The sequence below is a fragment of the Lampetra planeri genome, chromosome 72, assembly GCF_965212315.1.
Source record: "Lampetra planeri chromosome 72, kcLamPlan1.2.h2, whole genome shotgun sequence".
NCBI classification, from domain to species: Eukaryota; Metazoa; Chordata; class Hyperoartia; order Petromyzontiformes; family Petromyzontidae; genus Lampetra; species Lampetra planeri.
This window is the reverse complement of record NC_136177.1, coordinates 3,047,058-3,117,139: the sequence shown is the minus strand read 5'-3', so window position 1 is coordinate 3,117,139 and position 70,082 is coordinate 3,047,058. Positions and strand designations below refer to the sequence as shown.

The following is a 70,082-nucleotide window of genomic DNA, read 5'->3' as shown; positions in this document are numbered from 1 at the left end:
CAAACGCTAGGGAAGCGATTAACTCAGCAAAATAGACTATTGGCCGGTAAATATGGTGCTGTGGTTTTCCCACCTGATGATTTGCTTGTGTTGCGATCGAATCGTCCTGATTTAATTTATTTATTTGTATTTTTATACCTACGTGACTTTACCAAAAGAACCAAAGTGTCTGGATCCCTGCAGTCATGAAAACTTAAAATCTAGTATTTTTCGACTGCACATTTCAAAGGGGAGGGAGGGGGAATAGGACATCAGTGGGGGCGACAGGCGAGGCACAAAGCACCAAAAAGTCTTCCAAACGAGCTACAAAGTGTTTTCTTAGCCCGTGCTGCAGACGTAATTGTGCAGTCTGGCTTGTCTCCATGCACGCTGTCCAGGATTATCCTCAGCGTGTGCTCTTGCAACAGTAACGGTGCAGTCTCCGGCTTGTCTTGATACAGGCTGCTCTGCAGTTTTCTCAGCCCGTGCTGCCAAACTGTCTTCATTGATTAGTTGCTATTGAGAGCCGCAGCTCCTCCGTTTGTTTTGCACGCCACAATGCTGCTACACTTTGTTTTATCATAGCATTTTTTCTCGTTAACAAAATGGCCACCAAGGCTTTGCGCCAGAGAACCTCCCGTCAAAACTAAGCAACCGTTTGCATTGCTCGAGGCAACCACGGATGTGCAGATGCGTGTCGTGGCTCGGTAATCATTAAATCAGCATACATTGTAGTTTTATTTACTTTCTATTGGACCAAGGATACAAACAAATAGCGATTGTTCTTTCTGGGACTGAGTTTGTTGGCTTTGTGTACCTTGTTGAAATGTAAACAAGTTTGTTTCAAGTGTTATAAGGCAGACAATGACGTTAAGGCAGAGGGAGTGCGCATATATGGGTGCTTTAGACATTAATACAGGTAGGAACAGTCCCACACTGCCCACCAGGGATTGTCTGTCTGTCTTGCATAACCACGCCCTCGATTTGTATTTCATAGAGCGCTTCGGTTGGGCTCAGCACCACGTGACACGCCGCCCCACGTAGCTTGCGCCGCGTGACACGGATCGCACGAATGCGTTATGCAACCAAGTTCCGACCTGCCCACTCCGAAGGAACTTGTTATTACAAATGTTATCAGTTCAGGACAAAGTAACTTTATACTATGATATTTCAGGCGATACGTCACGTAGATGTTTCGTGTGCGATTTTTACTTTGACAGGTAGGACTTAAAAAGGAACATTCAAATCACCCCAAAAAATATAGTACCGTTTCATGCGTCATGTCAGTTATGCAGAATTGAACAAGTTCAGGAGAAATGGTCTTTACAGGTTGTCCGTCCTTACAGTGCGAGTACGTTGGGGAGAAACGCTAAGGTAGAATGGAGGCGATGTTCAGGGAGGGGGTCAAGGATTTCCAGGCCGTGTTAGACGCAAACGGTCTTCCTAACAGCAGAGTTTTCAGGTAGATGGTTTAAACACAGGTACCAGAGTTCAGGTAGTTGTAGACAGGGGACTCCGGGCTATCAGCATGTGTGGTGGTCATGCCCAAGGAGGTAAACGTTGAGGAACAGAGTAGAGGCAGAGTTTCTCCAGCATTCAGCACAATGCAGCTAGAGACGGACGCGTCGTCACTGCATCAGAACCCAGGGGTCTGAAGCACCAAGCCACTCGAGCACAAGGCCACAAAGAATGTCTAGTCAAGCCTCCATAGCGTTGTGGGGTGGGTGTCTTTTCCAGGGGAAGAGCACTTTCGGCAATGTCGACAGATGCTCTAAGGCTACAACCTAGAAAGTCAACCCAACCTTTACTTATAAAGCTGGTTAGAGTTGGCAGTATTCGGTTTCTCCCCCTTTACCCCACATTCTTGATGTACCTTTGAAATCGTTTGTTAGTGCGATGCAAAGTCCCTGGAACATAATGTCCACATTTGCGTGTTTTAGGGGGAAAGAAAGGATTCATCAAGTAAAAAAAAATCTGGGATTTAGATTCTTTAAAGCATGGCAAAGTGCTCTTGTTTGAAGTCAATGGCCTAAACCTTAGTACAAGTTGCTGCTTTTGAGGGACTTGCCTTGGGGAAGAAACGTGACCAAATGCAGGACTAATACCGTCTACATATTGCACACATTCATCGTAAAAGGTCAGAACAGTAGTAGCGAATTTCAGCATTTTATTGTTTTGACCACAATGGTCTGCAAAAGATATGCAAGTTCCAGCAATTACAAGTAGTCATCAATAGCTACTTCCGCCGAGCGCCACAGCCCGGCTCCTGCGCCTCCTGACGGCAATGGCAGCAGACAGGAGCGCAATGACGCCTGTGGCAATGACGAGGAGAATGGACAGGGTCCCAGCCGAGGCCCACGACGAAGAGGGAGCCTCCAGCCACAGCAGAGCAGCGTCGTTAACAGGTGCTTCTTCAAAGAGCACGGGGCCCTGCAGCGACACCACGTGCTTTCCTACCACGCTGGAAGCGTCAGAGATGGCGTTGCGCTCTGGAACAAAAGAAATCGGTTGATGACCACTGGCCCATACAAAAGGACATCATATGCTGCAGGTCAAGTTCGCCAGAAAATCAAACGAGTAGGTCATCATGGCATGCCACGGCGTGTTAAAAACCAGTCTGCAAAGTCACAGCAAATGTGCTCTAAATAGAAACGATAACATAGCAACATTACCACCAACATGAAAAGCCCTTTGTCATCTGGGTAAACAAGCGCAAGATATTCAAGAGGTCGCGGTGGTGCTCACGGTAGCGCCTGGTCTGTCCACACTGCCGATTGCACTCGGTGAGGAAGTTGGGGCTGGAGCTGTCGCACACCACGATAGAGCAGTGCAGGTAAACCTGTGGCAGACAGAATGCATCGTTCCAGCAAGTAAAGTATTCCATGTTATACGTAGTCTTTTGTGTCCTCTCCAGTTGGACACAGTACACGTCATCACTCCATGGTGACCTGGTTTTTAATGGATGGAAAGAATCGGGCACTCACGAGGTCACGGGTGGTGCTGCGGTCAGAGTTCATGAAGGCGAAGGCCTGGAGTGCCAGACGCTTGTTGTGAGAAGGCAGTGGCAGGTCGGCGACACCAGGGAAGAACACACTGCAACAAGGAGACTGCACGGGGCAGCTGCACAGGAAAAAGTGCCGTTTACCCTCAATTCAAAGCAAGTGTCATGCATCGGATTGAATGCAGGTATCTGTATTTGCAATCTGCACGCAAGGATGAAGGCCAGCTTTACAGTCAAGACAGCCCAAATTCCAATAGGCAGTGCATCTGTGCAATGCAACCATCACTGCATGTAGTCGGGCCTTGTACAAACCACCAGCTCTGGGAGGCAGAGGGTGGCTGTGTTAACATCCAGAACATCAACCCAAGGAGCGTTGTGGCCATCGATATTTTGGACGGCACTGCAATCTTGCTTAAGCGATGCCAGTACATGAACTGTTGTCATTGAAGGCGACTTAATTAGCACAACTCTGCTTACGTGGGGAAACAAAAAAGACAACCAATGCCTCGAACCAGGTTGCCTCTGCAGGCCCTGCTGTGGCAGTGAGAAAGGGTTTAGAGAGCACTACCCCACCCAGCCTCACCCATCCACCACAAGCTTCCACTGCGTGGGGTCGGTGGCATCTGCCGTGGGCGTGGCCCAGCAGTCCTTCAGGAAGAGCACCAGCGTGGGGTCAGAGCGGTGCAGCAGTGACGCCTGCACGTAGAGCGGCGTTCCCAGCAGCGTTACCAGCGGGTACTGCCAGGGCTGGTACGGCGTGGTGTAGGAGTTGTCTGGTAGCGTGCAGACATGGTTAACAATGCACGTGGATTAGTGGTGTAAAGGTTCTGTTTAGAGCACATTGGACAAGGCACAACACAAAGCCTCTAAAACGTGCGCATTACTTTTGAATTGAACTAGGGGACATAGAAACCGTGGTTGATAGTTAATTTGTATTTTCATAATAAAGGCTGTCACCCTCACCTCCGCATGTTTGGCTACATAGTGTATACAACGGCATTTCTAAATGTCTGTAGATGCTGTAAAGGGCACGGTTTCACACGGAGGGGTGGGAATCAGGTGCTAATACAGTTGGCCAAGCTATTGACAATCATTCGTTCAAGCAAAGGTGACATGGACAAATGAGGCTAAGAAAGCTAGTCCAATTTTCCTTTAAACAATGACCTCAAGTAGACCGTTTTGGTTGATGGGTTGTGCAAAAAGACGCATTTTGTAGATCCATAGGAATTAAGGGCTTTGTTATCCCTTTCAATGGTGGCCCCACATTAACATGGTTTCAGCTGGTAGATTGAAAACCTCACCAGAAAATAGCATTTGAAGTTACACGTCGTACCATGGAGAATGTGCAAGTCGTTCTAGTTCACTTATGGCTAATTATAAACTCTGTTGGCAGGTTCACAATACTCTGGCAGCACAGCCTAGCACGTCGTCCGTTTGTTGGAGGGGTCAGCAGTTAGTCCAGCAGCCATGGCGAGGCATCCAAAAATTAAATGCAGCCAGCAATCAGGTGAAAATTAAACCAGGGTTGAGCTCTTAGCTCAGCACTGAAAAAAATAAGCATGACTTACAGCTGGCTTCGAGCCAGAGCTAATGTTGAATACAGACCCAAGTCTTCCCTGGGTAGAGCGGCATCACAACCTGTGTTCCCCTAAAAAAGGTTGGATTTGCCCGCTCAGAGCTGTAAAGGGTGTGGGAGAGGGCAGCACTCACCAGTGAAGACCTGGAGCAGCAGGGAGAGGGGCCCAGTGGCCGTGGCTGGAGGTGGCGGTGGAAGAGTGCTCACCTGCACTCCAAGCTGCAGGTCTCCACTTCCAAGGAAGCGGCATTGAAGAACCATCCTGGTGTAATGCGGGCGTAAGCGACCTTCCGGAGGTGATGTCACGGGGGGTGGAGTCATGTGACGTGGGGGGAAGGTTCGGGGCTTTAAGCGGGTAAACCGGAAGGGGAAGGCAGTCGGGTTGTGAATGGAAAAGGGTGAGGCCACGAGGGCGAACGAGAGGAGGGAGGCACCGCCGGCGAGCGGGGGCCGACCCCAGAGTACAGCCAGGAAGGCTGTGTGTTAGAGGCAGCGGTGTGGCTGCAGAGAGTCGCAGGAGCGACGAAGAGAGAGGAGAGTACAGCCAGGAAGGCTGTGTGTTAGAGGCAGCGGTGTGGCTGCCAGGAGGAGCTGCGGAGAGAGAGAGAGAGAGCAAGAAGCTGTGAGAGCAGCAGAGAGTACAGCCAAGGGGGGCTGTGGGAGAGAAACAGCAGCGGAGCTGCTGTTGTGGATCGGGCCGACATTGGAGTCAGCACCGTGGAGAAGCTACCGAGTCAAGACAGCCGTGTGGGTGTACAGCACGAACCGAATAATAAAGGACACTGAGCCAGACATCGTGGTCCAGTCGTTTATTACACTGGTGTCAGAAGTGAAACGGCTTGTCAAAACGGCTCGGAAGAAAGAATATTCCTGTGCCATCATCTGCTGCATCATCCGACTTACGATTGAGACAGATGGCGCAGCTGGAGACCTGGAAAATCGTGCTGGCGAATCCGTGTGAGCTCACCACGCCGACGACGGCAGTGGGGAAAGCCGATGGTGGTCTGCAGGCCGACGCCTTGCCTGCGCTGCCAGCGCCATCTGCCACGTGGCACGAAGACGCCATCTTGGGCGTGGCAGGGGAGAAACGGCGGGAAGCCGCCATCTTGTCTTCACCGCGGCGGGGAGACGCCGCCATCTTCAACATCGCGGCGGAGAGGCAGCCTTGCGCTGCCATCTGGAGGTGCCGCGGGGAGAGCAGCCTGCTGTGAGCTGCTATTTTGCGAGGGGGAGCTGCGAGGAGAGGACGACGACGCTACAGCTGCTGGGGCGGGAGCTCTCCCGTCCTGGCTCGGGTGCGTGACAACGGAGCAGTCAAGTCGCCGAACGAGTTCTGCGAGACGACTCAAGTTGCCGCCCTGCCATCCTCTTCTTGCTGCAGCCCCGGGCGGGTCGTAACGATACGCAACCGGCCTTTACACACACCTCACCCATCTTTCGAGGGCCGGGTGGGGGCGATTTTGTTCTCTCATGACTCGATTGTGCGGAGCGCGGTTCGGAAAGTGTGTATGTGTGTGTAATAACGATGAACGCGCTATCTGCTTGTTGCTCGGTGTCAATTAAAGTGTGTACGTGTGTTGAGAATGGACGGAGAGTATGCTGTGCTTGCTGAGTGTTAAATTGAGTGTGTGCGCTGCGGTGTGGAGTTGTTATATTGATGTCGAAGTTAATTATTAACTCGGGAGCGTCGGGTATCTTGCGCTGTATCATCTCGTGGGTTACCTTGTGCGATGGGCTTAATTGGAAAATATATATATATTTTTTTGGTGTATTGTGCTGCGAGGTGCTAGGTGCGATGTGGTTGTTGCAAGAGAGAGAATATTTGTGTTGTTGCTGCAATGTTACGACTGGATTAATGGTGTGTTGGTTACCTGCAGATCGGTTTGCTATTGTGCTTAAATGTGCGCGTGTGATCGCGATATGCTGACTGTATGTTCTGTTACACCGTTCTGTACGGTTATGGGGTGCGATGCATTGATTGACTATTGGGATTGGGATGTTATTAATTGTGCGTACCTGTTTGGAAATTGGTAACAAATTCGAGGGGGACCCTATTATTTGGTCGTATGGATGTTATGTACACGCGATTTTGTGTATATTATGGGTAACGGCGCTTTGTGAGAGAGAGAGCGCGCTTTGAGGGTGCGTGATGACGCCGTTGTGGGTGTCTCAAAGGTTAATGCTAATGGGACCGTAAATTGGCGCCAAGTTGCGTCGCGTATTCGGTTGATCGCATGCAGCCACGAGTTGCTTTGCGAGTTGGGTTGTGTAACCAATGTGGTTGGTAAAATATTGGTTAAAAATTCCCCGATATGACTGCTGCGCGCAGCAAGCTGGGGCTGTGCGTCTATCGTTGTTGGGATTGTTACAATAAGACGGGGGAAGCAATTTGTGACCCCCAGCAAAGGGAAGCTGGGGTGCACGAATGGAGAAAACTGGCCACGTGTTCGCACGTTGGGCCGCCATTTTGCGCACACGCGGGGTATGGCGTCGATGCGCTTTGCGGAAAGGGCCGCCATTTTGAGTGCGCGCGAGATATTGCGCGAACGCGCTGGGCGAAGGGGGCCGCCATTTTGAGCGCGCGGGAAAAACCTCGGTGGGGCAAATATTACATCTGTTATGCCTGCCATTGTTGATTGGGTGATGCACGAGTGGTGGTCACGTCGGCCTATGGCTGATGGCTGACCTGACAGCCCGGAGGCGAGACCTCCGTGGTATGTCTTAAACTAATGGGCCGTGTGCTCATATGGCTCGGGGAGTCATGGTTCAGTTGTGCGGAGGCAGACTGAACCTGGTGTGCCGGGGGCTCACGGGATTTGGGTTAGGGCGTTATTGTCTCTATAAGAGAACATTACCCCATGGGGGGGGTCGTTGATATCTGGCCTTGCCGAGGGATTGATCTTCCCTTGGCTATAAAGCGTCAGACTATAAGAGGCTGGTGTGTGTCCATCGCTGATGGGATAGTAAGGGAGGAGCATGGCCGAGTGCTGCTCATCCCCGAAATGGCACTAGCCGAGAGTATGGTAAATGGATGTTGCCGTGGGTTGACGACCACGGTGAGGGTTACGGCGAGTTAAACGTTACCGCTGGGGAGCGTGGCTCTCCACGCGAGGGTGTGCGATTAGGGGTTTTGTTGGTTTGTTGAGAGTGACTGTGGGTACATGCTGTGTACGTCTGAGGTCTGTGCTGGTCCTCAAGGGAGGACTGCTGGTGGGTAAGAGCAGAAATTTTTTTGTTGTTTTCACGTGTAAATAATATTGCTGTTAAAATGTAAATACTGGGGCGTCCATCGCGGTTATTTGGGTAATTATTGGGGGTTTCTTAAGCGGCCCGGAATTACATCATCTCTATCCTGGGGCCGGGGGGCTGTCGTGTACGACATGCGGATGTGCGTTGTTGTGCTTTGTGCTGTTGTTGTTCTTGTTGTTATATTATATGCTTAGTGTCCTTTAGGGGGGGAAGCTCGGTTCGCCGCATTACGATTTGCTATTGGTCAGCCGAGGTCGGCTGGGATTTTTCTACGGGGGAGGGTGGTGTAATGCGGGCGTAAGCGACCTTCCGGAGGTGATGTCACGGGGGGTGGAGTCATGTGACGTGGGGGGAAGGTTCGGGGCTTTAAGCGGGTAAACCGGAAGGGGAAGGCAGTCGGGTTGTGAATGGAAAAGGGTGAGGCCACGAGGGCGAACGAGAGGAGGGAGGCACCGCCGGCGAGCGGGGGCCGACCCCAGAGTACAGCCAGGAAGGCTGTGTGTTAGAGGCAGCGGTGTGGCTGCAGAGAGTCGCAGGAGCGACGAAGAGAGAGGAGAGTACAGCCAGGAAGGCTGTGTGTTAGAGGCAGCGGTGTGGCTGCCAGGAGGAGCTGCGGAGAGAGAGAGAGAGAGCAAGAAGCTGTGAGAGCAGCAGAGAGTACAGCCAAGGGGGGCTGTGGGAGAGAAACAGCAGCGGAGCTGCTGTTGTGGATCGGGCCGACATTGGAGTCAGCACCGTGGAGAAGCTACCGAGTCAAGACAGCCGTGTGGGTGTACAGCACGAACCGAATAATAAAGGACACTGAGCCAGACATCGTGGTCCAGTCATTTATTACACTGGTAAACAGACACAACCAGCCAAAGGCATGCACAACGCCCTCACGGCAGCAAGAGATTGCAGGAGGGACACAGCGGACCGATAGTGTTTTGCAGACGTACCAGTATAGGGACCACCTTGGTTAATACCGTGTTTACATTAGCCACAAGCTATATTCCTACTACTTCAAGATGTTAAAGATTCCGTGACGAGGAAAAGGCGCCCTTGTGCGTTCAATGTCCCAATTTAATAAATAAATAGTTGAATAAGAAAGCTGATTTGTCACGGTTCTGCAAATATTTATGGTCGCAGGGACAGTGGACATTTATGGGGGTGGGTCTCCTCTGCAAGACTCATGCTTGACCCTGATGAGCATAGCACTTGCAGAGGGGTGTGGCAGTGCTTACTTGTATGTGGACGACTTGGTGATGGCGACGCTTCCATCAATGCAGAGCTCCCGCTCGGAGACCAACATCAACTCGTACACGAGCTCCTGCCCACTCCACTGGACACAAACGATAATGCCATTGAGCGATCAAGTAGAAGAATGATAAGTGGTACTGGCCAGGAGTCCAAATTAGCAACAAATTATATATTAGGAGCCACCCAAATTCTGCTTTAGCACTCGATTCATTTGACATTCAATCATAAAGTGACCTTGCTGTTCGTTATCAACTCGTGCACGATTGTGCTCTGCACATCAAAGGAGTTGTGCATCGTGAAGGGTCCCGATGCAGCACTTCAACAAGGTCAAACAACAACCATCAGGATGGGGGCAGGGCAAAGCAGAGTCCAGGAGCCCAGTACCTGCACAGTGGCACCACACGCTGCCATGGGTACGTCAAAGACTGCAAGGTCTGCAGACACCAGCACGGGGCTGCACTGCGCACTGCTACTGCCAGTCAGGTGCACGGTGCTCAGGTCCAGCGGCGGAGACGTTAGGTTCCGAGACACGGGCACCACAAAGCGCCCATCTGTGGTGCACACTGGGTGGAGCATGGCGGGGAGGGTAATGGATATTTTGGTGAATCACGAAAGATGCCCCATGTAGCCCGGGGTGATGGAACAAGTTCAGGGAACCAGCACAGCAGGATGCTACCGTGCCAACACAGAACCTCACAGCAAGAGCCTAGTTTAGGTAGTGAATTATGGAACCTCTGTTTCGAGTCGGCTACGTACCAGCTTCATTGTAGAAGCAGCGGCGTAGAGTGGGGTCGTAGCAGCAGCCACTCCGTGCACAGACGTCCGTGCTCGGGACACTCTGCACAGAGTTGCATGGGAAGTTTCTGCTCTGACCAGAGCACGTGGCGATCTCTAACAGCAGCAGGAGCACAACAGGTCATCGTATAAAACCCCACACGTACTTAAAATAAAACGGCATCGTTTGAGCCACGTGTCAAGTATGTGAATGAGTGTTACTTGGCACATGACCAAATCACTCGGGCAATGCACCCACTTCCAGAAGCGGAGCAGGGTTGAGTGTATAGCAAAGAATGGAGAAACACCGTGCTCACTGGCTGTAAAAGGCTATGGCAGTGCAGCACAAATTGTTGCATTGCAGGTTAGTGCCACTCAACCTCGGCCAACAAGGAGCAGCGTGGTTATTCATGGTAAAACTAACCCTCAAGACCCAGGGCAGCACCAACCAGCAGTGCATTAGGATAAGGAGTTTATATGGTGCAATTATTGCAATCAGCCATTGGGGGAAATTGCATTGAAAAATGATTCAAAAGCAGCAAGTTTGTCCAGTAAAAGCCAAGGGCATGAAACGCATCATCATTGCAAAAGCACCAGGAGAGATGATCTGGGTCGATACAAAAAGGCAGCCGTTGACCCAGCAGACCCATTCTAGAGCACCAAGTCATAGGTAGTGCAGTCTGTGGGTCCGATTAGCAGCGTCAAGTCAAAGGTACTCACCGCCAGCTCTCGCCGATCTTAGGTTCTCAGGGCAGTCGATGGTGAAAGCCCAGACGAGTCTATTCAGCCCCTGCCGCATCTCCTGCAGCTCCACCTGGATCTTCCTCCTGCCGTCCTGGTGAAATCAGCAGCCCTCAACATCGGACTCGGGGCCAGTTGTCCAGGAAGGCTTAAACAAATCAGTAGATTGTGCATTCGACATTGATGGGCGAGGCCAGGCTAATGACAAGTAAAACTGTCAATAGGAAATCCGCCACCACCTGCCACCCAAATTAAGACAGGCAGACCAGACCGCACGTGGGGGTTGCTTTCCTGGGTCCGAAATCACTTTCCCAGGTTAACCCTTGTTATTGTACAAACGGATGCTGCGCTTATCTACGCGTGTTTAATACATTCTCCATATCCACCTTGCCACAAATACTCCATTATTCTTCCCACAAATTCACCCTTCACACGGGAATCACGATCCCTGGGCAATTAGCCCATTGGGTGGCAAATACACATTTATTATTGGTTTCACGTCTATGTCTTGTGCAAGTAACCCCAAGTAGCACACATCTTTCTGGCACAAGCTCGTATGTTGGTTTGGTCTGACAACGTTACATTTCATTGTTGTAGATCATACATGGTCAAGTAAGCCCCGTACGCAATATTTGTCAGCTTGGATAGGGACCTTCTGTAGCAATACAGAGCCGTTAATTCTATACCAAGCATCAAACTGCTCCGATTCCCATCTTTGCATTGAATAGTACTGCGAAAGCTGCATCCATTGGCAGACGTGAATTACATCAACTGAAAGCTTGTTTTGCCGTGTATTTTGTGTGATGTAAACACCAGTTAACCGTTCACACATTGCCTCTATTAAGGTGACCACTTGGGTGACATGGACGTCTAGATGGCATATCCTTTACCGTTAAGCACCGGAAGAGAACATTTATGCTAGAGATAAGACGGAGACTAAAGACAAAAAAGCAATGCAATGAGGCAAGGCCATGGGGCAAGAAAGGATACTTAGGATTGGTTTAAAGAGTAATGTAGCGACATGGCATACTACAATGAACAAGAGCACAAATGGCAAGTGCAAACCAAGGTAAATCTGATAAAAAGACAAAGATGGCATGATCTTGATAAGATATATGGAATGAGCATTGCATAGATTGTCCAGGGATACCAGTCAAGCGAAAGAGCTGCTGTATAATCTAGAAACAAAGTCGCTACCACCGAGAGATGATCAAAATAATAATACATTGTAGGAATAAATTTAAAAGGCAATGCAAACCAACTGAAAACAAATTCCAGAGTGGACGGCATTACAAAAAAATCTTTGAACTTTAAAAATAAATGCACGAGCTAAGCAAACGTGGAGGGGAAAATACCAGAGTAGACAAAATCAAATTCGATTCTGGCCAGACAATATCGGTGGGCACGTGATGGCCGATCGGTTATGGATTGCGAAACAATTTCGCTACTACCACAGCAGTCCCAGCAAATAATAGGATCGACGCAAGTCACAACGGTCTCTTCGTGTTCACCTCCACGCGCACGTGGCAGGCATCACCAGCAGCGGTGAAGTGGAGCGCAGCACCGTCCCTCGCAATGGAGAAGCCGCAGTCCCCGTGCACAGACTCCACATCCACGGCCTCATTCCGCACCGCTGGAGACATCAAAAACAAAATTAGAGAAACCTGCATTTGGATGGATTGCGCACCAAAAGTTCACGTGGGTAGCGTGACTGCAAGGAGAACAAAGTATGTCGTCAGTGAACGCGAATAGGAATTCTCCACGGTTCCAGGAACGTCTCCAGGACACAGGGAACTCAATACACTGCTGGAGTTACGCTACTCCCAAACCTGCACAACGACCTCGTCTAATAGCTGAGTGTCAGTTTTATCGACAAGAGCGCCTAAGTCGACAACGGAGGATTCCGGTGCGAAATGCAGACGATGCAAGTAGAGAACCAGAGTCTGACCGGAGTCACCAGGTTCAGTTTATAACAGAAGGTATCACCTTGCATGACATGTTCCAATGAAAGGAAGGGAGAGCCCATTGCCTATGCAAGCAAAAAGGAGGCATTGATAAATAAGGGATTCAACCGTTTAGTAAACACATGCACCATTAGAACCTCGTTTGCCAGTAGCAAAATATGATAATTGGCTCCAAGGAAAGCCGTCTCGGGTGTGGACCAATCAATTTCAAGGACAGTGCATACATTACCAGAGTTATGTTTTTGTTTGCATTCAGACTGCAGGTATTGTGGTCAATGCGAACATGACTCCTTGTAAAAAAGGTGTCAGTTTTGTTGCCAGATAAAAGGGTAAAAAACCAATTGTCATAAACACACGCATTTATCCTATGGAAAAATAAGGGTTGATTGTCGTCTGCTGTATTAGACTAGTTGAAATGAACCCAATATACTTAAATTTCCCATCGTTCATAAGAACTACATTTCACAACGCAGAGTGAACCAAAAAAAACCTAAAAAGCGACACCGAATAGGAAAACTGCAGAGGTCATAACGCATCAAAAACGAAGCAGTTGGGACAAACAAGTGGCCAGAGAATCTCAGCCCTGAATCAAGTTGCTAGGATCCTTGAGAAGCGTCATATAGTCAATCATACAATGGATCAAGACGATTAATTATGTCATCACGATTGAAGTGAAAGCTGGTGGACTCACTCCGTACAAAGACACGGTAGTCGCTGTGAGAGGAGCTGTTCCATCCCACAGAAAAACCAAGGGTGGAGGAGAGGCATTGCGTCAGCAGACCTGGGGGAGGCAGGTCAGAAATTGAGACGTCAACATCAACTGCACCTTATGGAGCAATTAAAAACACAGCCCGTGGCGGTTGCTGGGTGGGCGCACATCAGTCCCTTCCCTTTTCTGTGCACACAAGTCTGTAAGGTGTTGTTATTTGGCGCAAATTCAAAAGGTACGAGCACGACTCGACAGTATGAACCTCACACCAGGGATTGTCAGCCTGCAGCTTCGAAGCCGCTGGTTGAAATATGATATTTTGGTTGTAGACCCCTGCATTAGATTCTTGAAATTGTAGTGGAAAGTTGCCAAGGTAGAGCCTGATAAATGCAAATTATCAACGCGAGTGTACAGTTCGTTGTTACTACAATGGAAAGGAACAAGGCCATGATGATTTTGCCACGCGAGTTTTACTTATAGTCCTGCGCAGTCAAATGTTGTACAATTTACTATTTTAAGTAAAGTTGCAAGGGCCGTGCCAATCAGTCACCAGCCATATTTTTGAAAAAGTTATTATCGTAAAAAAGGAACGTGCAAGGGAGAGTTAATGTCCCCGAACGCCCCCTTTTCCATGCGCCGGAGGATTATTAATTATCCATGTGCCGGCCTATGCCCAACGGCAGCCATCACGTCGCGTTACGTGACCGCTCCAACGGCAGGCGCACAACAATTCACCCCCCCCCCCCCCATCTCGTCCAGGCAGCGCTCTGGTTGGCAACTCGTGTCGCCGGTAACGCTTTTCCAGTTCACCGAGACACGCCGCCATTAGTCTTGTGCATGGCGGTGTCCAGACACACGATAGCGGTATTGAGAGAATGCGCGATGTGGTTGTCATGTGGCGACAGCAGCAGCAGCAGCGCCCCCTACCACTCGGCTCCCCCAGCATCCGCGGTCCCAGCGACTGTCGAAGCCTCGCGTGGACGGAGCCCAGGCAGAGGAAGCTGCGGGGAGCACGAGACACGTGACCGCCAAGACGAGAGAACGCAGGGGGAGGAGAGAGAGGCAAACACCGCACCCCCCCCACAAAAAAATAAGTGGCCCTGTAGCGATTTTAGGAAGGGCCTATTCAAGGGCCAGCACGGTGCACGAAGGAGTTGGTGTAAACAGCGCCACGCAAAGCCACCTTTGGAACCGCACCACCCACAATGGGGCAAGAGAGACATTTCAGGACCGCATTTCCACATTTTTATCTCAATGCATTTCTCCATGCAGGTCAGTTACCCAAAGCGATATGGAAACGCCCTCTCTTACAAACGTACATAATACTTCATTATCCAGAGCTGTTGATGAACATCCCCGAACACCACTCAGCACGCCCCTCCGCCTCCTCACCTGGTCAGGAGCAGGAGAACAACTCGCTGAGCCGCCATCGTAAAACAAATCATCGGCTGCGTCGCTTCGCTTAGGCCATGGACCCCTTTTATATGGAGAGCCCTCAGCGATCCCGATCCAGATTGGATCAGATCCACCCACGCATTGTCTAATCAGCGAGATTTTATCAAAGCAGATCGAGTCACTCATTGTCTCATCAGTAGAGGTTTGCTCGATCTCGGCGCACGTGCATGGATAGGGGCTGCACCGCAAATCACGTGGCACGTACGCAGGAGGAGTTAATTGGCTCATTACTGAAACTGAATGAGGCCGCGCGCAGATAAAAGCCCCGAGTCGGGACAGTAGCTGCGTTGGCTCTGCTGGTGCCGTGCTAAGTCTCGGTTTTTTGTTGTCCTTGCGATGGAGACCACGAGGGCTTTGTTTGCGGTCTTGGGGTTATGTCTTGCCTCTGGTGAGCAGAGTTTGGTCGAAAGATTATTTTACAAACGTTTTTATTCGTCGTGTAATGTAACTGCCGTGTTTACTAATGTTAACACCATAATATACACGTACTAACGATGGGCTTGGTAGTGTGGCGTGGTGGTTAATTCACTGTTCTATATACCTGAACACGAATTTGCGTCCTGGTAATGTTAACATTTGCGAGATGTGTCTAGACCTGGGGCTTTGCCCTAATTCAGCCCGTACTGATCTGTATGGTCAAACTGACGACCGCAATGTGCGAGACTTGATCCAGTAGTGGATTGCCAAAACGTATTCTTAACCTGTCGTGACGCGTGTATACATTTATTGAGGTGCTACTGGGGAATTCGAACTCTTGTATTAGCAGCTCCGTGTGTGGATGATTGACTCGAGGCTCTGAGACTTTCTACGTCTTCACTGACCACCTGTGTCACTGTTTGGGTAACACTCGCGTCTCGTCCCGTGCGGCACCGCCAGCTGCAGTGGCCACCTCCGCCACGGTGAGTGTGGTGTGTGACGAGGCGACGCTCACGCTGACCGTGAGCAGGGACCTGTTCGGCACGGGTCACCTGGCCCAGGCGAGTGACCTGTCCCTGGGAGTACCAGCCTGCCCCGTCACTGGGAGCGACGCCCTTGCTGGGACGGTGACCTTCCTCTACGCACTGGAAAGCTGTGGCAGCAGCCTCCAGGTAACTGGCTGCTAGTGCTGCTGTAACATAATCTGCGCAATCCAACTGCTTTATGTTTTGGCAGAGTGTAGATGCAGAAGAATTACAATTCCGCATTCGAGTCGAGCCAGACTTCTTCAATAACAGCGGGGTTTGTCGCTTTGAAATCCTCTTGATATTTGTAGATCGATCATTGCATTATTGTGTAAAGGTCCGTTCCGGTTGACCAGTCGTACATTAGAGCGTTTTTATTCTTCCATAATACATTGGGAATCTGCATTTGCCATGGTTTGTGTGGGTGTTTTTATGGGTGACATGAGCTAGGTGAATTATTTAAACCAAGGAACAGCTGCATTGGGTCTTTCACCAAGGTGTTTGAGCTTTTTTATTATTATTCCGCTAGAATTGCAATAAGTAATAAACCCCACATCTTCCTCCCTTCTTAGATGAGTGCAGAGCTGCTGTCTTACGAGAACTACCTCTACTACCGCCCCACGTCCAACACGAGCATTATCCGCACAAACTACGTCGCCGTGCCGGTCGTTTGCCGCTATCCCAGGCGAGTTCACCAGTAGTCTCGTTGAAATTTGCTTAATTTTGAAGTCCAGCTGAACGGCTTGCAATTCTACCGGTGTCTTTTATAACTTAATGCAATTGCGTGTTCTTGTGCTTTGCGAGGCCTGAGTTTCAATAAAGCCAATGTCAGCGAGTTAATCCACCGATGGAAAGTCTCCCTGTGCTGTCTGTCGTGGGGGTTTTTAGTGGCAACATTACTGATGGGTTCACATTAAACGCCTGTCATGGACTGCCTCAAACATCCAGCCTTGCAAGTGTCCACGCCTGAAGTGGTGCATGTGTAGGGGTGATACGCGCTGGCAGTAGGGATCGTGGGGCAGTGCGTGGTGATTGGCTGTGTAGTGGTGACGCGCGCTGACAGTGATGGATCGTGTGACAGCGCGTGGTGATTGGTCGACTAGGGTGGGTGCTCACATCGCGGTCCGCATAGGCTCCGTCTCCTCGGGAGCGAAGGACTATAAAAGGCGGTGCGCGCGGGCGCTCGGGGAGTTGGTGACCAGTAAAGACGGAGGAGGAAGAGATAGAGCCCTGAGACACCTAGTCCCGCTGTCCTTGTAAGGACCGGGACCCTGTGTGGCTCAGAGGTGGGACCTTGGGACCCGGGGCCGGACGTCCGTGTGAGGGCCCGGCCGCGGGACCCAGTGGTCGTGACCCATACCCAAGCTGGGGTGGGGTCTGTAGGTTCCCCTGGATGCTACGGGGCTGGAATGCCTGTGTGTGTAGCCGGGTGGAACGTGTCGCGTGAGCTGTAGTGACCACACGTGTTATTGTGGCAAAGACAAGTGTTAATAAAGTGTGCTACCCGTCAAGTGGTCTCCTGCCGTAATTTACAATATTACACATGCATTGCATACTGTGTAAACCACGGTTCCCTTAATTATAGTCCATTCCCCCAAGTCGTCTACTTACTCTTATTTGGTCTTCGTCGGATAAAAGTCTTGCAAGTTGCGATGTTAAATATACTATGAAAATATGGTTCTGTATCTCTTCGCTTGTCTATTCGTTGTAAGATGTTAGCGACATTGCAATAATAATCTGGTCACAAATTGGTGCAGTTGAGCATCACCCACCTCTGCTCATTGTAGAGAATGTGTACCTGATCTCTTCCGGACTGCAGGAAGGGGAACGTGTCCAGCAATGCCATCAAACCCACATGGATCCCCTTCAGCAGCGCCAAAGTTATGCAACAACAGCTGAGCTTCACGCTGAGGCTCATGACCGGTCAGTGGTGATTTGAGGACGTTGATTGCCTATTATGCAAATGGCTACTACCAGGATGGCAATTTGGACTATAAACCCTTCAAGATGTGTACTTGGTATTGAAGAATAGGCCAGATATATGCCTGAGGTCTCTATACTTTATCTGAGGTTTAAGAATAGGTTTACCCCTTTTTTTCTGGCACAAACTGTGCTGTTTGGATGTTAAAACACCAAACAGACCTTTTTTTACAAGGAATCGTGTCTACATTAACCACTAATTGTGGTCAGAATGCAAACAAAACAACTGCTAACATATGCATTGTCTTTGAAACCGATTGGTCCACACCAGACGGCTTTCTGTCGAGACGAAAGACTGCCAGAAAGAAAGCTGTCTCTGGTTTCCACCAAATGAGTTTCAAAGATGATACATATGGTTAATGCAGACATGATTCCTTTGTAAAACGTTTCAGTTTGCTGTTCTAACATCTTAACACATGTTGCCAGAAAAAAGGGAAACCTATTCTCATTTTGGTACTGGCAAAGGGAGGTACCATGATTTATCTTGGTTTCTTCCACAAGCAGTGGCGTGAGCAAGCACTTTCCTGGCTGCGCTTTTAGTCTGCACTCGGCCTTGGCAATTGTGTTTTGAAGATGTCTAATTGTGTTTTCTTTCATGAAGACGACTGGAGTGTGACGCGACCTTCCACCGTATACCAGCTGGGCCACACTCTGCATGTCGAGGCGAGCGTGCAGACACTGAACCACGTTCCTCTCCGGATCTTCGTGGTCAGCTGCTTTGCAACCCCGGTTCCGGACAGGAACTCTCCCGTCAGCTACCAAATAATTTCTAACGCTGGGTGAGATTTCTCTCTTAATCCCACCTAATGCATGTTTATGCTCCTTGTCTTAAAGGTGACATTCCACTGCTTGAGTATATAACAGAGCCTCACCTTGGAATGCTGAAATCTTGCTCTGATGGTTAAGCCTGACCAGGTGTATGGTTAATGATTTTTATCATGTGGTGTCTGTCGGTACGTTACTGATGAGAGATGTGGTCAATGTGCGTCATTGGGGACTGATTTGGTTTGCGAGTGGGAGGGGCCCCTTAAGAGGTGGGCTTGGCGCACCCTCTGCCGTATTATACAGTGGAAGAGGAGTACTACGTCTCCTAGCGCTGGCTTTCTGCTGGCCTGCCCTATGTAAAGTCACGTGTCGTACATCTACGGTGCCTGTGCAGGTGTCTGGTGGATGGCAAAGTTTCGTATGATGCTCACCTTACTTCTGGCTTCCTGCTCCGGCAAAGTGACAACGTCCTTCGCTTCTTCATAGATTCCTTCCGCTTCCTTGCGACGTTGACCAACAATGGCGATCAGGTGATCTACTGTCATGCAGGCTTCTACAGAAACCACCTTTTAGCAACGTGGTAGGCAGTGTGGTTGAGTAATAACCATCTTCCTCTTCTCGGTCCAGGTTTTCGTCTTCTGCCAGCTGAAGGTTGCAGATGTTGCTACATCTCCTACGGCTGTCAATAAAGCTTGCACCTACAGCCCCTCGGCTGCATACAGGTTGGTCTGCTTCCTTGCATTGCCCAGCAATTTGTTTTTTAGTGTCTTCATCCAATAGCTCAATCCATGCCTTGCATATGGCCTACATATTATTGCATGCCTGTGTGCTTAACTAATATCCCTGAGACCTGACTTTGGTTTCTAGCTGCAACTAGTATTAAAACATTTCCTGTGCAGTCCCACGGGTCTTCTCTTGTTTAGATGTATTCAGGTGATTTATTGGTCATAGCCTGCACTTGTCTTGAGTTTAGCAACTAGTGTAGCAGCCTGCAAACGACGTCTGTCATTCGTTTGAGCTCCTTTTGAAAAATCTCAGCCTCATAGCCAGAGTTCAAATATCACTCGTGGCTAATCTCGGGAGTATCAACCGAGCCTCGCCTTCATAGATTTTTTTTTTTTTCTCAAGCTGATCACCACTGTACGGTGCTTGCCCTGAACGGGTGCTCAATCGGCACTTCTCAAATGTGAACGGATACGAGTGTGCATTGCCTGTGTAACTACAGACGACGTTTGTGTGCAATGCAGGTGGGTCTCTGCTGATGGCTCGGACTCGGTGTGCAGCTGCTGCGAGTCCACGTGCCCCAGTGGAAGAAGGCGCAGGGATGTGGCAGCAGTGACTGGTGAGTACAACCGTCGTATTCAGCCATTTAGTCTTGTACAGAGAACCTTGAATATCAAGGGAGTTACGTTCTTGGAAAGTGTCAGAAAAGCCAAACTGCGACATTCACTATGTAAGCCTTGCCTAAATAATGGTGTTGGTATGTGGCAATCAGGAATGGAGGCATCGCGATTGAAATAAGTAATGTGCCAAGTAAACTAAATAGAACTAATTTCGATTTAAAGCTTTTGTGACTGCAGGGATTCATATTCTTGGTTTATTCCGTAAAGTCACGTAGAAGGGAAATAAAAAAAAATTAAACATTAAATTGTCATAGCTTTTGGATTGCAACACAAGCAATCATCATCAGTTGTGTATGGGCTTAAGCCTGGGCCTTCGCCACATTACTAATGTGGTCCTCTCACTCAGGACCGTCGTATGCGGTGGAAGATGTGATGCTGGGCCCCATCGTGATTGCCAAGCCCTTCTCAGATGGTGCCGAGCCAAGCAGCCCTGCAAAACAGCAGCAGCCACGGGTTTCTACATCTGCATCCAAAGGTAAAGCTACCAAATTCTTTCATGGCACATTTTTTCCAGTCTCGGTTAAAAACCATTTCTCATACTTTGATACTGGAAAAAAGGTCCCATGATGTATCTGCTCGCCCAGGGATATAAATGCTCTGATGCATGGACTGTCGTTGTACTGTTTGCCTTTTGGCGTATTCTGGTTTGACTCGGACTCACCCATAAAGAAGGTGGTCTGGTGTAGACCAATCCGTTTCAAAGATGATACCAATATAAAAGGAGCATGTTCACCAAAAGTACGTGCGGTTAATGCAGACTTGATTTAAAACCTGAACATCCATGAGGCAATGACGCTTTAAGGTTGAGCTCTCATGGTTTGGCAGTCTGTAATACTTAATCTCTATACGGAACTTTTTGCAGTTTGGGGAGGAAGCAATTTGTTTATGGAAGTCTGGTTTCTTACTCCTTTTGAAAGGGCCTATGACATCCAACTACAACCCCCTTCCCCAATAACAAGTTGAAAAGGTACAAAACATTGATATTACAGCAGTGCCCTAAAAGGTATGACCAACAAATATTGCCATGATCCTCCTTAAATGTGCTTTGGTCGTCAGATGTAAATATGTTTACCATACCTAATAATATGATATTTGTGATTGCTTTTTTAATAACATAACATGTGACGTGCTGAACTAAAGCCATCCACCAGTGTGAAATGGCAAACCTTGGTGAGTGACAAATTTGAACAGTACGCCTTTCACACCTTGACCAAATACTTGGATAGGTCAAATGCCCCCACAACCTCCAGCATGTGGGAAAAAACCCTAGCTTTACGGCACCGCAGTTAACCACCAGCCCTTTCTCTCAATTGTTTTACAGGTGCTGCTCCCGTCCTTGGTCTGGGAGTGGCTGCGCTGGTGATGGCTGTCGCAGCAAGCGCCACGGTGGCTTTGTTTGTTTCGAAGAGGCGTCACACGACTCCTTCAAAGGGATTGGAAACGAGCTTCTGATCTTAAGTTGCTTTGCTTAAGTTGTGATAAATAAAACTGATGCATTACTTCTTGTCTTGTGGGGTCTTTGCTTGGCAACAAAACTGACACCTTTTTACAAAGAGTCATGTTTGCATAGACCGCAATACCTGCAGTCATAATACAAACCAAAGAACATAACTCTGATAATGTGCACTGTCCTTGAAGTTGATTGGTCCACACCCGAGACAGCTTTCCTTAGAGCCTAGTCTCACATGGGTTGGACCAGATGACGCCAAAAGGCGCACAACTCAAAGACAATGCACCATCAGAGAATGAGAGCTCGGGGCAAGCATCTACACTATGGGAACCTCATTTGCCAGTTAAAATATGATAATTGTTTTTTTAACCCTTCTATCTGGCAACAAAACTGACACCTTTTTACAAAGAGTCATGTTTGCATAGACCGCAATACCTGCAGTCATAATACAAACCAAAGAACATAACTCTGATAATGTGCACTGTCCTTGAAGTTGATTGGTCCACACCCGAGACAGCTTTCCTTAGAGCCTAGTCTCACATGGGTTGGACCAGATGACGCCAAAAGGCGCACAACTCAAAGACAATGCACCATCAGAGTATGAGAGCTCGGGGCAAGCATCTACACTATGTAGATGCTTGTATGAGAGCTCGGGGCAAGCATCTACACTATGTAGATGCTTGCCCCGAGCTCTCATACTCTGATGGTGCATTGTCTTTGAGTTGTGCGCCTTTTGGCGTCATCTGGTCCAACCCATGTGAGACTAGGCTCTAAGGAAAGCTGTCTCGGGTGTGGACCAATCAACTTCAAGGACAGTGCACATTATCAGAGTTATGTTCTTTGGTTTGTATTATGACTGCAGGTATTGCGGTCTATGCAAACATGACTCTTTGTAAAAAGGTGTCAGTTTTGTTGCCAGATAGAAGGGTAAAAAAACAATTATCATATTTTAACTGGCAAATGAGGTTCCCATAGTGTAGATGCTTGCCCCGAGCTCTCATACTCTGATGGTGCATTGTCTTTGAGTTGTGCGCCTTTTGGCGTCATCTGGTCCAACCCATGTGAGACTAGGCTCTAAGGAAAGCTGTCTCGGGTGTGGACCAATCAACTTCAAGGACAGTGCACATTATCAGAGTTATGTTCTTTGGTTTGTATTATGACTGCAGGTATTGCGGTCTATGCAAACATGACTCTTTGTAAAAAGGTGTCAGTTTTGTTGCCAGATAGAAGGGTAAAAAAACAATTATCATATTTTAACTGGCAAATGAGGTTCCCATAGTGTAGATGCTTGCCCCGAGCTCTCATACTCTGATGGTGCATTGTCTTTGAGTTGTGCGCCTTTTGGCGTCATCTGGTCCAACCCATGTGAGACTAGGCTCTAAGGAAAGCTGTCTCGGGTGTGGACCAATCAACTTCAAGGACAGTGCACATTATCAGAGTTATGTTCTTTGGTTTGTATTATGACTGCAGGTATTGCGGTCTATGCAAACATGACTCTTTGTAAAAAGGTGTCAGTTTTGTTGCCAGATAGAAGGGTAAAAAAAACAATTATCATATTTTAACTGGCAAATGAGGTTCCCATAGTGTCTTTGCTTGGCGTTTCGAGCACTTTGTGTAACTACACCATAGCCCAGTTCATGAGGGGGTGAGCATGGAAACAATTGTGGTCTCCAATTCATGCGTGCCAGGACTAGTAGGATGTACCTAATAATAATGGATAATGTTTTTTTTTTAAGCCTTCCCAATTGTCCAAACTGGCAGTCATTGTTGTCCATGTACAACGGAGCAGTTGAACAATTTCAAGTAAACAAATCCATTCCTATGTCACTTTAATCTTCCATAAAATGGCCCCAGAAGTTTTTAACCGTGGCAGTAATTGGGCATTGGTACATTACAAAGACGGATAATGTACAACAACCGTGCAAAAAATAGGAGCATTTACTATTGTACTTAAACTGGTTGGAGTTTTACATGTGGAAATTTGTTTCCAGAGTGCCCCCACGGCCTTAAATCAACATATTACCGGTAGGAACAACAGTTCCACACTGCCCACCAGGGATTGGTGATCTGTCTTGCATAGCCACGCTCTCGATTTGTATTTCGTAGAGTGCTACGAAATACTTGGCACCACGTGACGCGCCGCCCAACGCAGCTTGCGCCGCGTGACACGGATCGCACGAATGCTCTGTCCAACCAAACTCCTACCTGCACACTCCGAAGGAACGTGTTTAGTCATCCTCGGGATGTGAGCTCAGAATCTCTGTCCATTGGATGCATGTCAAAGTTACAACAACCAACAATACAAGCTATGGGAGTGCATAGTATCTTGAAGGTACATAAATTACACTATACAAAGTATATACGTTCAAATAGCATGAATACACCAAATCCCATGATTGTGCAAATTGGCCCCAGACCAGAGTTTTGTGGTGGTGGTTGTGCAAGGTGGAGTTGAACTGGGGGTGCGGGCTAAAGTAGTGCAGCGTTTGTGCTACCTAGCTTTACAACCGTTGCATTGGATAGACTTTGCATTGACGTTCTTGCCACAGCCGCCACAGAGGAAAAACGGGCCTGGATTCAATTCAAAGAACCCAGCAATTATCAAAAGCCAGCTCCAGTATGCTGGGAAGCCTGGGCTGGCTGGTGAAAAAACAGGAAAGTGCGAGGGGTGATGTTGCTATTTGCAAGTGCTTTCATAGTACTTGGTCTCTCCACTTTGAACAAGTGGTAACACTGGAGAGACTGCATGTGCAAGGAGTTATTTTCATAAGTGGGGCGTGTGATCCTTCCAGTTGACAAATGTAGTCTTTCGTGCTATGATGTGAAAGTCGGGAGCAGGGAATGTTGAGGTCTTGTTACTGTGCCACGTTAATACCCCCAAAGAGTCTCCTACGGACGAGGAGATGTTTGCCACATAGATCATTAACAAAAAGCTTGTCATCTCATGGAGTTTTGCAAAATCTAGGCAGAGCCAGCAGGCCTGGGGATATGTTTGTACCGTGACCAGGGCACCTTGGGCAGCCTGGTGAGACCTCTATGAATAATTCTTTCCTCATTCGTCAGGTATGCTCGTGTGTGAATTTAAACTTAATGAGTCTTAAGTGAGAGAGCTCTTGGAGCAACTCTTGGGGCTTGCCAGATCTGTCCATATCTCTGCGGTATAATCTCATGGGGCACAAATATGTCTATTTAACTCTTTGGTGCTTAAAACCAGTCAATGATTGGATAAACTAAAGCCCCAAGCTTCTTAACGAGGGATATATTTATGGCATCTCTAATCTGAAAGTCTCTGAAATTGAGAGTGGGGATATTATATCATCCGCAAGCTTTTGAAAGACATCACCCTCCCGTTTGCATGTGTAGTGACATAAGAAGGGAGGGGCTGCTGTGGGCTCTGGGACCCTGGGCAGGCCAGGCGCTTAAGCCTCTTGGCACCAGGTGCTGGGTTCCCTGGTGGATCCAGACGCTTAAGCCTCTTGGCGCCAGGCGTTGGGTTCCCAGGCACTTAAGCCTCTTGGCGCCGCCAACGGGGGGGGGGGGGCTGTGTGTGCTCTGTGGGATGTCTGGTGGCGCACACGGCCCCACCACTCGTTGGACTAGGCATAAAAGGGGAGTTCCCTGGACAATCAGGGCCAGTCGTAGCTCAAGACCCAAGACACAAGACCAGCCATTTGAGGACCCTGGGATGTTGTGAGAGCCAGTGGTGGGACTCTGGAACTCCCGACTCTACGACCTTGTGAGGGCGAGTTCCAGAGCGTAGCCAGAGTAGAGTATCTAGGCTGTGTACCTAGGCTGTGTACCTAGGCTGTAACAGAGTATCAGGACTGTTGGAGAGTTGGAGTGTTGGATTGTAATAAAGAAGTTACCTCTACAAGTGTCTCCGGAACCCGTTACATTTGGCGTCAGAAGTGGCAATGGAGACAAGAAGTAAGCCACGTACCTTCAGTCCTGACGGCGATGTCGAGGAGCAAGCGGCGACGGGGCAGCCAACTCGGGCCGACAACGACGCCGCACCGCCGGCTGAGCAGCCGTCCACCACACCTGCCGATCCTCCTCCAGCGTCGGGAGCAGCAATGGAGGAAACGTTGCTTCGCCTCACTGAGCTGCTCCACGCCACCGTCTCCATCCTAGACGATATGCGTCGCTCACAGGCGGAGACAGGAGGGAGATAGGTGGCGCAGCGGCCGCGCCATTCCGCCGGCTCCAACACAAGTATGGCAGCTGTTCCCGCCGCAAATACATCCGGGTGTGTCGTCACTTCTGCCGGGGGAGCAATGACCGCTGGGAGCGACGTCACTTCCGGGCCCAGCGTGGGCCAACCAAACGACGCCGCGTCATCAGCGCTGCATCCCTCACCGCCGGGTGACAGCTGTTTGCAACCAAACAACTCCGCGTCATCAGCGCTGCGTCCCTCACCGCCGGGTGACAGCTGTCTGCAACCTAGCAACGCCGCGTCATCAGCGCTGTGTCCCTCACCGCCGGGTGACAGCTGTCTGCAACCTAGCAACGCCGCGTCATCAGCGCTGTGTCCCTCACCGCCGGGTGACAGCTGTCTGCAACCTAGCAACGCCGCGTCATCAGCGCTGTGTCCCTCACCGCCGAGTGACAGCGCTGCGAACGCGAAGCCAGCTTCAGCCGGGTTGCCAGGCAACGAGTGTGGGGCTCACGTCCAGCAACGCCTGCCGGACCTCAAGGCATTTTCTTCAGAGGGAAGAGAGTGGGCAGCGTTCGAACGCCGGTTCGTCTCTCTTATTGAGACGTCCAGCTGGTCGGAGTATGAAGCGCTCCAGGGCCTCCCGGCCATGCTCGACGACGACTGTCTCGCAGCACTCCTTGAGGTGCCACGGGCGAAACGTGCCACGCTCACGGATGCCCTTCATCAGATGCGGCTGATTTATGGACCCCCGTCCGAAGCACGTCACCGCTTCGATGCGAGGAGGAAGAAGGCCTCCGAGTCGGCGATGGGGTATCGCAGCGCGCTGCTGGCCATGGCGCGGGTTGCCTACCCTCGCATGGATGAAGACGCTGTGGAGTCACTCGTGCTGCAGAAGCTCATGAGCTTGGACAGCCAGCTTCGAGTTGCCATGCAGACAGCCGACGACGACGACGACTTCATGTCGCTAAGTGCTGCCAGGTGCATCCAAACACACCTACATTGCGATGAGGACACGACCATCGCCGCCTGCACAGGCCCACCTGATGCACAAGCCTATGACGTGCTTTCGGGGCCTCATCAGGCCTTCGTGGCAACAGAAAATCGCGGATCGTCCAACTTGCGATCTCAGCGAGATCACCACCAGCGGGAGCGGCCAATCTCGCGCCAGGACGGGGCGTCCATCGTCTGCCACAACTGTGGCCTTCGGGGCCATGTGGCGTCTGGCTGCCGGGTCCCCCGACGCCGGTCTTCAGGACCTCCGTCGCCTCAGCCACCACCGTATCCTCGGCATACCCAGGCGAGTCACGACACCTCGAACTCTCGGCCCCCACTTACAACAAGCACGCACCCTCACACCACACAGGGGGGTCATGCTTCGGAGGAGGGGGAATCGGGCCCATCATTGAGCAACCAGGCGCTCGGACCAGGTCAATGGTCCGAGTTGGCCCATAGGGTCGTTGCTGCGGCGGCAGGGTCCTCTGCCGTAGTGGGTTCCATCGAGGGCGTTGATGTTCGTATGTTTATCGATACGGGTGCGTCGGCGACCATCATTTCAGACATAATTTATAACATTCTGCCCGATACATGCCGTCCCTTGCAGCCAGTTGATGCGCCATGCTATGCCGCAAATGGGGGTTCGTTGGGCATCACCGGACGGATCAATGCTCAGATCCGCATTGCTGATGTCCAATTAGTTGGGCCCATTTTGGTCTCATCAACCCTCGCCGTTCCGTGCCTCCTCGGAACAGATTTCTTGGGGAAGATGCCCATTAAAATTCTCATTAACAAAGGGTGTATTGAGCTCCCCTCCGGCCGACGCATGGCCTTCCTGCCCACACCCACTCGGTTGCACTCCGCATCTACGACGGTGCAGGCGTTGGCGGCCTGCACAATTCACATTCCTCCCGGCTCTCAGATGTTAGTTCCCCTACGGTTTCGTAAACCCCTTGACTATGACGCGTTCATGGGGGGTGCTGTGATCGGGCCTTCGCGTTCAGCTGAACGTGTGTCGGACCTCGTGTGTGCACAAACGCTCGTGCGAAGCGACCACGACCCCTTTATCCAGGTCCTTAACGCGGGATTGGAAATGGCCGTTATCTGTCAGGGAATGGTGCTTGCTCACGCGACGCCAGCCCCGCCAGAAGATGTGATCGTGGGTCACGTAGGGGGCGAGTCTTCTTCCGTTGCCAAGCCAGGTCCTGACACAGGATAGCTCGACGCGCTTTGCTCCACTTCTGCCGATTTGTCACCAATACAGCATGCTAAATTACGCACGCTGCTGAGCGATTTCGCCGACGTTTTCAGTCAAAGCAAATTCGACATTGGCTGCACTAAATTGCTAAGCCACCACATCGACACGGGTGATGCCGCTCCAATTCGTCAAAACCCATTCCGGTTGAGCCCGGCTGAAAAGGAACATGTACGGGTGGCCGTCAACGATATGTTGGCGGCCGATGTCATTGCGCCATCAAATAGCCCATGGGAGGCGCCGATCGTTCTTGTTAAGAAGCACAACGGGAGCCTCCGCTTTTGTGTTGACTTCAGGAAACTTAATAAATTTCTGTGGCCGACGCCTACCCACTTCCCAGGATGGACGAGTCGCTCGATGCCTTAGCAGGTGCGCACTACTTCTCCACCTTGGATCTCCCCTCGGGGTTTTGGCAGCTACCCCTTGATGACGCATCCAAACCAAAGACGGACTTTCGCACGCCGCAGGGACTGTTCCAATTCAACAGACTTCCCATGGGTCTTCACTCGGCCCCGGCGACGTTCCAGCACCTGATGGAGCTGGTCCTCGCTGGGCTCCAGTGGGATTCTTGCCTAATCTACCTCGACGATGTAATCGTGTTCAGCAAAACTTTTGATGAACACCTCACGCGATTGAAGGCAGTTTTCCTTAAAATGCGGGCGGCTAACCTCAAATTCAAACCGCAAAAGTGCCACCTCATGAGGGATTCGGTTCGTTACTTGGGCCATATTGTCAGCCGCTCGGGAATTGCCACGGACCCCGAAAAGACAAATTGCGTGCGCTCATGGCCAACTCTTACCTCTGTTGGGGAGGTGCGGAGTTTTATCGGCTTCACCTCATATTATCGACGATTTGTTGCGGGATTCGCATCCATCGCGAAGCCCCTCCACGCATTAACGGCCAAAGGGGTAAAATTCCGTTGGGGAGAGTTAGAACAGGCATCGTTCAATGCCGTCCGAAAAGCACTGGTCGATGCTCCTACCCTGTGTTATCCAGATTTTACCACTCCGTTCATTCTGGATACAGACGCCAGCAACACCGGAATTAGAGAGGTGCTGTCGCAAATTGTCAATGGAGTGGAGCGCGTCGTCGCCTATGGCAGCAGGGTGCTGTCGCCCGCGGAGCAACGTTACTGCGTGATGCGCCGCGAATTGCTTGCTGTCGTTTTTTTCATAAAGCAGTACAGACCATACGTGTATTGCAGGCATTTCACAGTCCGCTCCGACCACGCGGCACTACAATACGCCTTGCGAGTGGACCAACCATCTGGACAGCTCTCGCGTTGGCTCGAGATCCTCCAGGACTTTGCGTTCACTGTCATTTACCGCAAGGGGATTCAACACGGGAACGCCGACCAATGGGCACTGTGCTTGTTTTTTGGGTGCGGGGCGTTGTAAGCAGCCTGACGGGGTACCGCCCCCATCCCTTGCGGCCGCGGCCGGAGATGGGGTCGGAGACCACGGGGCTCCATCCACGCAAGTTCTGCAGGACGCATTGCTGGGCCTCGGGTTGGACGACTGGGGACGTCTTCAGATGGAAGACGTCTCCCTCCTCAAATTGAGACGCCGCGCTAGGGATGCCGAGGGTCACAGGGGGCAGGGGGGCCCCGTATCATATGTCATCCGGGAAGGCGTCCTCATGCATTGGGATGGGGGGTCCCAATCCCACACGTTGGTGGTGCCCACCTGCCTGCGGGGGCGACTTGTGTGGGAAACCCACAGTCGCCTCTTGCACTTGGGTGTTCAGAAAACACTAGCTAAAATCCAATTGGAATTTTTCTGGCCGGGCGTGGCAAACGATGTGGCTGACCTTGTGCAAGGTTGCACAGAATGTGCACGGCGGAAACCACCTGCTAGGCCATCCTGCCCGCCACTCTAATCCATTAAGGTTTCCCGGGTCAATGAGATCGTCGCATTGGATATTTTGGGTCCATTTCCCGATACTCCTCGGGGTAGTAAGTACCTTTTGGTTGGGGTCGAATATTTTACCCGATGGGCCATGGCCTGGCCACTCCCCAACCAGTCTGCAGCAGCCATTACGGAGGCCTTCTTCCAGGGCTACGTCCTGGATAAGGGTGCTCCCGAACGCCTGCTGACCGACCAAGGGAAAAATTTATCTTCCACCCTGTTGCGGGATGTGTGCAACCTGCTAGGGACACACAAAATCCGCACCTCGCCATATCACCCCCAGACTGACGGTATGGTCGAGCTATTACATAGGACACTTACCTCCATGCTAAGCAACCAGGTGTCTGAGTCACAGACTGATTGGGATCTCCACATACCTGGTGTCTTGGCCGCCTATAGAATGGCGCCCCATGCTGCCACGGTATACTCGCCGTTCTATCTTATGTATGGTAGGGAGGTTTGCCCCCCAATCGACGTACAATTGCGCATTAAACAGCCCGCACCTAATGCTAAGATTGCCGACCACATCCGTGCTAATGTGCGTCATCTCGTGGATGCCCGGGAGGCTGCTCAAAATAACTCAGAAGCCCGTCAGCTTGCCAACGAGCGGTTGCGGAATCTCCGCACGTCCCGCCACGTTTGGGTAGAAGGGGACCGCGCCTGGCTCCACTACCCGCAGGTACCATTGGCTACTTCCTCAAAACTGCTTAAGCCTTGGAGAGGCTCAGTTGTTATTATTCGCGTTCTCCGCCCGCAGTGTGTCAGGATCCAGCATGGAAAGCGACGTTGGTTCGTGCACCCGTCACGTCTAAAACCTTACATTCAACCCTACACACCTCCTTCACTTCTTCGGGGCCGAGAGTGCGACATGTCTGACGAGCCGCGCCGCGATGATGTTGCTTCTAACTCTCGGGCAGGTCCCGCTGTCCCGCCCTCAGGTGCCTTGGGAATGAAACCCGCCACGGCCGACCCAGCGAGAACAAGCTTGCCCGCGGGATCAGCGACCCAGGACACAAGTGCAACAGCGGGTCGTCGGTCCCCTCCCGCCTCCGTCGCGACCGATGGACCTGCCACTCGGACTCGCTCCAAACTCAAACGATTTTCATGACCCCCGCCCAGGAACTCTCATCCCAACGCGACGCCACTCACCTTGCCATTATGTATAGTGGGCAATTGGGGCGTCCGTTCATCCTGCATATGTGTTTATACAGTGTTGTTCTGCATCGGTGACCACAGGAGGGGGAGAGGCGCTTTCTTCTCATTTTTTTTTCTTGATTTGTCACACACTCATTCTGATGGTTAACAAATAATTTATTGTACAATTGTATTTTTTTTTGACAGCCGGGTCGGCTGGAGGCTACGTAGAGGGGGGTAATGTAGTGACATAAGAAGGGAGGGGCTGCTGGGGGCTCTGGGACCCTGGGCGGGCCAGGCGCTTAAGCCTCTTTGCACCAGGCGCTGGGTTCCCAGGCGGGTCCAGGCGCTTAAGCCTTTTCGCGCCAGGCGTTGGGTTCCCAGGCGCTTAAGCCTCTTGGCGCCGCCAACGGGGGGGGGGGGGGGGGAGGGGGCTATGTGTGCTCTGTGGGATGTCTGGTGGTGCACACGGCCCCACCCCTCGTTGGACTAGGCATAAAAGGGGAGCTCCCTGGACAATCAGGGCCAGTCGTAGCTCAAGACCCAAGACACAAGACCTGCCATCTGAGGACCCTGGGATGTTGTGAGAGCCAGTGGTGGGACTCTGGAACTCCCGACTCTACGATCTTGTGAGGGCGAGTTCCAGAGCGTAGCCAGAGTAGAGTATCTAGGCTGTGTACCTAGAGTGTTGGATTGTAATAAAGAAGTTACCTCTACAAGTGTCTCCGGAACCCGTTACACATGCAAGAGGTCATAAACCATTTCCAGCCCAGACTCCCAACTACAGTAGATTATCCGGTGGCTTAATGGGGAAGGGTATGCCCGATTTTCACGTAGTTATTTAAAATCGAAAAAATGTTGGGAAATTTTTGTATGACATGTTTTTTGGTGTGTGGATTTTTTTTTGTATTTCAAAAAATACTCGGAAATTGACCAATAAACATGCAAGCAGACAAAACAAATATCCGACTGTAAACAGTTACTGTATTTACTGTATCATACCACTGCAATCTCGAAGACTGAATAGGGTGATATACGTATTTGATGATCGCTGGACTGCTGCAGCTTTTTAGAGTGGTGCTCTAGTGAATACACTCATTTTTCTCCTGATCGCATGACCTATGTCGTGATTGTAGCATCACTACTGTGTACACGCACACGTGTGACGTCACTATGCCGGGAGCGTCACTACCACGTGGGTCTACACACACACATGACGTCATCCCGGCTGTAGGCGGGAATGACGTCAGGGCCGGTTCTGGACTCGGGAGACCACGGGGGTGGTGTGAGGTCGTGGCACGCTCTGTGATCCCGGCTGGACACGTGACCGGATACCAGTGGGGGGCCGGGGGTCCAGGGGGCACCTCGGGGGGCACGTGAACAGCAGGGGGGGGGGCTTCGAGAGGGTTCTCGAAGGGAGGCGTAGCCGGGGTGGGGCCCTGGCAAGCCGTGGCCCATATAAGCAGCCTCCTCACGAGGTTCGAGGATGCCCATGCCAAGAATGAAGATGCATCGTGAAGACGCCAAGAAGACTCAAGCCTCTAGTCAGCGGACCTGCCAGTAGCCCACCTGGCTGGGTCACGCTAGAGTAGCTGAGAGTTAGAGAAGTGTGTGTTAGCTAGAGTACGTTGGTGGTCACCACCCTATGTGTAATGTACAGTGTTATAATACTTACTGTTCTAATAAATGGGTGTTGCCTCCCAAGAAGTGTGTGCGCCTAAATTGAACCCACTGCATTTGGTGTTTAGAAGTGGCTAACGTTAGGTGTTATCCTAGTCAGTATAATATGCGCACGATTACTATAACTTACTTGGATGCTTTCACACGACGGGGACAGCGGAAAAAACATCTTCCGGGCGGCCCCGGGTTCTGCAGCCCCGGTGAAGGAGGGAGAGGGCGCTGCAGGTGGGGCAGCAGGACGCACATCACGTCGCTGCTTCGTTGCCATCGAGAGAGAGAGAGCGCCGGAGCTAGAGGGGAGAGGACGCCGCCGTTGCTGCGGGTGCCTGGGCAGGAAATTCGCGCTGGAAATTCGCGCGCACACCATGCACGCGCTGCCGCCATCTTGGCGGTGGGTTGGAACGCCGTTCCCGCCATTTTCAACACCTGCAGAGGGAGATCTTCGGCCGTCTCGGTGGCATCCTGTCGCAAGAGGATACCGTGCTCACCATCCAAGATTCTTCAAGTTCCACCCTGCCATCCTCACAGCCTCTAAGGCGAGTCGTGACACAATGAACCCGGCCCTAAAAACACACCTCACCCATCTTACGCATGCCGGGTTGCGTTTGCGTGTTGTTTCTTTTTTGCTTGCTGGGCTGTGGTACATGTTATTTTGGCTGTGTGAGTGTAGAATGAACGCGGCGTCTGTGCTCGTGTGTTGCTGTGGAACTTTTTTTTTGTGTGCGGTTACGGCATCGGATCGTTATCTTGATGGGGCATTTAATGATTAATTCATTGTCAAGTGTCTCGAGCTCCGTTAACGTCCTGTGGGTTGCCGTGTTAATGACTCGCGTTGTTACATCGTTTATGTTGTTGCGGAGTCGCGAATGTTATTGGGTATACTGTATGGAGCTTCGCTCGTGATTGTTCATGTGTGACTGTCAGAAACTTTGATTGTGATCGTTGTCAATGTGTGACTGTCAGAAACTTTGATCGTCATTGTTGCCAAGGTACAAACCATATGGAGCTTTGTTCGTGATTGTTATCAATGTATAGACTGTATCGATCCTTGCTCGAGAGTGTATGGACTGTTGGGTACTTGCTTGTGATTATTTACTATGTACGGATTGTCTGGGGTATTGCTTGTATGTGTTGTGATGTTGTGAAATTGCGATTGTGTGTGGGATGACTGAATGTTGCGTGTTTCTTGATTTGGGTGCCGAAGCCCCGTGGAAATCCCATGGTTGCCGTTGTGTAGGATTTTTGAATGACATGACCGGTGTGGTTCGAACTCGCTGATGGGTTCGAGGGTGCCCCTTGGATTCTGTGTGGTTCAGGAGTGCGTTGGGCTGTGGATTGCCGCCAGATGGCATCGCTCTCTCCGCTCGATTGTGTACAGCCGATTGCTGCAATGCAAGTCTTGGAGAGAGTGATCGATGTCTCCTCCCAGCTCGATTGTGTACAGCCGCATGATGCAATGCAAGTCTCCGAGAGAGTGATCGATGTGTCCTCTGTCTCGATTTTGTACAGCCGAACGCTGAAATGCGAGCCTGGTGAGAGACAAGCTTTAAAAATTTCCCCCCGATACGGCTGACGCGTGAAACTGGTTGTGACACGCGTCGGAAAGGCGGTAGGGTGGTAACATGGAAATTTCCCCCGATATGGCCGACGTGCACGGTTTTAGGATGGAGACGCCACGTCGGAAAGGCGGGGAGTGCTAACGGGTGACACGTAATGTCTGTGGTGGTCCTCAGTGAGGGCTGCTGGGACGCAAGCGCGGGAAACCACGGAAATGCGGTTCGGGGGTGCGGCCGCCACTTTGCACGAGCACGGGTAGCCTTGGAGATGCGGTTTGAGCATACGGCCGCCATTTTGTGCACGCCTGGGAGCCGCGGCGATGGTTGCGCGTTGGGCCGCCATTTTTTTTATGCGCGCGGGAAACCGCGCAGATGTTCGTGCGTTGGGCCGCCATTTTGTGCACACGCAGATAACCACAGCGATGTTCATGCGCCGGGCCGCCATTCTGGGCGTGCGCGGGAAGCCGTGGGGACGCGGGTTGCGCATGTGGCCGCCATTTTGTATGTACACGGGTGGCCTCGGAGATGTTTGCGTTGCACGTGTGAACTATTTCTGGGCAAGAGCAGGCATTTTTTTTTTGTGCCATGTCGATTACACATATTTTCACAAAAAATGTAGATACTGGGGCAACCCAGTATCTACAACCCAGCCTGGAAGCATGACTTCCTTGACCCGGGATGCTGTAAAACATCCAACGTTTTACCTTTGGGTGCAGCATACTGGCTCGACCTTGAAGCGTGACTTCCTTCAGCCTGCACATGGGTCGACCCTGAAGTGCGACTTTTCGACCTGGGACGTAGGGAGACGTCTGGAATGTTAAGCAGTGTGTGTAGGTAGGTGTTAGACTTTCGGTCTTCGCCCTATTGCCACCTGTGGGGTGGAACGGTAGCGGAGCGGTGTGAGACACTGCTATCCATGGGGTGGTTGTGTGATTTTGGTTTGATTACCGGTGTTGGTTGTGCATCCAATGCGTCGAAATCTATGTATTTTAGTTTTTCTGTCTTCCGCTGGGTGGAATACGATCATCTCCACTTCCCTGGGCCCGGGTGGCTGTCGTGTCCGACGAGCTGAGGCGCAGGCTTGTGGTGCTGTGCCTCAGGAGGTGGTTTCTTCTCGTCACAGAATTCCTGCACCTGCCGCCCTTGGAGTCGCCGGTTGTGCTGACCAGATGTGGACTTAAAGGGGGGAGTGGAGCCCCCGTACTGCTCATCCTGTTGCCCAACTCCTGGGAAGGGGCCGTGCCCTCTTTGGGCCTTTTTCAAGTTCCCCCAGGACCTCCAGGGAGAGCGGGCTTGCCTCCCCTGAGGGCTCGGCCACGCGAACTCCTTCGAAAGACTGGCCGCTGTGCATGACTCTGACGCCTTGTTGATTGCTTACACCGTTGTCGAGCAGTCACATTAACATGTCGGTCCGTGCGTACAATTTCACATGGATGGGCTGTGCTGAGGGAAAAGTGGGTTGACCAGTTCTTCTCGGTGAAAATGTGTTGTTGTTGGTTCCCCTCGTTCCATACGTTTTACCCTTCCCCCCCCCCCTCTCGGTGTGTGTACATATGTTCTCGCTGTAATTATTATCGTCGCCAGTTATTTATTGATGTTGTTGTTGGAGACTGTTGTTTCTGTATTGTCACAGCCGGGATGGCTGTTTTTTACATGGGGGAGGGTGATGTAATGATTGTATTATTACTACTGTGTACACACTCACACGTGTGACGTCACTATGCCGGGAGCGTCACTACCACGTTGGTCTACACACACACATGACGTCATCCAGATATATAAACATAGACATAACTTCATCCGAGAAGATGGAAACAAATTGAGAAATCATTGGAAGGATGTTATTAACCAGGTATAACCTTAACTGCTTTGTGGTGTGCCTTCATATCCGCATCTACAGTCTCTTACACCCAGCCCTACTCATTCCCATCATTCGGAAATTTGCCGTTGCATGTCGAGCTTGCAGCGCAGGTCATTTACCGCTCCCTGCTCCTCAGGTTATCTGCCGTCAATGTCATTTTTGCTTCCCCCCCCACCCTCTTTATCCTTGGCTATACCCCCCTCCCTCCCTCATTTATATAACCCCCTGTTACTAGCAGCTCTTTTGCCTACTTTAGCAACTGTTTTTTTTCTGTGGTTGTCCCACCTGATGACGGACGCTTGTGTTGCGTCCGAAACGTCGATGTTTATTTATTTATTTAGCTATTTCTTTGTGCATATTTTTATTTGCTTATTTGTTTGTTTGTTCCTACGTGACTTTACCAAAAGAACCAAAGAGTATGGATCCTTGCAGTCACGAAAACTTCAAATCTAGAATTATCTCTTCCACTCACTCCGGGTCATTAGCCGTTACCACCGGAGCATCCCATTCAGTGTCGAAAACTCAAGGAAATCCAAGACTTGTTTACCCCTTAACGATGCTTCATGGAACGTCCGCACCCTCCTGGACTCTGACGATAAGCAAACTACAGACCGCACAGAAGGACAGTCATCGTGGCCCATTAATTCAGAGAATACAACATCAACATTGTAGCGATAAGTGAAATCCTCTTACATGGAGACGACTCTCTCACAGAGGCAGAAGTTTGTGAGGGCTACGCCTTCTCTGGAAGGGTGATCCAGAAGATGCTCACCACCTCCAAGGTGTGGGTTTTGCTGTGCAAAGCTCAATCATTTAATGCGTCGCTGAATTCCCTATTGGTATTATTGAGCTTCTGATGATGTGGCGCATTCCCTTGGCCGGGGGGCACTCTGCCAAACTCATCAGTCCTCATGGGCCTATGCTGGATGCAGACAATGATGCCAAGGAGGCTTTCAATAAAGCTCTCGTCACTGCCATTAAAAACACACTGCGCACCGACAAGCTACTCCTCATGGGATACTTTAATGCCAGGGTGGGCTCGGAACACCAGATGTGTGACCGTGTACTAGGCCGACATGTGCCGGGTGAGCATAATAGCAACGGGCTGCGGCGACTCTCCCTATGCTCCAAAGAACATCTTGTTCCGGTTTAAGCACAAACACAATAACTTATGGCAACACTCCCGCTCTAAACACTGGCACCTGCTAGATTACATCATCATCCGTCAGTGCGACCACAAGGAGGTGCTAGTAACCCGATCCATGAGTGGAGTGGAATATTGGACTGATCACCATATGATCAGAGCCTAGTTCCACGTTGAGATCCGTCCACGCCATCCAAGGAAGGCCCAAAATAAGAGACGGAACGGCAATGCTCTCAAACATCCAGTTGTCACAAAAAAACTGGACCACCAGCTGGACCTGTCTACAGACCAAATGCCTAGTCCACAAAGCCGTCCTTTCCGACCGAGACTCTGCCACTCTCCAATGCTCCCTCTCCAAGGCCAAAGCAGAGTCCCAGTGTGCTCTCCATGCCATGGAGGACACCTGGTGGGTCCAAACACGCAGATGAGATCCAAAGCCGCCTGGCAGACACAAACAACACCCAAGAGTTTTATGATGCCGTCAAAGCCCTCTATGGCCACCAAAACAAGCCATCACCCCGGTCAGGTCTTCTTATGGCAACACGCTTTTCAAGGACCACCAAAAGATCTTGGAGAGATGGGCAGAGCACTTTTTTAATATCCTCAACCACATCAACCCCACAGACCCGCTCATCCTCGAGACACTGTCTGATATCCTGCCCATTCATGAACTCGACACTCCACCACCATTTTCTGAGGTCGACCAGGCAGTCAAAGGCCTGAAAAACAATGAAAGTGCTGGACCCAACGGCCTCCAAGCTGAGATGCTGAAGCAAGGGAGATACCTCCTCCTTCACTGCTTGCAACTTCTCATCAAGTCCATCTAGCTGTCCATAACCATCCCACAGGAATGGAAGGACGCGAATATTGTAGTTAGCTATACAAAAAGAAGGGTGACGAAGAGGCTTGCGGCAACGCACAAAAACCAGACCCCAACAGTCCTTTGAACTGCAATATGCAGACGACTGTGCACTCATGGTTCATACCCCAGAATCCATGCAGCACGCCCTCAACCGGGTCTCCTCCTAGCGCTCTGTCGGCCTCCAAATCAATACTTAGAAGACAGAAATAATTGCCCAACTCTCATCCACATGCACCTCACTCCCTATCTTCATTATCGGTGGTATTCACCTCAAAATGGTTACCCCATTTCACCTATCTCGGTTCTGCTCTCTCCCCTACGTGCTCTCTTGACGATGAAATTGACACTCGCGTCAACAGAGCCTCCTTCCTTTGGATGCCTCCAGGCCAGGGTCTTCAAAAACTGTAAGCTCAAGACCCACACCAAGGTGGGAGTTTGCAATGCCGTTTTTGATTCCACCCTGCTTCATGGCTCAGACAATTGGACCTCATACAGGTGGCAAATTAAGATCCTGGAAGCCTTCCACATCAGATGCCTCCAGCGCATCCTAGGGATAACCTGAGAGGACAAAGTTCTACATACTGAGATCCTCACCAACACAAAGTCGTCCTGCATTGAGGTAAGCATGGCCACATGGACACCTCCACTGGCTTGGCCATGTGGTCCGCATGACTGATCACCTGCTCCCCCGTCGAGTTCTCTAACGCCAACTCAGCGCAGCTAAACGCTCCACTAGAGGACAGAAAAAGTGCTTCGAGGACCACAGCAAGGACCTGCTGAAGCACTGTAACATCAATTCCTTCAGCCTGGAACCCCTGGCGCTGGACAGGTCCAGCTGGTGGTCCACTTGTGCCAGAGCAATCAGCACCTGGAAGACGCCATCTCACAGTGGAGATGCGAGAGATGCACCCAAAGACACTCCCAGACACCAACGCACAGCTGGGATAACGACATCCGAGACCCAACACACGTGTCCTATCTGCAGCAGAGTGTGCGGCTGCCGCATTGGCATCCACAGCCAGATGAAGTTGCACTAACGCCAAAAGTGCTAGCCCACCCACAAGAGGAGCAATCGTCATCATCTTTTCTCGATAGACACCCAAGAGAGAGATCTAGTAACTATAGTAGTATTTTTCGATACTCTTCGGTTCTTTCGGTAAAGTCACATAGGTATAAAAATACAAATAAATAAATTAAATCACGACATTTCGATTGCAACACAAGCAATCATCATCAGGTGTTAAAACCACAGCAAGAACATGTTTTGCTGAAGTGGGAGAGAGATACCGTGGTAAGAGGTTAAAAAGGTAAGAGAGGGGGGAGGGGGGTAGGGGAGCGTTGTGTGGACGCTAGGAGAGGGAGACGTGAAGCGAGGACGGGGGGAAGTGGGCGGAGCTGGGAGTGGGATGCTGAGAGTGCTCGTGATACACCAGGGGAAGACGCTACTACAAAGCAGCAACAGTACCAATAAAGGCAACAACTCCCTTGCAGTAGCAATGCCAAACGCTAGGGAAGCGATTAACTCAGCAAAATAGACTATTGGCCGGTAAATATGGTGCTGTGGTTTTCCCACCTGATGATTTGCTTGTGTTGCGATCGAATCGTCCTGATTTAATTTATTTATTTGTATTTTTATACCTACGTGACTTTACCAAAAGAACCAAAGTGTCTGGATCCCTGCAGTCATGAAAACTTAAAATCTAGTATTTTTCGACTGCACATTTCAAAGGGGAGGGAGGGGGAATAGGACATCAGTGGGGGCGACAGGCGAGGCACAAAGCACCAAAAAGTCTTCCAAACGAGCTACAAAGTGTTTTCTTAGCCCGTGCTGCAGACGTAATTGTGCAGTCTGGCTTGTCTCCATGCACGCTGTCCAGGATTATCCTCAGCGTGTGCTCTTGCAACAGTAACGGTGCAGTCTCCGGCTTGTCTTGATACAGGCTGCTCTGCAGTTTTCTCAGCCCGTGCTGCCAAACTGTCTTCATTGATTAGTTGCTATTGAGAGCCGCAGCTCCTCCGTTTGTTTTGCACGCCACAATGCTGCTACACTTTGTTTTATCATAGTATTTTTTCTCGTTAACAAAATGGCCACCAAGGCTTTGCGCCAGAGAACCTCCCGTCAAAACTAAGCAACCGTTTGCATTGCTCGAGGCAACCACGGATGTGCAGATGCGTGTCGTGGCTCGGTAATCATTAAAATCAGCATACATTGTAGTTTTATTCACTTTCTATTGGACCAAGGATACAAACAAATAGCGAATGTTCTTTCTGGGACTGAGTTTGTTGGCTTTGTGTACCTTGTTGAAATGTAAACAAGTTTGTTTCAAGTGTTATAAGGCAATGACGTTAAGGCAGAGGGAGTGCGCATATATGGGTGCTTTAGACATTAATACAGGTAGGAACAGTCCCACACTGCCCACCAGGGATTGTCTGTCTGTCTTGCATAACCACGCCCTCGATTTGTATTTCATAGAGCGCTTCGGTTGGGCTCAGCACCACGTGACACGCCGCCCCACGTAGCTTGCGCCGCGTGACACGGATCGCACGAATGCGTTATGCAACCAAGTTCCGACCTGCCCACTCCGAAGGAACTTGTTATTACAAATGTTATCAGTTCAGGACAAAGTAACTTTATACTATGATATTTCAGGCGATAGGTCACGTAGATGTTTCGTGTGCGATTTTTACTTTGACAGGTAGGACTTAAAAAGGAACATTCAAATCACCCAAAAAAATATAGTACCGTTTCATGCGTCATGTCAGTTATGCAGAATTAAGCAAGTTCAGGAGAAATGGTCTTTACAGGTTGTCCGTCCTTACAGTGCGAGTACGTTGGGGAGAAACGCCAAGGTAGAAGGGAGGCGATGTTCAGGGAGGGGGTCAAGGATTTCCAGGCCGTGTTAGACGCAAACGGTCTTCCTAACAGCAGAGTTTTCAGGTAGATGGTTTAAACACAGGTACCAGAGTTCAGGTAGTTGTAGACAGGGGACTCCGGGCTATCAGCATGTGTGGTGGTCATGCCCAAGGAGGTAAACGTTGAGGAACCGAGTAGAGGCAGAGTTTCTCCAGCATTCAGCACAATGCAGCTAGAGACGGACGCGTCGTCACTGCATCAGAACCCAGGGGTCTGAAGCACCAAGCCACTCGAGCACAAGGCCACAAAGAATGTCTAGTCAAGCCTCCATAGCGTTGTGGGGTGGGTGTCTTTTCCAGGGGAAGAGCACTTTCGGCAATGTCGACAGATGCTCTAAGGCTACAACCTAGAAAGTCAACCCAACCTTTACTTATAAAGCTGGTTAGAGTTGGCAGTATTCGGTTTCTCCCCCTTTACCCCACATTCTTGATGTACCTTTGAAATCGTTTGTTAGTGCGATACAAAGTCCCTGGAACATAATGTCCACATTTGCGTGTTTTAGGGGGAAAGGATTCATTAAGTAAAATAAATCTGGGATTTAGATTCTTTAAAGCATGGCAAAGTGCTCTTGTTTGAAGTCAATGGCCTAAACCTTAGTACAAGTTGCTGCTTTTGAGGGACTTGCCTTGGGGAAGAAACGTGACCAAATGCAGGACTAATACCGTCTACATATTGCACACATTCATCGTAAAAGGTCAGAACAGTAGTAGCGAATTTCAGCATTTTATTGTTTTGACCACAATGGTCTGCAAAAGATATGCAAGTTCCAGCAATTACAAGTAGTCATCAATAGCTACTTCCGCCGAGCGCCACAGCCCGGCTCCTGCGCCTCCTGACGGCAATGGCAGCAGACAGGAGCGCAATGACGCCTGTGGCAATGACGAGGAGAATGGACAGGGTCCCAGCCGAGGCCCACGACGAAGAGGGAGCCTCCAGCCACAGCAGAGCAGCGTCGTTAACAGGTGCTTCTTCAAAGAGCACGGGGCCCTGCAGCGACACCACGTGCTTTCCTACCACGCTGGAAGCGTCAGAGATGGCGTTGCGCTCTGGAACAAAAGAAATCGGTTGATGACCACTGGCCCATACAAAAGGACATCATATGCTGCAGGTCAAGTTCGCCAGAAAATCAAACGAGTAGGTCATCATGGCATGCCACGGCGTGTTAAAAACAAGTCTGCAAAGTCACAGCAAATGTGCTCTAAATAGAAACGATAACATAGCAACATTACCACCAACATGAAAAGCCCTTTGTCATCTGGGTAAACAAGCGCAAGATATTCAAGAGGTCGCGGTGGTGCTCACGGTAGCGCCTGGTCTGTCCACACTGCCGATTGCACTCGGTGAGGAAGTTGGGGCTGGAGCTGTCGCACACCACGATAGAGCAGTGCAGGTAAACCTGTGGCAGACAGAATGCATCGTTCCAGCAAGTAAAGTATTCCATGTTATACGTAGTCTTTTGTGTCCTCTCCAGTTGGACACAGTACACGTCATCACTCCATGGTGACCTGGTTTTTAATGGATGGAAAGAATCGGGCACTAACGAGGTCACGGGTGGTGCTGCGGTCAGAGTTCATGAAGGCGAAGGCCTGGAGTGCCAGACGCTTGTTGTGAGAAGGCAGTGGCAGGTCGGCAACACCAGGGAAGAACACTGCAACAAGGAGACTGCACGGGGCAGCTGCACAGGAAAAAGTGCCGTTTACCCTCAATTCAAAGCAAGTGTCATGCATCGGATTGAATGCAGGTATCTGTATTTGCAATCTGCACGCAAGGATGAAGGCCAGCTATACAGTCAAGACAGCCCAAATTCCAATAGAAAGTGCATCTGTGCAATGCAACCATCACTGCATGTAGTCGGGCCTTGTACAAACCACCAGCTCTGGGAGGCAGAGGGTGGCTGTGTTAACATCCAGAACATCAACCCAAGGAGCGTTGTGGCCATCGATATTTTGGACGGCACTGCAATCTTGCTTAAGCGATGCCAGTACATGAACTGTTGTCATTGAAGGCGACTTAATTAGCACAACTCTGCTTACGTGGGGAAACAAAAAAGACAACCAATGCCTCGAACCAGGTTGCCTCTGCAGGCCCTGCTGTGGCAGTGAGAAAGGGTTTAGAGAGCACTACCCCGCCCAGCCTCACCCATCCACCACAAGCTTCCACTGCGTGGGGTCGGTGGCATCTGCCGTGGGCGTGGCCCAGCAGTCCTTCAGGAAGAGCACCAGCGTGGGGTCAGAGCGGTGCAGCAGTGACGCCTGCACGTAGAGCGGCGTTCCCAGCGGGTACTGCCAGGGCTGGTACGGCGTGGTGTAGGAGTTGTCTGGTAGCGTGCAGACATGGTTAACAAGGCACGTGGATTAGTGGTGTAAAGGTCCTGTTTAGAGCACATTGGACAAGGCACAACACAAAGCCTCTAAAACGTGCGCATTACTTTTGAATTGAACTAGGGGACATAGAAACCGTGGTTGATAGTTAATTTGTATTTTCATAATAAAGGCTGTCACCCTCACCTCCGCATGTTTGGCTACATAGTGTATACAACGGCATTTCTAAATGTCTGTAGATGCTGTAAAGGGCACGGTTTCACACGGAGGGGTGGGAATCAGGTGCTAATACAGTTGGCCAATCTATTGACAATCATTCGTTCAAGCAAAGGTGACATGGACAAATGAGGCTAAGAAAGCTAGTCCAATTTTCCTTTAAACAATGACCTCAAGTAGACCGTTTTGGTTGATGGGTTGTGCAAAAAGACACATTTTGTAGATCCATAGGAATTAAGGGCTTTGTTATCCCTTTCAATGGTGGCCCCACATTAACATGGTTTCAGCTGGTAGATTGAAAACTTCACCAGAAAATAGCATTTGAAGTTACACGTCGTACCATGGAGAATGTGCAAGTCGTTCTAGTTCACTTATGGCTAATTATAAACTCTGTTGGCAGGTTCACAATACTCTGGCAGCACAGCCTAGCACGTCGTCCGTTTGTTGGAGGGGTCAGCAGTTAAAGTCCAGCAGCCATGGCGAGGCATCCAAAAATTAAATGCAGCCAGCAATCAGGTGAAAATTAAACCAGGGTTGAGCTCTTAGCTCAGCACTGAAAAAAATAAGCATGACTTACAGCTGGCTTCGAGCCAGAGCTAATGTTGAATACAGACCCAAGTCTTCCCTGGGTAGAGCGGCATCACAACCTGTGTTCCCCTAAAAAGGTTGGATTTGTCCGCTCAGAGCTGTAAAGGGTGTGGGAGAGGGCAGCACTCACCAGTGAAGACCTGGAGCAGCAGGGAGAGGGGCCCAGTGGCCGTGGCTGGAGGTGGAAGAGTGCTCACCTGCACTCCAAGCTGCAGGTCTCCACTTCCAAGTAAGCGGCATTGAAGAACCATCCTGGTAAACAGACACCACCAGCCAAAGGCATGCACAACGCCCTCACGGCAGCAAGAGATTGCAGGAGGGACACAGCGGACCGATAGTGTTTTGCAGACGTACCAGTATAGGGACCACCTTGGTTAATACCGTGTTTACATTAGCCACAAGCTATATTCCTACTACTTCAAGATGTTAAAGATTCCGTGACGAGGAAAGGCGCCCTTGTGCGTTCAATGTCCCAATTTAATAAATAAATAGTTGAATAAGGAAGCTGATTTGTCACGGTTCTGCAAATATTTATGGTCGCAGGGACAGTGGACATTTATGGGGGTGGGTCTCCTCTGCAAGACTCATGCTTGACCCTGATGAGCATAGCACTTGCAGAGGGGTGTGGCAGTGCTTACTTGTATGTGGACGACTTGGTGATGGCGACGCTTCCATCAATGCAGAGCTCCCGCTCGGAGACCAACATCAACTCGTACACGAGCTCCTGCCCACTCCACTGGACACAAACGATAATGCCATTGAGCGATCAAGTAGAAGAATGATAAGTGGTACTGGCCAGGAGTCCAAATTAGTGTAGTAGGTTCAAATTAGGTGCACACACACGCAACTTGGATGCAACACTATTTATTAAACGGTAAATATTATAACACTCTACATAAGGTGGTGACCACCTTCCTCAACTCACTAACACTCTGGAACACGACACAGACTGGACCAGGCAGGCAACGGCCTGCCTGGCCCAGGACGACGACTCGGGACTTGACGACCGAAGATGTCTTCACCTTGGAGTACAGTACAACAGCAGCCTCGCTCTGCGTTCACACCACGCTTATATTTGGTTTGGCGTGGCTGGCTCCGCCCCGGCGTGGCTGGCTCTCTTCAGGCCACGCCTCACTTCCCCCACCTCTGGGAGGGTCCGGATCCCTCCACCACGTGACCCCCCAGGCACCCCCTTGGGGCCCCCAGCCTTCGTACGGGCCGACACAGTAGTGACCTTTCTCTGTCACTACATTAGCAACAAATTATATATTAGGAGCCACCCAAATTCTGCTTTAGCACTCGATTCATTTGACATTCAATCATAAAGTGACCTTGCTGTTCGTTATCAACTCGTGCACGATTGTGCTCTGCACATCAAAGGAGTTGTGCATCGTGAAGGGTCCCGATGCAGCACTTCAACAAGGTCAAACAACAACCATCAGGATGGGGGCACGGCAAAGCAGAGTCCAGGAGCCCAGTACCTGCACAGTGGCACCACACGCTGCCATGGGTACGTCAAAGACTGCAAGGTCTGCAGACACCAGCACGGGGCTGCACTGCGCACTGCTACTGCCAGTCAGGTGCACGGTGCTCAGGTCCAGCGGCGGAGACGTTAGGTTCCGAGACACGGGCACCACAAAGCGCCCATCTGTGGTGCACACTGGGTGGAGCATGGCGGGGAGGGTAATGGAGATTTTGGTGAATCACGAAAGATGCCCCATGTAGCCCGGGGTGATGGAACAAGTTCAAGGAACCAGCACAGCAGGATGCTACCGTGCCAACACAGAACCTCACAGCAAGAGCCTAGTTTAGGTAGTGAATTATGGAACCTCTGTTTTGAGTCGGCTACGTACCAGCTTCATTGTAGAAGCAGCGGCGTAGAGTGGGGTCGTAGCAGCAGCCACTCCGTGCACAGACGTCCGTGCTCGGGACACTGCACAGAGTTGCATGGGAAGTTCCTGCTCTGACCAGAGCACGTGGCGATCTCTAACAGCAGCAGGAGCACAACAGGTCATCGTATAAAACCCCACACGTACTTAAAATAAAACGGCATCGTTTAAGCCACGTGTCAAGTATGTGAATGAGTGTTACTTGGCACATGACCAAATCACTCGGGCAATGCACGCAATCTCAGAAGCGGAGCAGGGTTGAGTGTATAGCAAAGATGGGCAAACACCGTGCTCACTGGCTGTAAAAGGCTATGGCAGTGCAGCACAAATTGTTGCATTGCAGGTTAGTGCCACTCAACCTCGGCCAACAAGGAGCAGCGTTGTTATTCATGGTAAAACTAACCCTCAAGACCCAGGGCAGCACCAACCAGCAGTGCATTAGGATAAGGAGTTTATATGGTGCAATTATTGCAATCAGCCATTGGGGGAAATTGCATTGAAAAATTATTCAAAAGCAGCAAGTTTGTCCAGTAAAAGCCAAGGGCATGAAACGCATCATCATTGCAAAAGCACCAGGAGAGATGATCTGGGTCGATACAAAAAGGCAGTCGTTGACCCAGCAGACCCATTCTAGAGCACCAAGTCATAGGTAGTGCAGTCTGTGGGTCCGATTAGCAGCATCAAGTCAAAGGTACTCACCGCCAGCTCTCGCCGATCTTAGGTTCTCAGGGCAGTCGATGGTGAAAGCCCAGACGAGTCCATTCAGCCCCTGCCGCATCTCCTGCAGCTCCACCTGGATCTTCCTCCTGCCGTCCTGGTGAAATCAGCAGCCCTCAACATCGGACTCGGGGCCAGTTCTCCAGGAAGGCTTAAACAAATCAGTAGATTGTGCATTCGACATTGATGGGCGAGGCCAGGCTAATGACAAGTAAAACTGTCAATAGGAAATCCGCCACCACCTGCCACCCAAATTAAGACAGGCAGACCAGACCGCACGTGGGGGTTGCTTTCCTGGGTCCGAAATCACTTTCCCAGGTTAACCCTTGTTATTGTACAAACGGATGCTGCGCTTATCTACGCGTGTTTAATACATTCTCCATATCCACCTTGCCACAAATACTCCATTATTCTTCCCACAAATTCACCCGGGAATCACGATCCCTGGGCAATTAGCCCATTGGGTGGCAAATACACATTTATTATTGGTTTCACGTCTATGTCTTGTGCAAGTAACCCCAAGTAGCACACATCTTTCTGGCACAAGCTCGTATGTTGGTTTGGTCTGACAACGTTACATTTCATTGTTGTAGATCATACATGGTCAAGTAAGCCCCGTACGCAATATTTGTCAGCTTGGATAGGGACCTTCTGTAGCAATACAGAGCCGTTAATTCTATACCAAGCATCAAACTGCTCCGATTCCCATCTTTGCATTGAATAGTACTGCGAAAGCTGCATCCATTGGCAGACGTGAATTACATCAACTGAAAGCTTGTTTTGCCGTGTATTTTGTGTGATGTAAACACCAGTTAACCGTTCACACATTGCCTCTATTAAGGTGACCACTTGGGTGACATGGACGTCTAGATGGCATATCCTTTACCGTTAAGCACCGGAAGAGAACATTTATGCTAGAGATAAGACGGAGACTAAAGACAAAAAAGCAATGCAATGAGGCAAGGCCATGGGGCAAGAAAGGATACTTAGGATTGGTTTAAAGAGTAATGTAGCGACATGGCATACTACAATGAACAAGAGCACAAATGGCAAGTGCAAACCAAGGTAAATCTGATAAAAAGACAAAGATGGCATGATCTTGATAAGATATATGGAATGAGCATTGTATAGATTGTCCAGGGATACCAGTCAAGCGAAAGAGCTGCTGTATAATCTAGAAACAAAGTCGCTACCACCGAGAGATGATCAAAATAATAATACATTGTAGGAATAAATTTAAAAGGCAATGCAAACCAACTGAAAACAAATTCCAGAGTGGACGGCATTACAAAAAAAAATCTTTGAACTTTAAAAATAAATGCACGAGCTAAGCAAACGTGGAGGGGAAAATACCAGAGTAGACAAAATCAAATTCGATTCTGGCCAGACAATATCGGTGGGCACGTGATGGCCGATCGGTTATGGATTGCGAAACAATTTCGCTACTACCACAGCAGTCCCAGCAAATAATAGGATCGACGCAAGTCACAACGGTCTCTTCGTGTTCACCTCCACGCGCACGTGGCAGGCATCACCAGCAGCGGTGAAGTGGAGCGCAGCACCGTCCCTCGCGATGGAGAAGCCGCAGTCCCCGTGCACAGACTCCACATCCACGGCCTCATTCCGCACCGCTGGAGACATCAAAAACAAAATTAGAGAAACCTGCATTTGGATGGATTGCGCACCAAAAGTTCACGTGGGTAGCGTGACTGCAAGGAGAACAAAGTATGTCGTCAGTGAACGCGAATAGGAATTCTCCACGGTTCCAGGAACGTCTCCAGGACACAGGGAACTCAATACACTGCTGGAGTTACGCTACTCCCAAACCTGCACAACGACCTCGTCTAATAGCTGAGTGTCAGTTTTATCGACAAGAGCACCCAAGTCGACAACGGAGGATTCCGGTGCGAAATGCAGACGATGCAAGTAGAGAACCAGAGTCTGACCGGAGTCACCAGGTTCAGTTTATAACAGAAGGTATCACCTTGCATGACATGTTCCAATGAAAGGAAGGGAGAGCCCATTGCCTATGCAAGCAAAAAGGAGGCATTGATAAATAAGGGATTCAACCGTTTAGTAAACACGCACCATTAGAACCTCGTTTGCCAGTAGCAAAATATGATAACTGGCTCAAAGGAAAGCCGTCTCGGGTGTGGACCAATCAATTTCAAGGACAGTGCATACATTATCAGAGTTATGTTTTTGTTTGCATTCAGACTGCAGGTATTGTGGTCAATGCGAACATTACTCCTTGTAAAAAAAGGTGTCAGTTTTGTTGCCAGATAAAAGGGTAAAAAACCATTTGTCATAAACACACGCATTTATCCTATGGAAAAATAAGGGTTGATTGTCGTCTGCTGTATTAGACTAGTTGAAATGAACCCAATATTCTTAAATTTCCCATCGTTCATAAGAACTACATTTCACAACGCAGAGTGAACCAAAAAAAACCTAAAAAGCGACACCGAATAGGAAAACTGCAGAGGTCATAACGCATCAAAAACGAAGCAGTTGGGACAAACAAGTGGCCAGAGAATCTCAGCCCTGAATCAAGTTGCTAGGATCCTTGAGAAGCGTCATATAGTCAATCATACAATGGATCAAGACGATTAATTATGTCATCACGATTGAAGTGAAAGCTGGTGGACTCACTCCGTACAAAGACACGGTAGTCGCTGTGAGAGGAGCTGTTCCATCCTACAGAAAAACCAAGGGTGGAGGAGAGGCATTGCGTCAGCAGACCTGGGGGAGGCAGGTCAGAAATTGAGACGTCAACATCAACTGCACCTTATGGAGCAATTAAAAACACAGCCCGTGGCGGTTGCTGGGTGGGCGCACATCAGTCCCTTCCCTTTTCTGTGCACACAAGTCTGTAAGGTGTTGTTATTTGGCGCAAATTCAAAAGGTACGAGCACGACTCGACAGTATGAACCTCACACCAGGGATTGTCGGCCTGCAGCTTCGAAGCCGCCGGTTGAAACATGATATTTTGCATTAGATTCTTGAAATTGTAGTGGAAAGTTGCCAAGGTAGAGCCTGATAAAAGCAAATTATCAACGCGAGTGTACAGTTCGTTGTTACTACAATGGAAAGGAACAAGGCCATGATGATTTTGCCACGCGAGTTTTACTTATAGTCCTGCGCAGTCAAATGTTGTACAATTTACTATTTTAAGCAAAGTTGCAAGGGCCGTGCCAATCAGTCACCAGCCATATTTTTGAAAAAGTTATCGTAAAAAAGGAACGTGCAAGGGAGAGTTAATGTCCCCGAACGCCCCCTTTTCCATGCGCCGGAGGATTATTAATTATCCACGTGCCGGCCTATGCCCAACGGCAGCCATCACGTCGCGTTACGTGACCGCTCCAACGGCAGGCGCACAACAATTCACCCCCCCCCCATCTCGTCCAGGCAGCGCTCTGGTTGGCAACTCGTGTCGCCGGTAACGCTTTTCCAGTTCACCGAGAGACGCCGCCATTACAGTCTTGTGCATGGCGGTGTCCAGACACACGATAGCGGTATTGAGAGAATGCGCGATGTGGTTGTCATGTGGCGACAGCAGCAGCAGCAGCGCCCCCTACCACTCGGCTCCCCCAGCATCCGCGGTCCCAGCGACTGTCGAAGCCTCGCGTGGACGGAGCCCAGGCAGAGGAAGCTGCGGGGAGCACGAGACACGTGACCGCCAAGACGAGAGAACGCAGGGGGAGGAGAGAGAGGCAAACACCGCACCCCCCCCGCCCCCCCCCCCACAAAAAAATAAGTGGCCCTGTAGCGATTTTAGGAAGGGCCGATTCAAGGCCAGCACGGTGCACGAAGGAGTTGGTGTAAACAGCGCCACGCAAAGCCACCTTTGGAACCGCACCACCCACAATGGGGCAAGAGAGACATTTCAGGACCGCATTTCCACATTTTTATCTCAATGCATTTCTCCATGCAGGTCAGTTACCCAAAGCGATATGGAAACGCCCTCTCTTACAAACGTACATAATACTTCATTATCCAGAGCTGTTGATGAACATCCCCGAACACCACTCAGCACGCCCCTCCGCCTCCTCACCTGGTCAGGAGCAGGAGGAGAACTCGCATAGCCGCCATCGTAAAACAAATCATCGGCTGCGTCGCTTCCCTTAGGCCATGGATCCCTTTTATATGGAGAGCCCTCAGCGATCCCGATCCAGATTGGATCAGATCCACCCACGCATTGTCTAATCAGCAAGATTTTATCAAAGCAGATCGAGTCACTCATTGTTTCATCAGTAGAGGTTTGCTCGATCTCGGCGCACGTGCATGGATAGGGGCTGCACCGCAAATCACGCGGCACGTACGCAGGAGGAGTTAATTGGCTCATTACTGAAACTGAATGAGGCCGCGCGCAGATAAAAGCCCCGAGTGGGGACAGTAGCTGCGTTGGCTCTGCTGGTGCCGTGCTAAGTCTCGGGTTTTTTTGTTTTCCTTGCGATGGAGACCACGAGGGCTTTGTTTTCGGTCTTGGGGTTGTTATGTCTTGCCTCTGGTGAGTGGAGTTTGGTCGAAAGATTATTTTACAAGCGTGTTTATTCGTCGTGTAATGTAACTGCCGTGTTTACTAATGTTAACACCATAATATACACGTACTAACGATGGGCTTGGTAGTGTGGCGTGGTGGTTAATTCACTGTTCTATATACCTGAACACGAATTTGCGTCCTGGAAATGTTAACATTGGCGAGATGTGTCTAGACCTGGGGCTTTGCCCCAATTCAGCCCGTACTGATCTGTATGGTCAAACTGACGTCCGCAATGTGCGAGACTTGATCCAGTAGTGGATTGCCAAAACGTATTCCTCACCTGTCGTGACGCGTGTATACATTTATTGAGGTGCTACTGGGGAATTAGAACGCTTGTATTAGCAGCTCCGTGTGGATGATTGACTCGAGGCTCTGGGACTTTCTACGTCTTCACTGACCACCTGTGTCACTGTTTGGGTAACACTCGCGTCTCGTCCCGTGCGGCACCGCCAGCTGCAGTGGCCACCTCCGCCACGGTGAGTGTGGTGTGTGACGAGGCGACGCTCACGCTGACCGTGAGCAGGGACCTGTTCGGCACGGGTCACCTGGCCCAGGCGAGTGACCTGTCCCTGGGAGTACCAGCCTGCCCCGTCACTGGGAGCGACGCCCTTGCTGGGACGGTGACCTTCCTCTACGCACTGGAAAGCTGTGGCAGCAGCCTCCAGGTAACTGGCTGCTAATGCTGCTGTAACATAATCTGCGCAATCCAACTGCTTTGTTTTGCCGAGTATAGATGCAGAATAATTATAGTTCCGCATTCGAGTCGAGCCGGACTTCTTAAATAACAGCGGGGTGTATCGCTTTGAAAACCCCTTGGTATTTGTAGATCGGTCATTGCATTATTATGTTAAGGTCCGTTCTGGTTGACCAGTCGTACATTAGAGCGTTTTTATTCTTCCATAATACATTGGGAATCTGCATTTACCATGGTTTGTGTAGGTGTTTTTTATGGGTAACGTGAGCTAGGTGAATTATTTAAACCAAGGAACAGCTGCATTGGGTCTTTCACCAAGGTGTTTGAGCTTTTATTTGTATTATTATTCTGCTAGTATTGCAATAAGCAATAAACCACACGTTTTTCTCCCTTCTTAGATGAATGCAGAGCTGCTGTCTTACGAGAACTACCTCTACTACCGCCCCACGTCCAACACGGGCATTATCCGCACAAACTACGTCGCCGTGCCGGTCGTTTGCCGCTATCCCAGGCGAGTTCACCAGCAGTCTCTTGTTGACATTTTCTTAATTTAGAAGTCCAGCTAAACTGTTTACAATTCTACCACTGTCTTTAACAATTACGTGCCGTTGCGTGTGCTTTAGCTTTGCGAAGCCTGGATTGCAATAAAGCCAATGTCAGCGAGTTAATCCACTGATGGAAAGTCTACCTGTGCTGTCTGTCGTGGTGGTTTTTAGTGGCAACTTTACTGATGGGTTCACATCAAACGCCTGTCATGGCCTGCCTCAAACATACAGCCTTGCAAGTGTCCACGCCTGAAGTGGTGCATGCATTGCATACTGCTTGAACCACGATTCCCTTAATTATATTCCATTCCCCCAAGTCGTCTACTTACTCTTATTTGGTCCTCGTCGGATAAAAGTCTTGCAAGTTGCGATGTTAAATATACTATGAAAATATGGTTCTGTATCTCTTCGCTTGTCTATTCGTTGTAAGATGTTAGCGACATTGCAATAATAATCTGGTCACAAATTGGTGCAGTTGAGCATCACCCACCTCTGCTCTTTGTAGAGAATGTGTGCCTGATCTCTTCCTGACTGCAGGAAGGGGAACGTGTCCAGCGATGCCATCAAACCCACATGGATCCCCTTCAGCAGCGCCAAGGTTATGCAACAGCAGCTGAGCTTCACGCTGAGGCTCATGACCGGTCAGTGGTGATGTGAGGACGTTGATTGCCTATTATGCACATGGCTACTACCAGGATGGCAATTTAGACTATAAACCCTTCAAGATGTGTGTTTGGTATTGAAGAATAGGCCAGATATATGCCTGAGGTCCCTAAACTTTATCTGAGGTTTAAGAATAGGTTTACCCCTTTTTTTTCTGGCACCAAAACTGTGCTGTTTAGATGTTAAAACACCAAACTGAGACCTTTTTTACAAGGAATCGTGTCTACATTAACCACTAATTGTGGTCAGAATGCAAACAAAACAACTGATAATATATGCATTGTCTTTGAAACTTATTGGTCCACACCAGACGGCTTTCTGTCGAGACGAAAGACTCTGCCAGAAAGAAAGCTGTCTCTGGTTTCCACCAAATGAGTTTCACTTGATGCAGCTAATCTGGCTGTGACGGTCCCACCTGATGACGGAGACTTGTGTTGCCTCCGAAACGTCGTGAATTTTATTTTTATTTTTGTTTTGTTTTATTTTACTTTCATTACTTTTAATGTTTTACCTACGTGACTTTACCGAAAAAACCTGAGAATATGATGCATATGGTTAATGCAGACATGATTCCTTTGTAAAACGTTTCAATTTGCTGTTTTAACATCTTAATACCTGTTGCCAGAAAAAAGGGAAACCTATTCTCATTTTGGTACTGGCAAAGGAGGTCCCATGATTTATCTTGGTTTCTTCCACAATCAGTGGCGTGAGCAAGCACTTTCCTGGCTGCGCTTTAAGTCTGCACTCGGCCTTGGCAATTGTGTTTTGAAGATGTCTAATTGTGTTTTTTTTCATGAAGACGACTGGAGTGTGGCGCGACCTTCCACCGTATACCAGCTGGGCCAGACTCTGCATGTCGAGGCGAGCGTGCAGACACTGAACCACGTTCCACTCAGGATCTTCGTGGTCAGCTGCTTTGCAACCCCGGTTCCGGACAGGAACTCTCCCGTCAGCTACCAAATAATTTCTAACGCTGGGTGAGATGTCGCTCTTTCCTAATCCCACCTAATGAATGTTTATGCTCCTTGTCTTAAAGGTGACATTCCACTGCTTGAGCATATAACAGAGCCTGACCTTGGAATGCTGATAAATCTTGCTCTGATGGTTAAGCCTGACCAGGTGTATGGTTAATGATTTTTATCATGTGGTGTCTGTCGGTACATTACTAATGAGAGATGTGGTCAATGTGCGTCATTGGGGACTGATTTGGTTTGCGAGTGGGAGGGGCCCCTTAAGAGGTGGGCTTGGCGCACCCTCTGCCGTATTATACAGTGGAAGAGGAGTACTACGTCTCCTAGCGCTGGCTTTCTGCTGGCCTGCCCTATGTAAAGTCACGTGTCGTACATCTACGGTGCCTGTGCAGGTGTCTGGTGGATGGCAAAGTTTCGTATGATGCTCACCTTACTTCTGGCTTCCTGCTCCGGCAAAGTGACAACGTCCTTCGCTTCTTCATAGATTCCTTCCGCTTTCTTGCGACGTTGACCAACAATGGCGATCAGGTGATCTACTGTCATGCAGGCTTCTACAGAAACCACCTTTTAGCAACGTGGTAGGCAGTGTGGTTGAGTAATAACCATCTTCCTCTTCTCGGTCCAGGTTTTCGTCTTCTGCCAGCTGAAGGTTGCAGATGTTGCTACATCTCCAACGGCTGTCAATAAAGCTTGCACCTACAGCCCCTCGGCTGCATACAGGTTGGTCTGCTTCCTTGCATTGCCCAGCAATTTGTTTTTTAGTGTCTTCCATCCAATAGCTCAATCCATGCCTTGCATGTGGGCTACATATTATTGCATGCCTGTGTGCTTAACTAATATCCCTGAGACCTGACTTTGGTTTCTTGCTGCAACTAGTATTAAAACATTTCCTGTGCAGTCCCACGGGTCTTCTCTTGTTTAGATGTATTCAGGTGATTTATTGGTCATAGCCTGCACTTGCCTTGAGTTTAGCAACTAGTGTAGCAGCCTGCAAACGACGTCTGTCATTCGTTTGAGCTCCTTTTGAAAAATCTCAGCCTCATAGCCAGAGTTCAAATATCACTCGTGGCTAATGTCGGGAGTATCAACCGAGCCTCGCCTTCGTAGATTTTTTTTTTTTTTTTTCCTCAAGCTGATCACCACTGTACGTTGCTTGCCCTGAACGGGTGCTCAATCGGCACTTTGCTCAAATGTGAACGGATACGAGTAAGCATTGCCTGTGTAACTACAGACGGCGTTTGTGTACAATGCAGGTGGGTCTCTGCTGATGGCTCGGACTCGGTGTGCAGCTGCTGCGAGTCCACGTGCCCCAGTGGAAGAAGGCGCAGGGATGTGGCAGCAGTGACTGGTGAGTACAACCGTCGTATTCAGCCATTTAGTCTTGTACAGAGAACCTTGAATATCAAGGGAGTTACGTTCTTGGAAAGTGTCAGAAAAGCCAAACTGCGACATTCACTATGGTAAGCCTTGCCTAAATAATGGTGTTGGTATGTGGCAATCAGGAATGGAGGCATCGCGATTGAAATAAGTAATGTGCCAAGTAAACTAAATAGAACTAATTTCGATTTAAAGCTTTTGTGACTGCAGGGATTCATATTCTTGGTTTATTCCGTAAAATCACGTAGAAGGGAAATAAAAAAAATTACACACTAAAATTCTCATAGCTTTTGGATTGCAACACAAGCAATCATCATCAGTTGTGTATGGGCTGAAGCCTGGGCCTTCGCCACATTACTAATGTGGTCCTCTCACTCAGGACCGTCGTATGCGGTGGAAGATGTGATGCTGGGCCCCATCGTGATTGCCAAGCCCTTCTCAGATGGTGCCGAGCCAAGCAGCCCTGCAAAACAGCAGCAGCCACGGGTTTCTACATCTGCATCCAAAGGTAAAGCTACCAAATTCTTTCATGGCACGCCTTTCACACCTTGACCAAATACTTGGATAGGTCAAATGCCCCCACAACCTCCAGCATGTGGAAAAAAACCCTAGCTTTACGGCACCGCAGTTAACCACCAGCCCTTTCTCTCAATTGTTGTTTTACAGGTGCTGCTCCCGTCCTTGGTCTGGGAGTGGCTGCGCTGGTGATGGCTGTCGCAGCAAGCGCCACGGTGGCTTTGTTTGTTTCGAAGAGGCGTCACACGACTCCTTCAAAGGGATTGGAAACGAGCTTCTGATCTTCTGTTGCTTTGCTTAAGTTGTGATAAATAAAACTGATGCATTACTTCTTGTCTTGTGGGGTCTTTGCTTGGCGTTTCGAGCACTTTGTGTAACTACACCATAGCCCAGTTCATGAGGGGGTGAGCATGGAAACAATTGTGGTCTCCAATTCATGCGTGCCAGGACTAGTAGGATGTACCTAATAATAATGGAAAATGTTTTTTTTTTTAAGCCTTCCCAATTGTCCAAACTGGCAGTCATTGTTGTCCATGTACAACGGAGCAGTTGAACAATTTCAAGTAAACAAATCCATTCCTATGTCACTTTAATCTTCCATAAAATGGCCCCAGAAGTTTTTAACCGTGGCAGTAATTGGGCATTGGTACATTACAAAGACGGATAATGTACAACAACCGTGCAAAAAATAGGAGCATTTACTACTGTACTTAAACTGGTTGGAGTTTTACATGTGGAAATTTGTTTCCAGAGTGCCCCCACAGCCTTAAATCAAAATATTACCGGTAGGAACAACAGTTCCACACTGCCCACCAGGGATTGGTGATCTGTCTTGCATAGCCACGCTCTCGATTTGTATTTCGTAGAGTGCTACGAAATACTTGGCACCACGTGACGCGCCGCCCAACGCAGCTTGCGCCGCGTGACACGGATCGCACGAATGCTCTGTCCAACCAAACTCTTACCTGCACACTCCGAAGGAACGTGTTTAGTCATCCTCGGGATGTGAGCTCAGAATCTCTGTCCATTGGATGCATGTCAAAGTTACAACCAACAATACAAGCTATGGGAGTGCATAGTATCTTGAAGGTACATAAATTACACTATACAAAGTATATACGTTCAAATAGCATGAATACACCAAATCCCATGCTTGTGCAAATTGGCCCCAGACCAGAGTTTTGTGGTGGTGCTTGTGTGGTTGTGCAAGGTGGAGTTGAACTGGGGGTGCGGGCTAAAGTAGTGCAGCGTTTGTGGTACCTAGCTTTACAACCGTTGCATTGGATAGACTTTGCATTGACGTTCTTGCCACAGCTGCCACAGAGGAAAAACGGGCCTGGATTCAATTCAAAGTACCCAGCAATTCTCAAAAGCCGCTCCAGTATGCTGGGAGGCCTGGCTGGCTGGTGAAAAAACAGGAAAGTGCGAGGGGTGACGTTGCCATTTGCAAGTGCTTTCATAGTACTTGGTCTCTCCACTTTGAACAAGCGGTAACACTGGAGAGGCTGCATGTGCAAGGAGTTATTTTCAAAAGTGGGGCGCGTGATCCTTCCAGTTGACGAATGTAGTCTTTCGTGCTATGATGTGAAAGTCAGGAGCAGGGAATGTTGAGGTCTCGTTACCGTGCCACGTTTATACCCCCAAAGAGTCTCCTACGGACGAGGAGATGTTTGCCACATAGATCATTAACAAAAAGCTTGTCATCTCATGGAGTTTTGCAAAATCTAGGCAGAGCCAGAAGACCTGGGGATATGTTTGTACCGTGACCAGGGCACCTTGGGCAGGCTGGTGAGACCTCCATGAATAATTTTTTCCTCATTCGTCAGGTATGCTCGTGTGTGAATTTAAACTTAATGAGTCTTAAGTGAGAGAGCTCTTGGGGCTCGCCAGATCTGTCCATATCTCTGCGGTATAATCTCATGGGGCACAAACATGTCTATTCAACCCTTTGGTGCTTAAAACCAGTCAATGGTTGGATAAACTAAAGCCCCAAGCTTCTTAACGAGGGATGTATTTATGGCATCTCTAATCTGAAAGTCTCTGAAATTGAGAGTGGGGATATTATATCATCCGCAAGCTTTTGAAAGACATCACCCTCCCGTTTGCATGTGTAGTGACACAAGAAGGGAGGGGCTGCTGGGGGCTCTGGGACCCTGGGCGGGCCAGGTGCTTAAGCCTCTTGGCACCAGGCGTTGGGTTCCCAGGCGCTTAAGCCTCTTGGCGCCGCCAACGGGGGGGGGGGGGGCTGTGTGTCCTCTGTGGGATGTCTGGTGGCGCACACGGCCCCACCCCTCGTTGGACTAGGCATAAAAGGGGAGCTCCCTGGACAATCAGGGCCAGTCGTAGCTCAAGACCCAAGACACAAGACCAGCCATCTGAGGACCCTGGGATGTTGTGAGAGCCAGTGGTGGGACTCTGGATCTCCCGACTCTACGACCTTGTGAGGGCGAGTTCCAGAGCGTAGCCAGAGTAGAGTATCTAGGCTGTGTACCTAGGCTGTGTACCTAGGCTGTAACAGAGTATCAGGACTGTCAGGACTGTTGGAGAGTTGGAGTGTTGGATTGTAATAAAGAAGTTGCCTCTACAAGTGTCTCCGGAACCCGTTACATTTGGCGTCAGAAGTGGCAATGGAGACAAGAAGTAAGCCACGTACCTTCAGTCCTGACGGCGATGTCGAGGAGCAAGCGGCGACGGGGCAGCCAACTCGGGCCGACAACGACGCTGAGCAGCCGTCCACCACACCTGCCGATCCTCCTCCAGCGTCGGGAGCAGCAATGGAGGAAACGTTGCTTCGCCTCACTGAGCTGCTCCACGCCACTGTCTCCATCCTGGACGATATGCGTCGCTCACAGGCGGAGACAGGAGGGAGAGAGGTGGCGCAGCGGCCGCGCCATTCCGCCGGCTCCAACACAAGTATGGCAGCTGTTCCCGCCGCAAATACATCCGGGTGTGTCGTCACTTCTGCCGGGGGAGCAATGACCGCTGGGAGCGACGTCACTTCCGGGCCCAGCGTGGGCCAACCAAACGACGCCGCGTCATCAGCGCTGCATCCCTCACCGCCGGGTGACAGCTGTTTGCAACCAAACAACGCCGCGTCATCAGCGCTGCGTCCCTCACCGCCGGGTGACAGCTGTCTGCAACCTAGCAACGCCGCGTCATCAGCGCCGTGTCCCTCACCGCCGGGTGACAGCTATCTGCAACCTAGCAACGCCGCGTCATCAGCGCTGTGTCCCTCACCGCCGAGTGACAGCGCTGCGAACGCGAAGCCAGCTTCAGCCGGGTTGCCAGGCAACGAGCGCGGGGCTCACGTCCAGCAACGCCTGCCGGACCTCAAGGTATTTTCTTCAGAGGGAAGTGAGTGGGCAGCGTTCGAACGCCGGTTCGTCTCTCCTATAGAGACGTCCAGCTGGTCGGAGTATGAAGCGCTCCAGGGCCTTCCGGCCATGCTCGACGACGACTGTCTCGCAGCACTCCTTGCGGTGCCACGGGCGAAACGTGCCACGCTCACGGATGCCCTTCATCAGATGCGGCTGATTTATGGACCCCCGTCCGAAGCACGTCACCGCTTCGATGCGAGGAGGAAGAAGGCCTCCGAGTCGGCGATGGGGTATCGCAGCGCGCTGCTGGCCATGGCGCGGGTTGCCTACCCTCGCATGGATGAAGACGCTGTGGAGTCACTCGTGCTGCAGAAGCTCATGAGCTTGGCCCGCCAGTTTCGAGTTGCCATGCAGACAGCCGACGACGAGGACGGGGCGTCCATCGTCTGCCACAACTGAGGCCTTCGAGGCCATGTGGCGTCCGGCTGCCGGGTCCCCCGACGCCGGACTTCAGGACCTCCGGCGCCTCGGCCACCACCGTATCCTCGGCATACCCAGGCGAGTCACGACACCTCGAACTCTCGGCCCCCACTTACAACAAGCACGCACCTTCACACCACACAGGGGGGTCATGCTTCGGAGGAGGGGGAATCTGGCCCATCATTGAGCAACCGGGCGCTCGGACCAGGTCAATGGTCCGAGTTGGCCCATAGGGTCGTTGCTGCGGCAGCAGGGTCCTCTGCCGTAGTGGGTTCCATCGAGGGCGTTGATGTTCGTATGTTTATCGATACGGGTGCGTCGGCGACCATCATTTCAGACATCATTTATAACATTCTGCCCGATACATGCCGTCCCTTGCAGCCAGTTGATGCGCCATGCTATGCCGCAAATGATGGTTCGTTGGGCATCACCGGACGGATCAATGCTCAGATCCGCATTGCTGACGTCCAATTAGTTGGGCCCATTTTGGTCTCATCAACCCTCGCCGTTCCGTGCCTCCTCGGAACAGATTTCTTGGGGAAGATGCCCATTAAAATTCTCATTAACAAAGGGTGTATTGAGCTCCCATCCGGCCGACGCATGGCCTTCCTGCCCACACCCACTCGGTTGCACTCCGCATCTACGACGGTGCAGGCGTTGGTGGCCTGCACAATTCACATTCCTCCCGGCTCTCAGATGTTAGTTCCCCTACGGTTTAGTAAACCCCTTGACTACGACGCGTTCATGGGGGGTGCTGTGATCGGGCATTCGCGTTCAGCTGAGCGTGTGTCGGACCTCGTGTGTGCACAAACGCTTGTGTGAAGCAACCACGACCCCTTTATCCAGGTCCTTAACGCGGGATTGGAAATGGCCGTTATCTGTCAGGGAATGGTGCTTGCTCACGCGACGCCAGCCCCGCCAGAAGATGTGATCGTGGGTCACGTAGGGGGCGAGTCTTCTTCCGTTGCCAAGCCAGGTCCTGACAAAGGATGGCTCGACGCACTTTGCTCCACTTCTGCCGATTTGTCACCATTACAGCATGCTAAATTACGCACGCTGCTGAGCGATTTCGCCGACGTTTTCAGTCAAAGCAAATTCGACATTGGCTGCACTAAATTGCTAAGCCACCACATCGACACGGGTGATGCCGCTCCAATTCGTCAACCCATTCCGGTTGAGCCCGGCCGAAAAGGAACATGTACGGGTGGCCGTCAACGATATGTTGGCGGCCGATGTCATTGCGCCATCAAATAGCCCATGGGAGGCGCCGATCGTTCTTGTTAAGAAGCACAACGGGAGCCTCCGCTTTTGTGTTGACTTCAGGAAACTTAATAAGATTTCTGTGGCCGACGCCTACCCACTTCCCAGGATGGACGAGTCGCTCGATGCCTTAGCAGGTGCACACTACTTCTCCACCTTGGATCTCCCCTCGGGGTTTTGGCATCTACCCCTTGATGACGCATCCAAACCAAAGACAGCCTTTCGCACGCCGCAGGGACTGTTCCAATTCAACAGACTTCCCATGGGTCTTCACTCGGCCCCGGCGACGTTCCAGCGCCTGATGGAGCTGGTCCTCGCTGGGCTCCAGTGGGATTCTTGCCTAATCTACCTCGACGATGTAATCGTGTTCAGCAAAACTTTTGATGAACACCTCACGCAATTGAAGGCAGTTTTCCTTAAAATGCGGGCGGCTAACCTCAAATTTAAACCGCAAAAGTGCCACCTCATGAGGGATTCGGTTCGTTACTTGGGCCATATTGTCAGCCGCTCGGGAATTGCCACGGACCCCGAAAAGACAAATTGCGTGCGCTCATGGCCAACTCTTACCTCTGTTGGGGAGGTGCGGAGTTTTATCGGCTTCGCCTCATATTATCGACGATTTGTTGCGGGATTCGCATCCATCGCGAAGCCCCTCCACGCATTAACGGCCAAAGGGGTAAAATTCCGTTGGGGAGAGTTAGAACAGGCATCGTTCAATGCCGTCCGAAAAGCACTGGTCGATGCTCCTACCCTGTCTTATCCAGATTTTACCACTCCGTTCATTCTGGATACAGACGCCAGCAACACCGGAATTGGAGGGGTGCTGTCGCAAATTGTCAATGGAGTGGAGCGCGTCGTCGCCTATGGCAGCAGGGTGCTGTCGCCCGCGGAGCAACGTTACTGCGTGATGCGCCGCGAATTGCTTGCTGTCGTTTTTTTCATAAAGCAGTACAGACCATACGTGTATGGCAGGCATTTCACAGTCCGCACCGACCACGCGGCGCTACAATACGCCTTGCGAGTGGACCAACCATCTGGACAGCTCTCGCGTTGGCTCGAGATCCTCCAGGACTTTGCGTTCACTGTCATTTACCGCAAGGGGATTCAACACGGGAACGCCGACGGGTTGTCGCGACTGCCGACCAATGGGCACTGTGCTTGTTTTTTGGGTGCGGGGCGTTGTAAGCAGCCTGATGGGGTACCGCCCCCATTCCTTGCGGCCGCGGCCGGAGATGGGGTCGGAGACCACGGGGCTCCCTCCACGCAAGTTCTGCAGGACGCATTGCTGGGCCTCGGGTTCGACGACTGGGGACGTCTTCAGATGGAAGACGTCTCCCTCTTCAAATTGAGACGCCGTGCTAGGGATGCCGAGGGTCACAGGGGGCAGGGGGGCCCCGTATCATATGTCATCCGGGAAGGCGTCCTCATGCATTGGGATGGGGGGTCCCAATCCCACACGTTGGTGGTGCCCACCTCCCTGCGGGGGCGACTTGTGTGGGAAACCCACAGTCGCCTCTTGCACTTGGGTGTTCAGAAAACACTAGCTAAAATCCAATTGGAATTTTTCTGGCCGGGCATGGCAAACGATGTGGCTGACCTTGTGCAAGGTTGCACAGAATGTGCACGGCGGAAACCACCTGCTAGGCCGTCCTGCCCGCCGCTCCAATCCATTAAGGTTTCCCGGGTCAATGAGATGGTCGCATTGGATATTTTGGGTCCATTTCCTGATACTCCTCGGGGTTGTAAGTACCTTTTGGTTGGGGTCGAATATTTTTCCCGATGGGCCATGGCCTGGCCACTCCCCAACCAGTCTGCAGCAGCCATTACGGAGGCCTTCTTCCAGGGCTACATCCTGGATAAGGGTGCTCCCGAACGCCTGCTGACCGACCAAGGGAAAAATTTATCTTCCACCCTGTTGCGGGATGTGTGCAACCTGCTAGGGACACACAAAATCCGCACCTCGCCATATCACCCCCAGACTGACGGTATGGTCGAGCGATTAAATAGGACACTTACCTCCATGCTAAGCAACCAGGTGTCTGAGTCACAGACTGATTGGGATCTCCACATACCTGGTGTCTTGGCCGCCTATAGAATGGCGCCCCATGCTGCCACGGGGTACTCGCCGTTCTATCTTATGTATGGGAGGGAGGTTTGCCCCCCAATCGACGTACAATTGCGCATTAAACAGCCCGCACCTAAGGCTAAGATTGCCGACCACATCCGTGCTAATGTGCGTCGTCTCGTGGATGCCCGGGAGGCTGCTCAAAATAACTCAGAGGCCCGTCAGCTTGCCAACGAGCGGTTGCGGAATCTCCGCACGTCCCGCCACGTTTGGGTAGAAGGGGACCGCGCCTGGCTCCACTACCCGCAGGTACCATTGGCTACTTCCTCAAAACTGCTTAAGCCTTGGAGAGGCTCGGTTGTTATTATTCGCGTTCTCCGCCCGCAGTGTGTCAGGATCCAGCATGGCAAGCGACGTTGGTTCGTGCACCCGTCACGTCTAAAACCTTACATTCAACCCTACACACCTCCTTCACTTCTTCGGGGCCGAGAGCGCGACATGTCTGACGAGCCGCGCCGCGATGATGTTGCTTCTAACTCTCGGGCAGGTCCCGCTGTCCCGCCCTCAGGTGCCTTGGGAATGAAACCCGCCACGGCCGACCCAGCGGGAACAAGCTTGCCCACGGGATCAGCGACCCAGGACACAAGCGCAACAGCGGGTCGTCGGTCCCCTCCCGCCTCCGTCGCGACCGATGGACCTGCCACTCGGACTCGCTCCAAACTCAAACGATTTTCATGACCCCAGCCCAGGAACTCTCATCCCAACGCGACGCCACTCACCTTGCCATCATGTATAGTGGGCAATTGGGGCGTCCGTTCATCCTGCATATATGTGTTTATACAGTGTTGTTCTGCATCGGTGACCACAGGAGGGGGAGAGGCGCTTTCTTCTCATTTTTTTTTCTTGATTTGTCACACACTCATTCTGATGGTTAACAAATAATTTATTGTACAATTGTATTTTTTTTGACAGCCGGGTCGGCTGGAGGCTACGTAGAGGGGGGTAATGTAGTGACATAAGAAGGGAGGGGCTGCTGGGGGCTCTGGGACCCTGGGCGGGCCAGGCGCTTAAGCCTCTTGGCACCAGGCGCTGGGTAGTGACATAAGAAGGGAGGGGCTGCTGGGGACTCTGGGACCCTGGGCGGGCCAGGCGCTTAAGCCTCTTGGCACCAGGCGCTGGGTTCCCAGGCGGGTCCAGATGCTTAAGCCTCTTGGCGCCAGGCGTTGGGTTCCCAGGCGCTTAAGCCTCTTGGCGCGCCAACGGGGGGGGGGGGGGGGGCTATGTGTGCTCTGTGGGATGTCTGGTGGCGCACACGGCCCCACCCCTCGTTGGACTAGGCATAAAAGGGGAGCTCCCTGGACAATCAGGGCCAGTCGTAGCTCAAGACCCAAGACACAAGACCAGCCATCTGAGGACCCTGGGATGTTGTGAGAGCCAGTGGTGGGTCTCTGGAACTCCCGACTCTACGATCTTGTGAGGGCGAGTTCCAGAGTGTAGCCAGAGTAGAGTATCTAGGCTGTGTACCTAGGCTGTGTACCTAGGCTGTAACAGAGTATCAGGAGTGTCAGGACTGTTGGAGAGTTAGAGTGTTGGATTGTAATAAAGAAGTTACCTCTACAAGTGTCTCCGGAACCCGTTACACATGCAAGAGGTCATAAACCATTTCCAGCCCAGACTCCCAACTACAGCAGATTATCCGGTGGCTTAATGGGGAAGGGTATGCCCGATTTTCACGTAGTTATTTAAGATTGAAAAAATGTTGGGAAATTTTTGTATGGCATGTTTTTTGGTGTGTGGATTTTTTTTTGTATTTCAAAAAATACTCGGAAATTGACCAATAAACATGCAAGCAGACAAAACAAATATCCGACTGTAAACAGTTACTGTATTTACTGTATCATACCACTGCAATCTCGAAGACTGAATAGGGTGATATACGTACTATGTCCTTGCTTCAATCGCATTTGACGATCGCTGGACTGATGCAGCTTTTTAGAGTGGTGCTCTAGTGAATAAACTCACTTTTCTCCTGATCGCATGACATATGTCGTGATTGTAGCATCACTACTGTGTGTGTACACGCACACGTGTGACGTCACTATGCCGGGAGCGTCACTACCACGTGGGTCTACACACACACATGACGTCATCCCGGCTGTAGGCGGGAATGACGTCAGGGCCGGTTCTGGACTCGGGAGACCACGGGGGTGGTGTGAGGTCGTGGCACGCTCTGTGATCCCGGCTGGACACGTGACCGGATCCCAGTGGGGGGCCGGGGGCCCAGGGGGCACCTCGGGGGGCACGTGGACAGCAGGGGGGGGGCTTCGAGAGGGTTCTCGAAGGGAGGCATAGCCGGGGTGGGGCCCTGGCAAGCCGTGGCCCATATAAGCAGCCTCCTCACGAGGTTCGAGGATGCCCATGCCAAGAATGAAGATGCATCGTGAAGACGCCAAGAAGACTCAAGCCTCTAGTCAGCGGACCTGCCAGTAGCCCACCTGGCTGGGTCACGCTAGAGTAGCTGAGAGTTAGAGAAGTGTGTGTTAGCTAGAGTACGTTGGTGGTCACCACCCTATGTGTAATGTACAGTGTTATAATACTTACTGTTCTAATAAATGGGTGTTGCCTCCCAAGAAGTGTGTGCGCCTAAATTGAACCCACTGCATTTGGTGTTTAGAAGTGGCTAACGTTAGGTGTTATCCTAGTCAGTATAATATGCGCACGATTACTATAACTTACTTGGATGCTTTCACACGACGGGGACGGCGGAAAAAAACATCTTCCAGGCGGCCCCGGGGTCTGCAGCCCCGGTGAAGGAGGGAGAGGGCGCTGCAGGTGGGGCAGCAGGACGCACATCACGTCGCTGCTTCGTTGCCATCGAGAGAGAGAGAGCGCCGGAGCTAGAGGGGAGAGGACGCCGCCGTTGCTGCGGGTGCCTGGGCGGGAAATTCGCGCTGGAAATTCGCGCGCACACCATGCACGCGCGGCCGCCATCTTGGCGGTGGGTTGGAACGCCGTTCCCGCCATTTTCAACACCTGCAGAGGGAGATCTTCGGCCGTCTCGGTGGCATCCTGTCGCAAGAGGATACCGTGCTCACCATCCAAGATTCTTCAAGTTCCACCCTGCCATCCTCACAGCCTCTAAGGCGAGTCGTGACACAATGAACCCGGCCCTAAAAACACACCTCACCCATCTTACGCATGCCGGGTTGCGTTTGCGTGTTGTTTCTTTTTTGCTTGCTGGGCTGTGGTACATGTTTTTTTGGCTGTGTGAGTGTAGAATGAACGCGGCGTCTGTGCTCGTGTGTTGCTGTGGAACTTTTTTTTTGTGTGCGGTTACGGCATCGGATCGTTATCTTGATGGGGCATTTAATGATTAATTCATTGTCAAGTGTCTCGAGCTCCGTTAACGTCCTGTGGGTTGCCGTGTTAATGACTCGCGTTGTTACATCGTTTATGTTGCAGAGTCGCGATTGTTATTGGGTATACTGTATGGAGCTTCGCTCGTGATTGTTCATGTGTGACTGTCAGAAACTTTGATTGTGATCGTTGTCAATGTGTGACTGTCAGAAACTTTGATCGTCATTGTTGCCAAGGTACAAACCGTATGGAGCTTTTTTCGTGATTGTTATCAATGTATAGACTGTATCGATCCTTGCTCGAGAGTGTATGGACTGTTGGGTACTTGCTTGTGATTATTTACTATGTACGGATTGTCTGGGGTATTGCTTGTATGTGTTGTGATGTTGTGCTATTGCGATTGTGTGTGGGATGACTGAATGTTGCGTGTTTCTTGAGTTGGGTGCCGTAGCCCCGTGGAAATCCCATGGTTGCCGTTGTGTAGGATTTTTGAATGACATGACCGGTGTTGTTCGAACTCGCTGATGGGTTCGAGGGTGCCCCTTGGATTATGTGTGGTTCAGGAGTGCGTTGGGCTGTGGATTGCCCCCAGATGGCATCGCTCTCTCCGCTCGATTGTGTATAGCCGATTGCTGCAATGCGAGTCTTGGAGAGAGTGATCGATGTCTCCTCCCAGCTCGATTGTGTACAGCCGCATGATGCAATGCAAGTCTCCGAGAGAGTGATCGATGTGTCCTCTGTCTCGATTTTGTACAGCCGAACGCTGAAATGCGAGCCTGGTGAGAGACAAGCTTTAAAATTCCCCCCCGATACGGCTGACACGTGAAACTGGTTGTGACACGCGTCGGAAAGGCGGTAGGGTGGTAACATGGAAATTTCCCCCGATATGGCCGACGTGCACGGTTTTAGGATGGAGACGCCACGTCGGAAAGGCGGGTGTGTTAACGGGTGACACGTAATGTCTGTGGTGGTCCTCAGTGAGGACTGCTGGGACGCAAGCGCGGGAAACCACGGAAATGCGGTTCGGGGGTGCGGCCGCCACTTTGCACGAGCACGGGTAGCCTTGGAGATGCGGTTTGAGCATACGGCCGCCATTTTGTGCGCGCCTGGGAGCCGCGGCGATGGTTGCACGTTGGGCTGCCATTTTTTTAATGCGCGCGGGAAACCGCGCAGATGTTCGTGCGTTGGGCCGCCATTTTGTGCACACGCAGATAACCACAGCGATGTTCGTGCGCCGGGCCGCCATTCTGGGCGTGCGCGGGAAGCCGTGGGGAAGCGGGTTGCGCATGTGGCCGCCATTTTGTACGTACACGGGTTGCCTCGGAGATGTTTGTGTTGCACGTGTGAACTATTTCTGGGCAAGAGCAGGCATTTTTTTTTGTGCCATGTCGATTACACATATTTTCACAAAAAATGTAGATACTGGGGCAACCCTGAAGTGAGACGTTTTTGCCCAGTACATGGGTCAGCCTGGAAGCATGACTTCCTTGACCCGGGATGCTGTAAAACATCCAACGTTTTACCTTTGGGTGCAGCATACTGGCTCGACCTTGAAGCGTGACTTCCTTCAGCCAGCACATGGGTCGACCCTGAAGTGCGACTTCTCGACCTGGGACGTAGGGAGACGTCTGGAATGTTAAGCAGTGTGTGTAGGTAGGTGTTAGACTTTCGGTCTTCGCCCTATTGCCACCTGTGGGGTGGAACGGTAGCGGAGCGGTGTGAGACCCTGCCATCCATGGGGTGGTTGTGTGATTTTGGTTTGATTACCGGTGTTGGTTGTGCATCCAACGCGTCGAAATCTATGTATTTTAGTTTTTCTGTCTTCCGCCGGGCGGAATACGATCATCTCCACTTCCCTGGGCCCGGGTGGCTGTCGCGTCCGACGAGCTGAGGCGCAGGCTTGTGGTGCTGTGCCTCAGGAGGTGGTTTCTTCTCGTCACAGAATTCCTGCACCTGCCGCCCTTGGAGTCGCCGGTTGTGCTGACCGGATGTGGACTTAAAGGGGGGAGTGGAGCGCCCGTACATCACTCCTGCTCATCCTGTTGCCCAACTCCTGGGAAGGGGCCGTGCCCTCTTTGGGCCTTTTTCAAGTTCCCCCAGGACCTCCAGGGAGAGCGTGCTTGCCTCCCCTGAGGGCTCGGCCACGCGAACTCCTTCGAAAGACTGGCCGCTGTGCATGACTCTGACGCCTTGTTGATTGCTTACACCGTTGTCGAGCAGTCACATTAACATGTCGGTCCGTGCGTACAATTTCACATGGATGGGCTGTGCTGAGGGAAAAGTGGGTTGACCAGTTCTTCTCGGTGAACATGTGTTGTTGTTGGTTCCCCTCGTTCCATACGTTTTACCCTTCCCCCCCCTCTCGGTGTGTGTACATATGTTCTCGCTGTAATTATTATCGTCGCCGGTTATTTATTGATGTTGTTGTTGGAGACTGTTTTTTCTGTATTGTCACAGTCGGGATGGCTGTTTTTTACATGGGGGAGGGTGATGTAATGATTGTATTATTACTACTGTGTACACACTCACACGTGTGACGTCACTATGCCGGGAGCGTCACTACCACGTGGGTCTACACACACACATGATGTCATCCAGATATATAAACATAGACATAACTTCATCCGAGAAGATGGATACAAATTGAGAAATCATTGGAAGGATGTTTTTAACCAGGTATAACCTTAACTGCTTTATGGTGTGCCTTCATATCCGCATCTACAGTCTCTTACACCCAGCTCTACTCATTCCCATCATTCGGAAATTTGCCGTTGCATGTCGAGCTTGCAGCGCAGGTCATTTACCGCTCCCTGCTCCTCAGGTTATCTGCCGTCAATGTCATTTTTGCTCCCCCCCCCCCCACCCTCTTTATCCTTGGCTATACCCCCCTCCCTCCCTCATCTATATAACCCCCTGTTACTAGCAGCTCTTTTGCCTACTTTAGCAACTGTTTTTTTTCTGTGGTTGTCCCACCTGATGACGGACGCTTGTGTTACGTCCGAAACGTCGATGTTTATTTATTTATTTAGCTATTTCTTTGTGCATATTTGTATTTGCTTATTTGTGACCTTGCAGTCACGAAAACTTCAAATCTAGAATTATCTCTTCCACTCACTCCGGGTCATTAGCCGTTACTACCGGAGCATCCCATTCAGTGTCGAAAACTCAAGGAAATCCAAGACTTGTTTACCCCTTAACGATGCTTCATGGAACGTCCGCACCCTCCTGGACTCTGACGATAAGCAAACTACAGACCGCACAGAAGGACAGCCCTCGTGGCCCATTAATTCAGAGAATACAACATCGACATTGTAGCGATTAGTGAAACCCTCTTACATGGAGACGACTCTCTCACAGAGGCAGAAGTTTGTGAGGGCTACGCCTTCTCTGGAAGGGTGATCCAGAAGATGCTCGCCACCTCCAAGGTGTGGGTTTTGCTGTGCAAACCTCAATCATTTAATGCGTCGCTGAATTCCCTATTGGTATTATTGAGCTTCTGATGATGTGGCGCATTCCCTTGGCCGGGGGGCACTCTGCCAAACTCATCAGTGCTCATGGGCCTATGCTGGATGCAGACAATGATGCCAAGGAGGCTTTCAATAAAGCTCTCGTCACTGCCATTAAAAACACACTGCGCACCGACAAGCTACTCCTCATGGGATACTTTAATGCCAGGGTGGTTTCGGAACACCAGATGTGTGACCGTGTACTAGGCCGACATGGGCTGGGTGAGCATAATAGCAACGGGCTGCGGCGACTCTCCCTATGCTCCAAAGAACATCCTGTTCCGGTTTAAGCACAAACACAATAACTTATGGCAACACTCCCGCTCTAAACACTGGCACCTGCTAGATTACATCATCATCCGTCAGTGC

The 70,082-nt window shown here is 50.6% G+C and overlaps 4 protein-coding genes across 4 annotated transcripts; 2 read left to right on the top strand and 2 right to left on the bottom strand.

The window, feature by feature from the left end:
- Positions 1-2,132: 2,132 nt before the first annotated feature.
- On the bottom strand, positions 2,133-14,691 carry LOC144737687 (zona pellucida sperm-binding protein 4-like). Its single transcript, XM_078620513.1, has 13 exons — positions 14,625-14,691; positions 14,160-14,233; positions 13,215-13,304; positions 12,071-12,192; positions 10,539-10,653; positions 9,801-9,935; positions 9,429-9,607; positions 9,029-9,126; positions 4,691-4,818; positions 3,564-3,753; positions 2,964-3,099; positions 2,725-2,818; positions 2,133-2,468 (listed from the first exon to the last, which is right to left on the bottom strand). The coding sequence occupies exons 1-13, from the start codon at positions 14,675-14,677 to the stop codon at positions 2,209-2,211; spliced, it is 1,674 nt and encodes a 557-aa protein (XP_078476639.1). The 5' UTR covers positions 14,678-14,691; the 3' UTR covers positions 2,133-2,208.
- A 241-nt stretch (positions 14,692-14,932) lies between these two features.
- On the top strand, positions 14,933-21,275 carry LOC144737686 (zona pellucida sperm-binding protein 3-like). Its single transcript, XM_078620512.1, has 10 exons — positions 14,933-15,075; positions 15,564-15,775; positions 16,201-16,313; positions 17,448-17,551; positions 18,210-18,387; positions 18,768-18,903; positions 19,001-19,095; positions 19,621-19,715; positions 20,123-20,251; positions 21,098-21,275. Exons 1-10 carry the CDS (start codon positions 15,024-15,026, stop codon positions 21,226-21,228), a joined length of 1,245 nt encoding a protein of 414 aa, XP_078476638.1. The 5' UTR covers positions 14,933-15,023; the 3' UTR covers positions 21,229-21,275.
- Positions 21,276-41,398: 20,123 nt separating this feature from the next.
- On the bottom strand, positions 41,399-50,544 carry LOC144737612 (zona pellucida sperm-binding protein 4-like). Its single transcript, XM_078620376.1, is given in 15 exon segments — positions 41,399-41,734; positions 41,991-42,084; positions 42,230-42,338; positions 42,340-42,363; positions 42,828-43,005; positions 43,944-44,065; positions 44,452-44,549; positions 45,295-45,473; positions 45,667-45,746; positions 45,748-45,799; positions 46,402-46,516; positions 47,929-48,050; positions 49,072-49,116; positions 49,998-50,071; positions 50,474-50,544. Coding segments are annotated over 15 exon segments (1,605 nt in total). The 5' UTR covers positions 50,527-50,544; the 3' UTR covers positions 41,399-41,474.
- A 236-nt stretch (positions 50,545-50,780) lies between these two features.
- LOC144737635 (zona pellucida sperm-binding protein 3-like) lies at positions 50,781-56,056 on the top strand. The gene is made up of 10 exons (XM_078620402.1): positions 50,781-50,929; positions 51,416-51,627; positions 52,055-52,167; positions 52,739-52,842; positions 53,664-53,841; positions 54,228-54,363; positions 54,461-54,555; positions 55,089-55,183; positions 55,592-55,720; positions 55,879-56,056. The coding sequence occupies exons 1-10, from the start codon at positions 50,875-50,877 to the stop codon at positions 56,007-56,009; spliced, it is 1,248 nt and encodes a 415-aa protein (XP_078476528.1). The 5' UTR covers positions 50,781-50,874; the 3' UTR covers positions 56,010-56,056.
- Positions 56,057-70,082: the final 14,026 nt, after the last annotated feature.

What these genes read in the sequence shown, in the direction of transcription:
- LOC144737687 (XM_078620513.1), bottom strand. Translation starts at nt 14,677, where the DNA reads ATGATTTGTTTTACGATGGCGGCTCAGCGAGTTGTTCTCCTGCTCCTG. An exon ending in GTTCTCCTGCTCCTGACCAG is followed by an intron (nt 14,234 to 14,624) that starts GTGAGGAGGCGG and finishes TGCTCCCCGCAG; the next exon opens with CTTCCTCTGCCTGGGCTCCG. An exon ending in GCTGCTCCAGGTCTTCACTG is followed by an intron (nt 3,754 to 4,690) that starts GTGAGTGCTGCC and finishes GCACGCTACCAG; the next exon opens with ACAACTCCTACACCACGCCG.
- LOC144737686 (XM_078620512.1), top strand. Translation starts at nt 15,024, where the DNA reads ATGGAGACCACGAGGGCTTTGTTTGCGGTCTTGGGGTTATGTCTTGCC. An exon ending in GTCGTTTGCCGCTATCCCAG is followed by an intron (nt 16,314 to 17,447) that starts GCGAGTTCACCA and finishes TCCGGACTGCAG; the next exon opens with GAAGGGGAACGTGTCCAGCA. An exon ending in CAAATAATTTCTAACGCTGG is followed by an intron (nt 18,388 to 18,767) that starts GTGAGATTTCTC and finishes GTGCCTGTGCAG; the next exon opens with GTGTCTGGTGGATGGCAAAG.
- LOC144737635 (XM_078620402.1), top strand. Translation starts at nt 50,875, where the DNA reads ATGGAGACCACGAGGGCTTTGTTTTCGGTCTTGGGGTTGTTATGTCTT. An exon ending in CACGCTGAGGCTCATGACCG is followed by an intron (nt 52,843 to 53,663) that starts GTCAGTGGTGAT and finishes TTTTTCATGAAG; the next exon opens with ACGACTGGAGTGTGGCGCGA. An exon ending in GGATGTGGCAGCAGTGACTG is followed by an intron (nt 55,184 to 55,591) that starts GTGAGTACAACC and finishes CCTCTCACTCAG; the next exon opens with GACCGTCGTATGCGGTGGAA.